This window comes from Dermacentor andersoni, chromosome 4 (assembly GCF_023375885.2).
Source record: "Dermacentor andersoni chromosome 4, qqDerAnde1_hic_scaffold, whole genome shotgun sequence".
Taxonomy (NCBI): Eukaryota; Metazoa; Arthropoda; class Arachnida; order Ixodida; family Ixodidae; genus Dermacentor; species Dermacentor andersoni.
This window is the reverse complement of record NC_092817.1, coordinates 77,221,127-77,272,153: the sequence shown is the minus strand read 5'-3', so window position 1 is coordinate 77,272,153 and position 51,027 is coordinate 77,221,127. Positions and strand designations below refer to the sequence as shown.

The window sequence follows — 51,027 nt, the reverse complement described above, 5'->3', positions numbered from 1 at the left end:
CACGGCGGCCGCATTTCGATGGGGGCGAAATGCGAAAACACCCGTGTACTTAGATTTAGGTGCACGTTAAAGAACCCCAGGTGGTCTAAATTTCCGGAGCCCTCCACTACGGCGTGCCTCATAATCAGAGAGTGGTTTTGGCACGTAAAACCCCCTAATTTAATTTTAATTTAATTTATTTGGAAAAATTCAGTTAGTTCAATAAGGCAGTTGCGCTTGGCGGAGGATCAAGAAGAATGAGGATTTATGCTGCACTTCCGTACACGTGCGTGCTCGCGTGACGTACTGTCAGCGTCAAATGAAACTTGAACAGCGGAGCGCGTGGCGCAAGCATAAGTGAAGATATAGTGCGCGCCGTCCAGTCATCACCATTGACAGGCGCGCACATCCGGTTTGGCCGCAGTGCGCGATCCCCCTCTAGTGGGATAATTTCGCTTCTGTTCTGGTTGTTACATTTAAAAGGGAGAAAAATAAAAATAAAAATGAAGCTAAAATATTGCAGCTTACGGCGAGTCTTGTCGCACAGATCGCCGAAACCACAAGTGCTGTCGGCGCGAACAGCGGTGCGCGTGGTGCAGTTTGCACCGTCATCGACCACGCGGGCGAATCTATCTTGCCATCGTAGCAGTCACGAAAAGGCAAAGTATCGGAGACGTTAAAGTTAAGTTAATAAGTGAATGAAATTATGAAGCAGTAATGTGGTGCGGAAAGGCTGAATAACTTTGCTGCTCAGCGAGAGGCTGTATCGAAGAATTTTCTGGAATTACACGCATGGAATTCGTAAATATCGAATCGCCGAGAACACGAAAGCAGGAAAATGAAGTGTATGTTTCACATCATATTGTAATGTTTTTTTTTTTTTTTTCGCACAGTATTATTCTTCTTTTTTTTTTTGACAAAAAACATGCATCGAAAAATAACCATCTCTTCATTCTGCTGGGCTTATGTCAAAAGTCAACGACGGTAAAACACGCTTTGCTCGACTGTTGAGATGCAGTTTTCTTAAGAGCGTCTGGCGTACCTTGAAGAAAAACGTGGCATTAAGCGCGCATGGAATTAGGTATCCGGCAGTGCAAAATGACGGTCTGCTATTTTATGTGCTAATGTTACTGAACCAGCGCAATTATTGTTACTTTACCAGCACAGCTAACGTTACTGAACCAGAACAGCGTCAAATGGCTGTTAGCGAGAAAGATTTTGACACAAAACCAGAGTAATACCAACTCACGAAAACCAATGCAACAACCAAACAACTGTGTCCGTCAGTACTCTCGCGAATTTGTAATAATATTTCTAGAAGTGCATAGGTCATAAAGCATAACGTTTTAAGTGTCACTTCAATTAAGTGCCACTTGTAGAAACTACACTACATAGGGAAAAGAAAGGAATCAGCCAGGTAATCCCATGTTGGGCTCGCACTTTAACGTCTTCGTCATTTGAAATAATACTTAAGCCTTTTTTAGGTATTGAAATGCTAACTTGCCGCCAGTAAAGAAAACAAAATGTGCAATAGACCTATCCTGAATGTTTCGATGTACGGTATATAGTTGAGTTCGACATGAGGGAACAGCTTTGAATGAGCAGTGATTAGCACTGATTAGCACGGGGAACATTTTGCCCAGAAACACGAAGCGCTGGTAGCAGTGTCGACGCGCAGCGATGAATGGCTTGGCTGTTGTTGAAATATGTTTACTGGAATGCTTCTCCATTCCTGTCAGATGACATCAATCACTTGGAAAATACACGGGATTGGACACAGAAAAGCAAATCACATTTACATGCATTCCTTCACATGCTCCTTACGGACTAACCAGAGGAGCGAATCCAATATTACACTGCGGCCTCACGCGTGCCCTTCAAGACCTATCTATGCCTCGTAACTGCAGGGCTTGGGAATATCTGATAGTATCCACGAAAAGGCAATGTCTCGATGATATGAATGGGCTGGGCAGTCCAACAAAATAATGCCGAACGGTTCCCAAAGGACCTCACTCCCATCGTATGAAGGTTTCACCTAAAGCGGCTCGGAATCGGCGTTAGTTGAATCTCCGTTGCTTTGTGCGGCTGCAGCTGCAATCTTTGTAAAGCCGGTGAATACCGAAAACGTATCTACCATTCCGGTTCGAAAGCGGCGTAGAATCACGCTATCAGTTCTACCATAGCCTTGCGGGATGGGGTTATCGTTATCTCGAAGTATGTCGGCCAAAACGGCTTGTCTGTGCAACATCGCTTGTTGGGCCATCTCGCAGTAGCCCAACCAGGACTCTTCGTCATCTTCGGAAGTAGTGGAAAGAGAGCCCTCGTTGAGGCAGCTGTGCTGGGGAAAATCCTAAACCTCTCCCGTGGCCCTCTCGGGGGATTCTGTTCGTTGGCAGCTATCCCTTCACGTTAAGGGATCCAACTTCACTTCCACGATGGCGCAGTTCAAAGAATATTCTCTTGACTTGCCAAGGGAATCGCATGCTTGTGACAATCTGGCCGCAGGAGTGACATGGAAAGTGAACGCACACTTGCTCGTAGACGCGAGACCGGGCGGCGTCGATGCGCGGTGACGAGACAGCATGCAGTAGAACGGGTCCGTGTCGTTGAAGGGTGCGAAAAATAGTGACAAACACTTCCTCCAGGATGAGTTTGGTTCGGCGCGAAGTGCGCGTGATAGACTAGTTTCTATCAAACGTGCTTGCGGTGCTGCATTCCCACAAGATTATTTAATTATGGGGTTTTAACGTGCCGAAACCACTTTCTGATTATGAGGGACGCCGTAGTGGAGGACTCCGGAAATTTCGACCACCTGGGGTTCTTTAACGTGCACCTAAATCTAAGTACACGGGTGTTTTCGCATTTCGCCTCCAACGAAATGTGGCTGCCGTGGCCGGGATTCGATCCCGCGACCTCGTACTCAGCAGCCCAACACCATAGCCACTGAACAACCACGGCGGGTAACCCACAAGATTACGTTGAACAAAAAGTTCCCTGGTGAATATGGGTTCAACTTCGTCATGTAGGTTATATGATGCAAATGGTTGATGCAAATAGAAAAACTTCATTGTGGCCCATTAGGTCGCGCTAGTTTCCTAGCAAGAAGCGGGCCGCTCTCACGTTGGGGCCAAAATCCACAATTTTTTTAGCTTTGCGCATGTGCACTGTGCAGCTGCACTGAATTCTTTCGCGGAGAACGCTGCCCACGCTTCACGTGTGCGCACGCTTATAGCTTCAGAAGAAGAAGAACAGGCCGAAAATGGGTTATTTTCGTGATATCGCATCTTCGTCAAAATTGGCATGACCAGTATTCAAGAAAGGGAAACAGAAAAATAATTTATGCTCATTATTAATTAAATATGGATAGCACAGATCAATAAGTTAACAAAAAACATAAAGTTCATATTAGATTTCCACTGAGAACCATGGCCAATCCCCCTCCTCGCGGGCACGTGCGAGAATTTCGAAGGAATAAGAAGAAGAACAATGGGCGACACAGAGGAGGCTCAAGACGGATACCTCGTTCGCCTTCCCCGCAGACTCATCGTGCGGGCCTTGATGGTGACAACGGCAAGCGTCTTCCTCTTGGTTGTTCTACTACTGGTCTTTGCGATAGGACCTCGAATGGCACGGAACGAGATTCCGGAACCCGAGCCCTTCTGTTGCCCCAGTGATGGGCGCCATATCGTCGCCGTCGTTAACGACTCGGTCGACCCTTGCGAGGATTTTTACTCTTACATCTGCACCTCTACCGTGACCAACGAGGTCGAGAAGCCTGCGTCGCTGCTCAAAATGCTTGAGGCGATGATCACCGCTGCAGCAGCGAATAGCTCCTCCTCCTCCGCCTCCTTACTGTCCAAAAGTAGGGCGGGAATGTTCCTCCAGAAGCTGTACGCAACCTGTGTGGTCGCCGCGAGAGGAGAGACGCAACGCGACGAGCACGGCCGGAACATTTCTGTCCTCTCTGCGCAGATGGCATCAGCTCTTTGGGACAGTGGAAAAGAGCTGCTAACCTGGATGAACAGCACTAATCTACTGACGTACCTGTTTATTACGAACTTGAGGTACCGTATCCGGTCAGTAGTGGAAATCGTCTACACCAGCTGGGACACGACGCTCCTCTTCAGCCACGACGCCTTGGACTGGGGCTCCGAGATGCACCTACTATGCGAAGAATGCGTTGCGGCTGCTTTGTTAGTCTACCATCAGCACGTGAACAGTAGCCTTGTTGGCAACGGTGACTTCCAGGAGGCAGCCAATGGCACGCTCGTCACGTTTGACGATGTTAGCGTCTTTGCCACGCGCCTTCACAGGCTATATTCGAAGAAGAAGAAAGTCGTGGGACACTTTGTGATGGACAATGTATCACAGCTTTGGCCTGCCGAAGACATCCTAAATTCCTTACAAGTACTACCTTGGCTGGACTCAAGCGCAAACGTGAACATTGAGTGTTTTGCACTCAATCAGATTGTCGTTCTTCGAGGCGAAATCACGAAAAGGGAAAACTGGGCTGTCGGGGCTGTCTATCTCATTGCACACACGGTCGCTCGAGCCTTTATGAGTATTCCTCCAGAAGCAGTGAAAGAAGTCCACTGCGTGATGTTAACCACTAAACTGAAACAGCTCGTGAGCGCCACGTTCTGGGAGTTGTACGGCACGCCGGAGAAGGAAACTGTGATTGCGGACATTTACAAGAGCGTTCTTGATGCAGTGGCCCTTGACGTGTCTAGGCATATTGTCTCCAGCAGAGATCAAAACGCGCGCCTGAGGCTAAGTAACGTAATGGGCAATGTTACCCTCGTCACTGCTGCCGTCACAAACGCCAAAGTAGGCCAGATACCGCAAGAAACAGATGAAAACTACGCACGAAGCCTCTTGGTCGCCCGATCGTTTGAGTTCGAGGCGTGGAAGAACCGTATGGCTCTTGGCCTGCCTACATGGTTCACCGAGAAGAAGCCTGTCCTTCATACGAGGCAACGACTGTACCTAGAGGTGCCAGCGTCCTTTTATAGGTGAGAACTTGGGAGGAAAACAGCCTTTCGACAGCATGGCCTCCCAACACCAATATGGCAATCTTTCGCTTGGGGAATTCACGAAGCTTTTCGTTAGTAAGTGCTGTTTGCTTATTCGTCGACCGCATTCGCTGATATGTCCAGTATCATGATTGGCTAGCATCTTCTCTTACGAGCAAACTGTAGTTACTTATAGAGCGCAGTTCTCTGGCGCCCATTCCCGCGTTTCGCGTCGCCGTCGGCCTCGCCGTCATGACTTGTCGTAAACAAGGTCATCATCCGCGCGCTGCTCTAGCTGCGCGCGCTCCTGCTGCCATCGCTCGCGCGCGGTGCAGAGTCTTGCTCTCCTCTTGTCCTCCGAAGCCGGATCACGTGTTATCGCCTATCCTCTCGCCCCGTTCCTCCGTGCAGCGCCGTTGCGGCGACTCTCACCGCTACCATCCACTCCGCCTTCGTCGTCGCTTGTCCCGCTGTCGCGACACTGCCGCGGTGCCGGCGGCGGTCACTTCTTGCCGCCTCGCTCGTGATCCACGGCTCTCCGCTCCTCCGTCTCCGCGTCACGTGGCTGTGCGGCTCTCAGTCGTGTGTCTCGCTTCCCCATTTGCTGGGCGCGTTCCTCAGTGGCATTTGTCGCCTCTATGTGCTTGCGCCTGGCTGTCCTTCTCCTGCCTCCAATCTTGCCCTATACCTCCCCTTACCTGGAGCAGTGCCGTTGCGGTGACTCGAAAGGCAGTTATAGCGCTTCGCCTTACTCCTACTTCCCACCCCGACCTTGTGCGGCCACATTGAGGCCTGTGTGTGAGTGAATGAGTGTGTGACCTCTACTCAATACCCCTGTTCTCCATCAGTTTCCTCATACCACCTCAGAAGAAACAATAAATAATAATTGCTAATCTCGCCCCCCCCCCCCCCCCCCCCCCCCGGCACGATCCGCCTGCTCGATAACGGTTGCTCGCGGTGTGTGCTGCCCAATCTGAAACGCAGAACCACCTCCGTTCGGAACTGCGTGTTTTGTATGCGGTTGCCTGTTGTTGAAATAAGGCAGCAGCTGCGTTCAAAGATCGCATTCCCAAGAAGCGCAATCGCCGGCCAATTTTTTTTTTATTGAGTATTTTCCTCGAACATTGCCACACTGTGGCTCACAGTGATTCCGCAGACTGGCTAATGCGAGTCACCTCCGTTGGCATCATAAATGTGAATGTCCGAGTGATCTCTCTGTCTATCTCTCGCAGCTTCGTACACGTCACCAAGGGTCCCAGCCCGCTCAACATGGCCGTGCTAGGCGTACGCGTGGCCGAGATTCTGTGGCGCGTCGTGCTCCTCGAAGAGTGGGATGGTGAAGCGCAGGCCAAGGTGGACGCGCTGCTACGCTGCTTCGGTGACGCCTTCACTGCGACCCACGTCCACGACCATCTTGTAAGCGGGGGGGAGCACGCGATCGCCGTCTCCCTGGCGGCCACCTCGTTGGCCCTGCGGAGCGTGATGAGGGCGGCGCTAGTCCAGGACTGGTACACAACGCGCGATGTGGGAGGAGGCGGCGGTGCTGCAGAGGCTTCGCCGTCACGACTGTCGCATGCGCAGTTCTTCTTCCTGGAGGAGGCGTACGCCCGCTGCCCGCGCGGGGAAGCCAAGTGGCCCGATGCGAGATGCTTCAACGTGCCTGCGGCATACGTGCCCGAGTTTGAGCGTGCCTTCGAGTGTCCGCACAAGGAGAGCGCAGACACGCTTAGGACATGCGCCACGGTGTGAAACCTGCCAGCTCGCTCGACGACTTGAAAATTCGAGCGAGATTGTGGCACCCACCAGACTTTGGTGCCTTTGTGTGCCCGTTACTTGATGACTTAATTATATACTTGACTGTTCTTTTTAATGCGAATCATACTTTACCTCTTTAATAGCACTTTGGATTAGGTGGGTAGGTAGGTAGCTTCCTGTCAAGACTAGTATGTAGCGAATGTAATTAATGCCGTTTTTTGTGTAATATTGTAATTTAACGATTACTTTGTTTACTGGGAAACGCACACTGTAATTCACGCACACTTTTTTTCCGGAATCAGTTACACGTAACCAGCTATAGTTTCTGCTCTGAGCGCCTAGATTTGGCGGGATCTATACAGTGTTGAGAGAGAGAGGAAAACATGCACACAGCGTACCTCCTTCTCACATCAGCGTCCTGAAGCAACGTGGCAGCAACGTGAACATGGCAGGCTTTCAGATTTGCAACCCTCTTGTGGATATCCTATCTCTGATATTTTCTCCTATAGTAAATTTCTCTCTCCCTCTCTAGTTCTCCTTGAAGCGCTTTTAAGCGACCCTCATAGTCGCTAAAAGCTGCTGCTCAAATCTTCTTCGCTTATATAAAAAGATTTTGGTCGTTAAACGCTTATATTCGCATCTGTTCGATATATGCATATTTGACTCATATACGCCTACTTTTGCAATTCTAACACAGGAAACGTATTTCTAGGCGGAATGACCTGCAGCGTTACATTGAGTTACCTTACAGATCTGGACACTTTTTCAAGGAACTTGAATGTTTGCTGGCGTCCGTTACTATTAGTCGTTTAAGTTCATAATTGCTTACGACCGACGAGTGGCGGAAGAAGACCCACCAGATGCTAACCGACAAATTGACACGTTGCTTCTATGGCTCGATAGCGACGGCCTCTTCCGACGTTAATGCCAGGGAATGACCTATGGGAGCGCCTTGCCCTATTCCTTAAACAATGAAGCGCTGCGCTTGAACGTGGCATTGAGTAACCACAATCTTGTGGTGGTATTACGGTTTGTAGTAATGGTAATGGTGGGCTGTAGCAAATGGCTGGTTTAGTCTTGCGATCGAAGCCGGCAGTTGCTCCGCCTGAGCGTCTCTTACAACTTTACTGCGGTATGTCACCACATGTCCATCAGACCAGTCTTTCTTAGGAAGGCAAGAAGAATATGGGAAGTTCTTTTTGGGCTATAACTGACCCTTCTGGGAAGAAAGCGTGTGGCAGGCACGCATGGCGGAAGGTTGTTCTTCTGCAGGTTGCCAAGCAGAGCATCCTTCTCCCCTCAGTATTTTCCTTCTATGCCTCCTGCCCCTTGCAGTACAGTTAAAAGAGTCGAAATCATCATCATCATCATCATCATCATCATCATCATCATCATCATCATCACCACCACCACCACCACCACCACCACCACCACCACCACCACCACCCCCACCGCCGCCACCACCGCCGCCACCACCACCACCACCACCACCACCACCACCACCACCACCACCACCACCACCACCACCACATTTCTCTATCACCTCATTGATAGTGTGAATATGGCCTATTGTTGAGTAGCCTTTACGGAATCCTGCCTGGTCCTTTTGTTGACAGAAGTCTAAGGCGTTCCTGATTCTATTTACGATTACCTAAGTAAATACTTTGTAGGTAACGGACAGTAAGCTGATCGGTCTATAATTTTTGAAGTCTTTGGCGTCCCCTTTCTTATGGATTAATAATATGTTGGTGTTCTTCCAAGATTCCAGTACACTCGAGGTCATGAGGCATTGCATATACAGGGTGGCCAGTTTTTCTAGAACAATCTGCCCACCATCCTTCAACAAATCTACTGTAACCTGATTCTCCCCAGCTGCCTTCCCCCTTTGCATAGCTCCCAAGGCTTTCTTTACTTCTTCCGGTGTTACTTGTGGGATTTCAAATTCCTCTAGACTATTCTCTCTTCCATTATCGTAGTGGGTGCCACTGGTACTGTATAAATCTCTATATAGGACTCCTCAGCCACTTGAACTATCTCATCCATATAAGTAATGATATTGCCGGCTTTGTCTCTAAACCCATACATCTGATTCTTGCCTATTCCTAGTTTCTTCTTCGCTGCTTTTAGGCTTCCTCCGTTCATGAGAGCATGTTCAATTCTATCCATATTATACTTCCTTATGTCAGCTGTCTTAGGCTTGTTGATTAACTTGGAAAGTTCTGCCAGTTCTATTCTAGCAGCAGGGTTAGAGGCTTTCATACATTGGCGTTTCTTGATCAGATCTTTCGTCTCCTGCGTTAGCTTACTGGCATCCTGTCTAACGGAGTTACCACCGACTTCTATTGCACACTCCTTAATGATGTCCATAAGATTGTCGTTCATATCTCCAACACTAAGGTCCACTTCCTGAGTTAAAGCCGAATACCTGTTCTGTAGCTTGATCCAGAATTCAGAGTGCCCCGTCCTAAATTCAGAAATGCCCCGTCCTAAATAACCATGCCGGTGTACTAGTAGATTCTATCTTGTGAGCAAGGTGTTTATACTTACAACACAACCCTTTCTTCCAGCGCGCACATCGAGCGAGTTTTCGGTGTTGCTGCAGACGTTGTCACAAGAAAATAAGGAAAGATTAAAAAAGAAAATTTTGAAAGGCGATTCTTAGTGAAAATAAACAAAATCCGCCGTGGTTGCTTAGTGGTTGGGATACTAAGAGCGAGTTCGCGGGATCAAATTCCGGCCACGGCGGCCGCATGTCGATGGGGGATAAATGTCGAAAAACGCCCGCGTACTTAGATTTAGGTGCACGTTAAAGGACCCCAGATGGTCCAAGTTAATCCGGCCCACTATGGCATACCTCATAATCAGAAGGTTGTTTTGACACGCAAAACCTCATAATTCATTTTCAAATGAACAACGTGTGAAGGGCTGCAGAGGACGCACTGAGAAAGCCATTACAACTCGCTCTGTTTACTGTATTTATGGAATGTTCATAAAGGTAGGGCGAAAAGTAACGCTTAATTTTTATTAATTGCTCAAGTACTTTCGTGGGGCTGCAACTGGCAATCGTAATCAAATACACATTTGAAAGAAGTGATTGTAATTAGTTACTTCTTTATCTGTAAACGCTACAAGCCAGTTCCTGCCTCGCCTCACTTTAATAAAAGGAAAATAATGTGGGACCGGTATAGAGAATCGAACCTCTGCCGTCGAGTATCTGTCAGATGTTCTGACCATTAGGCAACGATCGCCTTTTTTCTTTTATTCACGGTTCCGATATGTCTGCCTACCGTTTATTTGGACACTGACTGCTCGGAAGTACCGGGAGCATGAATTTATTTGCGTATAATAAACGTTCTTGCATGGCAGTATAACGTTGTCGAGCCCTTTCGGCACGGTAACGACATCGCTCTGCCAACATTTCTTGGCTGAGGATCAGTTTTAGTGGCATTTTTCACCTTCCGTTGCATGCCACCGCGAGTTTCTACAAGCCACCTGGAGCTAAAGAAGGGGAAGCGGGCCAATCAGGAGAATAAGGAGCCCGCTTGAGCTCCTTATTCGATTATCTACTTCTACTGCAGCGTGCCCCTCGCGTCTTGTCAGCCTATTCGACAACAAAAACCTGCAAAGACAGGCAATGCTATTCGTTCTGAAAGCAAACAAAAGTGACCTCTCATAAAAGAGGAGAGCTTTTAATTGGCCGGTTGAAACAATGCAGTGGTTCACCGACTGATGCTCGTGTCGGGGGTTAAGTAAATTTGACGTCAGGAGATTGGAATAACAGATTGGAATAGTATTACGTTAGAGGGACCATGAACGCACGATCTACCTGTCGTCATCGTTCTACCGTCCTCACTATCTCATCGTCACTGCGTTTTCATGTCCTCGTCAGCACGCCACCGACGTTACGCCAACGTTTCATCGCCATTTGGCAGCCATCGATTTTTCACCGTCACGACATGGCGGTCACGCACTCGTAGCTATTCAACAGTCGTCGTACCTTCGTTGTCGTGTTATCGCTATTCTAGTATTGTCGTCGTGCCGTCGCCGTAATTACTCGTCATTCAATCATCGTCATGCGTGGGATCCACCTGTTCGAGCGCCACAAGTTCAGGTTGAGCGAAGCGCTTCCCAATAAATGTGTGTACAACTTGGTAGTCTTCTCAATACTGGCGAATTGTCGCTAGACAAAACAGCGTTCTTCGCAATCAGCAATGAAAGCTTCGCTAAACCGATTGACAGAGCTAGTGGGTCTACTTATATTTTATTATTTCTGTGTAACTCATTTGGAAACGCAATGTACATTCCACAAGTTCCTAGGCTCATGGCTGAGGCATCTCTTGTTTCACTACTTTTGAGTACTTCGAGTCCCACTCTTTTTGTTACCCGGTTGCCTTTTCTTTCTTGGATCCGGACCATATAGAGTTTCAGTAAGGTGTAGCCTTAGAAGAGTTGGGAGATTTGGGCATCATATAGAGTTTCATAGTAAAGGCTCAAGCCAAGAGAGAGAAAGAAAGAGAAGATTGCTCTGACACAACGGACAAAAACACGGAAACGCATTCGAAGCCATGTTTAAGTAAACAACGGAGCTTCACACCTTCTTCGAAGCCGAAGCTGCGAGGGCAACCACGAACAAAGCTGACTAACTCTTGTCGGTGCCACGCGAAGCCAAGCACGACGTAGTTAAGCGTCGCTCAGCGGAACTCGTTTACCCAGAAACTGCCTAGATATGTTGTTAGTGTAAGCACTTGTGCACGTACGCCGTTTCATTAAATCGCTGCAGCGCTGTAGAAGCCACAACACGAAACAGAGGGTTAGTCTAGTGCTATGCATTAGAGAACTGCGCAAAGTAATTGCGAAAAACAACGGATAAGTATAACAAATAACTCAGTTCGCGTGATCCTTTTCTTTCGTTATCAAGTAGCTTCTCTTGACGACTGGTTCTTGGCCTTTCCTAACAACATTTTCGGTTTCAAGATAAATGGCATACATACCTTTGCATTCCTTACAATGTCGATACAAGGGTCGGCATTGCGAATCATAAAGTAATGATGCTATTACATTGTTTTTTTTCTCTCTCTGCACTTCGTCAGTGGTCCGAGTGACGCTTTGCTTACGTTATCAGGATCGGCCGGTCACGATGATAAGAAACGGAATCGATCGAAAGGATTCATTACATTTGATAAGGCCAAGCTTCCGAAACTGTGAATTTGTTGGCAGGGTGCTTGTGAAGCCGCCCGCTTGAGCTCCGTTCTGTCACACACACACGAGCACTTATACATGTTAAGAGGATTCTGTGAAACGAATTCCACTTTAACCGAGTTTTACATGCTTTAGAGCTCTACGATGTTTATACTTCGCGGGACACTTCATCGCGTCAGTCGCTTCCTGTTACCACTTGGCGCAGTTCGCCTATAGGGTGTCGAAGCTGCACCTGGCATGGGCCTATCAGGGTCGGAATTCCCAATGTCATCCACACACGAAGTTCGCGGTTGATCAGTGCGTAATTGCTTACCGATACCAACAACCCGATATACGACTGAAAAGGCATCGGCCATCCACGAGGTATTGTCACGAGCCAACAGCCTCGCGAACTCCAACGCTGATCGACCCATCCCAGCGGCGTAGCATTCACGGCGCTGCGCACTTTTAAGGACACAAACTGTACGCGCTGTTGCAAGTGTTGTATGCTGGAGTCACGCCCAAGGTGTCGCCCCTTATTCTCAGCCGGGGTGCATGCGCATTTTAGTCTGGCTTTGTTCGGCGTTGTTACTTCTTCATTTCTTGCTCGGAGTCAGGTTCTGACAACAAAGGCGACGCCGAGGCTGCACCATGTGCTGGTACCGCGAGTAATTAGAGCCCGTTTGGACGAAACGAGTTTCAAGAGTGTGCAGAGAGACACGGGCAGTACAGTGGTGGAGAAGCCGCCAGCTGTCCTTGAGCTCCCTCGAAGAGAAAGTATCCTTTCTGCGCTTCTAACATGCTCACACGTGTTGCCTCAGGTCGTCGTCAACGCTTTAGGAAAAAGCTTCACGAGAAGCAGCCGCCGGTGCGACGGTAAATAATTCTTACCATGGTTCAAGCAGTTTCGTTAGGTTAGAGGCACTGGTAGTAGTTACAGGCATTGTGGTAGTGAGCGTGCTGTTCACGATGGCTGCCAGCCAAGCACGAACAACTGCCATGAACTAAAAATTTCGGAACTCAGCTCCAGGACCCAAATTCACAAAGCAGGTTTTATGCTATGAGCCTAGAACACCGCGACAAAAACCGGCGCAGGTGAATCGGTATAATGAACGCAAGATTACCTGATGGTAAGGGAACGTCAGCTCTTACGAACAAATAGTTTTGTAAATGTTGTCCTAGATAACAAAATTATATTTTCGTATAGTAACAATAAAGCTTGTAGGACTGACTTCTAACATCTTAGCCAGAATAGGGATCATAGCCTCTACTATAGCCGGTTGTCATGATTTCATGTCGTGTTGAGTGTCAGATATTAAATAAAGATGGTGAGCCGAACTTGGAGGAGGAGGAATGAACGTTTATTGTGAGAAACAGCGAGAAAGTGTTCTTTCCTCGCCCTAGGTGGGCGGCTCTCTTAGCCCAGAAAGCCGTTGGCTAATGCCGCAACCCGGGCCCGGTCCACCAGACTTCGCTGATCTTCCAGGCTCTGTGCCTTTAGCATTGCCGCCCTCATTTCTTCGATCGCTTGTAGCGGTTCTGAGGCATCATCTTAACTGTTTTTCTCGCGGTGTGGGCACACCAACACCATGTGTTGGAGGATGTCTGGTAGATCACAATATCGGCATAGGTATGACAATTTAATGGGGTTGGAAACTTTTTTTTTTCGTTTGTAAAAAAAAAAAAAAAAAACAGAAAAAGAACTGTTCGCCTTTGACCGGACGTCTTCGCTAAAAATCTATGGGCACTTTGCTCAGCTAAACTGCGATAGGCGAAAGCCTATCTATGACTGCCTCTGTCGCTGTTGTCTGAACCGTTCTGCGAACGGACGCCGCCTTGGCCGCGAACATGGGATGCAGTCACAGCCATATGGCGGCAAGCTTTGTCGCCGATGTGCGGGCGCCCCCACGCGCATGTCCGCGCTCTCCCATGCGCCCACTCGCACAGCGCTACTGGCATGGCGCCTCCTCTCTTTGCTCCCCTCGCCGGTGATCACCGCTTTCCTGCGTCCACCACGGACAGCGCCCGGACACTCATGAGCCACTAAAGTCTTGCGCCTTAATAGTATCACAACATCACGATTGGTTGACATTTGCTCTTACGAAAAGCTCTTTCACAATGCACTCCGTATACACAAAAGAAATTCTTAAGAACAAGCGCCAGCAAAATGTGAGTGCGAGCATAGCGTTACTGGAGACTGCCGGCCAGTGGTAAACACTTCTCTATGTCCCTCTCTCTTTCTTTTTTCTATACCTTTCCTCCTGTTTAGGGTAGCCAACTACCCACCTGCGTAACCTCGCTGCATTTCTATTTCTCCCTCCCTCTACACAAAGCAAAGATAAGAAGAGGTACCAGGTCCCAGCTGTCACAACAAGTGGAAAGTTACAATATAAACAGAAGCTTTAATTATATAAAGAAATAAGCAGGGAAAAGTGGAGGTGGCACTGAGATTGACGGGAAAGACTAAGACGTATGGAAGGAACAAAATAAATATGGGCATAAAACAGAGAAACGGGGGCATGGCGGAAAATTGGATTCAAATTGGAAGTGTAAATTTCGGGAACAACGGAGCCTTCCTTGTTTGTATCGAGGCATTGCGAGTTCTGGCGCCGTAAATATTTATGGGACGGCGTCCCCAGTTTGTCCGCGCTGCAGCACTTGTCAAGCCAGCGTTCGACTGTGAGCGCGCCCTGACGCAAGCACATACGCTTGCGCGACAGGGAACGAATGCCCATAGCGTCGCTCCCCCGCTATCGGGCACGGAAGCGCGTTCCAGTGAGACAAGTGCCTGCATTGCGATAAGGTGAAGACGCGTTTTCAAAGACGAACGCTTGTAAGCAGCGAACGAGTGTAACAAATACAATCGGAATTCTGAGTTTGAGAAATGCACCCTATAAATACAGAAATGAGGAAGCATCTAAGTGAGCGGTTCATTGACACAAGTATAATATGGATGAAATAAAGCTCGTTCGCCAATCTCACGTGTAGAGAATACGTCCTTCGCCACGCTCGTGTATTACTTTTTACTTGAATTAAAAAAAAGCGAGCTCGAGTGACATTCTATTCCGTTCCTGCCAGAAACACGCGGGAACTCGACGCTGAAAAAAAAGAAGAAAAACCGGAAACAGCGTCGCGAATTTTGTGAGTGGAATTCGGTGGGACAAGAAACTTGATGCGTCATGAAATGCACGACGAGACGAGGACAATCCTGCGTGTATTAGTCGGAGGCGCGCCAGAGAGAAAGAGAAAAAAGTAAAAGAATAACTTTGTTGTAAATGCCTCTATAAGAACGTTGAGAAGGTGCACATGCTTCACAGTCCTCACATTTCGCGGTCCGGCGACCCACGCGCATGCCGTAAGGGAAGAACGCAACGCCTGCAAATGGCTAGATGTAGCAAAGTTGGCTGAATACAAGACAGCAAGTTGAATAAAAGGCCGCCAGCGTGAACGACATAGTTGAAGTACGGGGTCGCTCTCAATGCAGCGAGAGACATCACGAAAACGAATTGTACGTTTGGCGGGAAATGTTCCTCCTATAAATGTAGAAAGAGATTCTATATTTTTTTGCACAAGCGAAATGGTCCATATCCATCGCGTGTAGCTTTTATTTCTGTGGAATTTCGCGAATGTCCTTTTTTTAGGCACCGTCTAACTTCATTTGGCGCCGTTTCCTCTTTCGCGTTCTCTCATGTCCTTGCGGCCAGCAGGTAACCTCAGTAAATGCTCTTCAAGGCAGTGTGCATAATTACATTCGGCCTCCTTTTCCTGCAGCTTTTAAAAGCGATACGTTTCTCTGCGAACCTCGCCGGATTTCGTGACCGTCGGTGCTGCGGCCTAGCTGTTCTCTTGCCGACTTGCCGAATAGACCAACCAATCACGGCGGACCACGCACGCCGCGCGCGCGGCTGGGTTTCTTGCATCACAACCATGGGCGCTCTCCTCCGCGGCAGCGGCGGCGCCAGCCGAGTGGGGGAAAGACAAAAAAACCAAAAAGCACACGTGCGCGCATCGGTAGCGACTCTCGGTAAACGCTTCTTGCGGATAGAATGGATTCGCACTGCGTATGCGCTGCTGCCTCTGGAACCATGACGCGTTCAAGGCGTCCATCGTACTTGCTGATAGTCAGCAACTACGCTCTACAAAAGACTCGATATGATTTGTGTGTGCCCATGTGCTTGTGTGTGTGTGATTCCAACTCGTTGGATATGCTGCATTGCTATAACTCTTACAGGATCGCCGACTCTCGGTAGCGATAAATCACGCGAAAGCGTGAAAAAGGACTGGGACATCACAAAAAAGAAAATATACTAATCAACAAACGACAAGAATTCGGCGTCCTCAGAATTATGCACAGCCATCGCATACGGGGTAAGGGGGTGGCTAAGGGACGATGGCGTTCCGCTGCTGAAGGACAAACTCGCCGGCTAGATTCCAAGCCGCAATCAATCAATCAATCAATCAATCAATCAATCAATCAATCAATCAATCAATCAATCAATCAATCAATCAATCAATCAATCAATCAATCAATCAATCAATCAATCAATCAATCAATCAATCAATCAATCAATCAATCAATCGCATTAATAATTAAATAATTCATTGATTTATTGATTGACCACCAGTTATTTAATCAGTCAGCTTGTCCGTTAGTTGGTCGGTCAGTCAGTTTAGTTGAGGAGCATTTATGGTCACACTGCGCATGGTATCAAGTCAGGCATGCAATGTGGGAAAGTGAGGTTTTCAGTGTTCTGTGCAGTCTGAATCCTGCAGTTGAAATTCAGCACAAGCGATTAGACCAGCATACAGATCCAGTTGAATTTACCACCGCGGTCCCACTCTCGAACCAATTTATTTTCCTTTCTGCTGAACGAATTAGTGGGGCACTAACATTTTCGAGTCCAGTGTGGTCACGGCAACAATCGATTCAGCAACTCTTAGACAGAAACGAGGAAAGAATGTCGCTAGTTGATAGGAAACTATAAAAAAATAAAGGCAAAAAACATGAGAGCCGCGCCGTTAATTTGTAAGCTGAACATGGTATATATTGAGTGCAACGTGCTTATATATGTACAAAGAAACGCGGAATAGGGTAAGGATCTCGGCAAATTAGTGGCCCGACATGCGGAAAGGAAATGAGCTCGGTGTGCAAGAGAAGAACTCTAGATTTGTTGGGCGCAGGTGTGCCAGTTCCGGCGGCAGACTGGATCTCGGCAGAAAGGGGCGAGGACCGTTTGGGTCGATAGGTCTCAATTACACGTAATTACCAGATCAATAGCGATTGAATTTCGGGGCTCTTGCTTTGTTGGAAATTGTTTCGTGATGTGCTTCTTCCTTTCGCTTCAGGGTTTGCGTGGCGGAAGCGTGCATTCAAATGTGCCCTAGCACTCTGTGCTAACGTTTACCGGGTACTCTGATGATAATGAAATCGCAAGTGTGTAGTTCTTCCTAGAGGTAGAATAAAAAAGAAAGAAACGTGGAGAACAATTATTGAAAGGAGGGTGGCACTCACTTGACCAGGGACAAAAAGGGGGAGGGAGAGAGGAGGGGTCTGGGCAGTTCGCATACATACAGAAATGTTGAGTGGGAGGGGGGGGGGGGGGGCGGCGAGCACGTGCAAGATGGGGCACCTCCTGGCTACGCCATTGGAGCTATATATACATGAAAGTCTGCCCGCTTAGTGACGCTATTGTTATATTAGCTTATTGGTTACCGAGTTAGATACTTGGTTAAAGTAAGAACAGAAGCAATTAAAATTTTGGGCTCTGTAGTAGCGTCAAAGAAGCACGCCGGTCCATAACCAAAAGCATTTTTTGCCCGTTGTGCGTCAGCACTGCCTTATAACCGCCAACAACAGTGACGTCAAGGAGTGCGGTGTGCAGTTGGTTGGGCCACCCCGGGTTCTGCTCTACATGCTTACGCTGCAACAATGCTCCCCACTTTGCCCCCAAAATAACGAGGCAATATACATGCCTTAGTATAGTCAGAGTGCTTAAATTAGTTCGGCTGACGACGTTCGCGGGAACTTAGCCTCAGTGGCACGGTAGATGAATACGCAGCCTTTGCGTCTACTCGAGGGCCTCTTAGATAGCTTTAGCATGTCGGGTATTCCGGTAAACACAAGCGAACGGGGCGCTTTAACGGATCAGCGGAGGCGCAAACGGGAACGGCCTGCATGGTGCAGCCACCTGGTGGCGCAGAGCCCAACCAGGCAAATACAGCTAATACTGCAGTAACTAAGTGTATTTCACTTTGCTGCTATTATTCTACCGTTTCAGCTTGAGCAAGCACAGCTTCTAAAATAACACTTATTTAGCGGTTTGAATTAGACGCTCGGCAGCCTCGTTAGAATCTTTGTATGCCTCATGTTGTTCTCTTCCATAAGGTCAACAAATTCTTGAGATGGACTTTAAATACGGGAGTTTTACGTGGCAAAACCACGGTACGATTAGGAGGCACGCCGTAGAGGGGGATTGCGGATTAGTTTTGACTAGCTGAAGTTCCTTAATGTGCACACAATTGACGGTACGCGGGCGTTCTGGCATTTTGGCATTTCGGCCCCATCGAAATGCGGCTGCCGTGGCTAGGATTAGATCCCGCGGCTTCGAGCTTAGCAGGGCAACGCCAAAGCCACCACGGCGGGTTCAAAATAAACTAGCAGCCCATTTAGAAATCGGAGGCCGGAAAAACGCCGCGAATCTTGCGTATTGCTTGCGATCCAGTAGTTTAAGGCATTATACCAACTTCTAACCATTTAGAATACGCGTCAACCAACACAAGAAACCTGTGTTGGGCTTTCATCGCGAAGTCAACGTGAAGTGTATGCCAGCACTTGGCAGGAAACGGCCAGGACCGTGAGGGCACCTGTTGAACTGTCGTGTGTGCGAGCTGGCCCTTTACGTACTCTTCATTACCTCTGTCCATCCCAGGCCACCGGACGAAACTGCGTGCCACCATTTTAATTATGCTGGTGCCGGGGGGATTTTAGGGGGCGCGACATCGCTGTTAGCATGTACTCACGCGTACTCTTTACTCAGGTATTGACATACCTTGCGTCAACGGTATCACCTGCAGGCGACGTACAGTGCCGACGTGAACTGCCTGCTGCCTCGGACATTGGAGCGATGGTTACCTGCGCGCCGGCACCAACCTTGCTCATGTTCCCGGTCTTGACGTGCGCCTACCCGTATCTGGCAGTGACACAACTTCGCATATGGGAACACGGGACGGACTTTGACTGGGATTCCATATACGCAGTACGCCTATTTAAAGCCCGCTTCACCAACGAACATCGCGGGCGCGACATCGCTGTCAGGATGTACTCAAGCATACTCCTTACTCAGGTTAGTTACTTGCAGCATGCCAAGTGCTATCGCTGCTCAGAACTGTGATTTCGGTGTTGTGCCCCACTATTGCATATGATAGTGCCGTGTTTCTTAAAAAGCGATGACACATCAGTTATGCTCCGCAAACTTACTACTATAAACGACCTATATGCGCCATACAATGTATCTGGGGTCGACACAATTTGCTATGGTACTCGCTTGCAAGGGTCGGCCATGACCGTAACGGCACGATGATGACTGCATCACAACGGCGTAGTGGCGACCATGGAATGGAAGAAGGAATGATGGAAGAATGGAATGACGTCGATGGAACGACGAACGCAGTATGAAGACGACGGCATAACGACAATGGGATGCCAATTCTGACGATAGTGTAAGACGACAGCTTGATGATGGCATGAAGCTAATGGAATGACGACAACTGCGTGACGATGGCATTACGACGACGGTGTGACGACGACGGTGTGGCGAGAACCGGATGACTAAGCTGTAATGATGAAGATTCAGTGAACACGATGGCATCATCACGACGGTATGACAACGAATGCATTACGAGGACTGTATGACAACGACGCAATGACGAAGAAGGTATGACAATAGTGGCATAATCACGATTGAATGACGACAGCATGAATACAATAGAATGACGAAGAAGCAATGACGAAGACAGCATGACCAAAATGAGACGACGTTTCTAATGATGACGACGCTGATGACGATGTTGGTAAGACGATAGCATGACGGCGATGATTGCAGGATTATTTATGTATTCATTTATTATTATTTATTCAGAATACCCCTAAAGGCTCTCTCGCAGGAGGGCCTTTACATAGGGGGGGGGGGGGCAGTAACGCATACAGATGTAACAAACGAGTAACAAGTCGAAACAAAAACGGGAACCGGTAAACTATAATCACAAAAAAATATAATTATTTGTTATGACAATGGCGTTACGACGACGGCACGACGACAGTCGGATAAAGACGCTGAATTGGCGATGATAGAACAACCACCACGGCACCATGCCCACGAGCATATACGTAGTGGTCTAAGCTAGTAGACAACTTGGATCATTGAGTGGGAAAACGGTTAGATTCTAAGAATGCTAACCGCATTGATATTGTTTATTCGGCTGTTCGGTGCTGTGGTTTTTTATGATGTTATGTAGGAAACTACTATGAAGCATGGCATTACAAACTGCTGACAATTTGCTTGCTTTATTCAGAGCAACGATTTCTCGTGACGCAAGTTGAAGTCCGCCCATCACTGTGCCAAGAGGGCAATGATATCCCACTGTGTCATCATGCGTATTCAAACAAGGAGAGTATTTTAAGAAACGACAGGACAAACAACATGAGTGATTTTTTTAGACCGATATTGGGCATTTCCAGGTTTCTGCAAATTTGTAAAATTATCTCCAGGTGTTAAAGACAGCATGATTTTGCGTCTACTATATCACTTCATTCTAGATGTGTCGCACATCTCATTCAAGAGCGTGAACATGTGCTTTGCTTACTTCATGTAGCTGAATTCTTTTTTAGCTCACATTCTGCAGCGGCGTAGAATGTGCAAAGCAATAACAAAAGCGTGTCACTTTTTGTGGTAAACGTATTCACACAAGAATTACCGACACCACAACATCTTCCATTTACCCGATCCGTCAAAACCTAGCGCTGCTTTGTGTCGCATTTGCCAATTTTTTGTATGACTACAACCAGGACATCACAGCGTGCTATGTGCCCAAAAATAATGTCGGTCTTGCCGACTACGTACTTGGAATCACCTTAGGAACTTGACAACGGGTCACTGACCGACACTGCTCGTCCCTCTGCGCATCACCGAGGGCCCTAAAGGAAGAGGTGGACAAATAGCTATTCGGACACGTAATATTACGTGGAAAGTTTACAATGTCGTCGAATACGTATTTCCTATGGGAGGGGAGAACTCCAGGAAACCAGGGCGTCGCTGGCCTCCGCACTTCCAGGTAGGGGAGCCGGCGGCAATAGATGCGGCATGGGGCCTGGAGAGAGCGGCAGGGGGCCTGGAGGGGGCGGCACGGGGCCTGGAGGGGGCGCCAGGGGTTCCGGTGGCACGGGCGCGAGCTCGGCAGGCGGCATCATCACTGGCAAGGGCACCGAGAAGCCGCGCATCGAGTCCTGCGTCTGAACCCCGCTGGAGTCCTTAATGCTCGTCTCCTGGGCCTCGTAGTCTAGTCGCTTCACCAGCTGCCGCCTCTGGCGCTGAGCCATCACGTAGCTCGAGTAGTCCTTGATGCCCGCCAGCGCAACGAGCTGCGGGACGTGCATTGCTTTTGAATATACAATTTACTGACTGCGTGATTTGAGTTTTGTGTTGCTATTTCACAGTAGACTGCGAGAAGACTGACACGTAGGAAAAAGGCGAGCAAGTACAGTCTGAAAAATCTCAACCTTTTCCCGCTTTCCCTCTTTTATGAGCATACGTAGTGTCTGTAGGGTAAAGTAAACCACGGACATTCGAAGAGTACACTTAGATGTAGACGCCTTCTTGCAGTAAGCAGCTTACAGAAATTAAGTCGCGTTGACCGTAATCATGGAAAGTTTTTAGGATCGACAACTTGAAATAACCGCAATGATGCTATAAATCCATACTCTCATAAAACTCTCAAATCCATACTCTCATAAAAATTATGCCTATAGGCATTTTAATGCCAAATGCTTAATTGCATTTTTCGTGCTCTCTTGCTTCCACAGATCTTCATAGATTTAAAATATTTAAAGCTGAGCGATCTGTTTTATAGCCTTCGTTGCTTAGTAATGGTATTACTGCTGCCGATTGCATAATTGCTTAGTTGCCACTAATTTGTATCCATATGAATATTGTTGGTTCCCACAATAAAACCATCATGCGTTTTGAGCTGTGACTGGTAGCAATAAATCTGTTTTCCTAAATTAAGAATATTGGAATTACCATTGCTACGTCTGCTTTTAAAACGAAAGCCGCCCTACAGGAAATGAATATAGAAGAGAGAGAAATCTGCTTGCTTACGAACCTTGAATGCCAGGCGCAATATGACGTAGACGACGAGCACGGCAGTTTGCTCCTCCTGGCGAAGGCACAAAAAAGGAGCATGCTTCGAAACGTAGGCCCAGACCTGAAGCGAAACAAAACTATAGGCCAGAACTTAGCACCGCCAGCTCTCCAAGTATGCGACAGCACACTTAGAGCTAGCGGTGCTACATTCACATTCTAAGACTACGATGTCATACTTGGAATGTAATTGTGACATCTCGACAGCTGTGCCCGCGTGTGTCGCGGGTGACCTTGCACAGTCTCATTTATCACAGTGACGTTTCTATACCTCGAATCTCTTACAAGCTTGCGATTTCGTCTGTGACGCGTTCGCTCGTGCTCACGACACACCACGACTTTTCTGTTAGATACCTCCAAATGGGTAGACGTCCGCCTATAATACTATAAAGAAATGTATGACCGATCGTGGTATTGAACCTTTGTCTTCCAGCATAGCATCCCGATACTGTAATCATGAAGCCACGATCTCAATTTTTTTCTTTTTCATTACAATATGTGACAAAAACCTACAATTAAAAACATAACACGTACACATCACCCACCAGCCTGTGCAGGCATGCTTATTTCTTGCCAAAGATAAAAAAAAAATGTCTTACGTTAGCGTCTGGTGCCGGCTTTTCGCCTTATTCCCTCGTGACAGCTAGCGCTTTGAGAGGCACTGTGTTAGACTGCACTGCCTTTAGGGTCGGCCCACATTTTTTCGTCAGAAAGACGCGATAAACCTAGAGTGGGTGAACTCCGCCCTCAGTGCTTTCGCATTAAAACTTAGCTTAACGAAATTGTCACCGGCGCATTTAGCGCTGGCATCAGGAGAGAGACATGCAGCGATTCGTCGCGGTAGCGCACTGGCTATGGCCAATGCTTGGCAGTGGTCGAGGTCGCCGGTTCGAGCCCGGCTGCGGCAGCCGCGTTCTAATGGCGTGGAGTGCAGAAAACGCTCGTGCGCTTAGATTTAGGCGTACGTTAAAGAACCCCCCCCCGGGGGGGGGGGTCATAGTACTCCTGAGTGAGTCCCCCACCGGCGTGTTTCATAATCAGATCGCGGTTATCGCACGTAAAACTTCAGGATTATCTTTCTTTTTTTAACAGGCAGCATTCTCTGGAAGTCTTATGCTTACATGCAGCCTCCCTAGATGGACATTTTTCGTTACTTCGGAATTCATCTCGCACATGTAAAAAAGAAAAAGAAAGAGAGAGAGCTCTACTGCGGCAGACAAGTCCAGAAGGCACTTCAAGCATGTTATTGTATTGCCGTTGTGCCTTCTAAAGGACGAAGCACGAGCAACAGGTGCAATTGCATGCAAGAATGAGGTAGAAACTTAGCTAAAGAGGACACCTCAAACACGCCTCGAAAGCGTGTAACAAAAAAGGCGGTGAAAAGAATTATGCTTATACGGGCCTACAATTTTTAGAATTGATGAATGCACAGCGAAACGACATCAAAAAGAGAAACATCGCACGCAATGACACGTTGCTTTTATATGACGCACTGGGATAGTTGATCTGCACGAATTCTTCTTTTTTTAATTTAGATTCAAAGCCTACATTTTCATTGCATTTGAGGTCCTAGAGGGAACGTATTCGTGTAATATCCCCCCTCCCCTTGCTCTTCCCAGAAAAAAAAAAGTCAAGAACAAAAGCAAAAACAAGAACCATTGATCACGAACATCAAATGCAATGGTGGTTACTAGCCTGCGTCGTATATCGACGTGGTTGTTATAAGCGGGTAGAAAGAAAACAAACGTCATTTGGCGCTTCTTGTTAATTCTACGAAACACAAGAAGAAGCTGCACAAGAGTACAGTGAAAGAATGCGTCCGTCTGAGCGATGGAAGCACAAGTTATGGTTTGTATAAAAGCACTGTCAACTAGTATACTCACTGTAAGTCGGTAGGCCGTAGAATTGGCCGCGCTTGACTCGTAGCCGCTTACCTGCGGTATCAACTAGAGAAAAAAAATAACTGAGTGGTGATTAGCCACCTTGATTTACATTCAAATTGCACCTACTACAGTAACCGATACTAAGAGCAAACTGTCGTCAATTCTAAAATTAAAGCTCACGGCCGATACTGAGACTCAACAAGGTATTCAACGTGCGGAGGGCGCAATAGCATTCCCACGCTATGCAACAGCTGAACTTAAATGATGACGCACAGGCTGAATTTCAGCGCTAGGACCAAGCCAAAACACACACACACACACACACACACACACACACACACACACACACACACACACACACACACGCACACGCACACGCACACACACACACACACACACACACACACACACACACACACACACACACACACACACACACACACGCACACACACACACACACAGAGGCCATGCCGGCAGAGGATTAGGCGGTGATAAGGATATTGCAGCGTGATATAAGGCGTGATACACGGTAATAAAATTTGTAGGCAAAGGATAGCGTTGGATGACGCAAGACGAGGGCCTTCGGAGATCTCCAGGAGAGGCCTTTGTCTTTCAGTGGGAATAAAATACTGATTTTAAGGATAACGTATGTTGGCCGAGACTATGATGTTTTCTTGTCTTTTTAGCCCCAAGAAATTTGACCCAGCATGCCGACCAAACAAACTTAGCAGGTCTTAATGCTAGTCTTGAGACCGCGAAGCCCTCAGTTTCATAGACTGTATACGGTCGGCCAACTTGCACATCTTATGGAATTAATGTTCATTACAGCCTAGTATTCCATTCGGCAAAACCTTTGTGGAGCAGTACTACTACTATTGGAAGTCTTCTCTTTCTCTATTATACGAACATACCATACGAAGTATCTACTACATATACGAACGAAGGGGTTTCCTGTATACCGTTCGTATGTGCCCTAATCTGCGTAATATGACCAGCATTTTCTCAAAATTATCCTCATGCAACTTCATGAAACTGCAGCTTGGAAGAAAAATGATTTTCAATACAAAATTATTTCTTGGCCAAGAAACAAAAACGAAGGAGGTGATTGTAATTAGATATACTACAACTCACCAATACTTTTTGAGATGGAGCGTGCACGGTACGACGATCACCTCCGGTGGCATTGATTTTTGGCATCTTATGTGACACGGTAGCACTGCCGTGTACCTTCCTGTATAACTGATGACGAGCGAATAAAAGAGAGAGGGAGAAAAAGAAATTGGGTTTGTTAACGACGCACACAATACTAGTGGTCAAAATTTGGCTTTACTAGGAAGCGACTCTCAAGGAGAAAACGCGTGCCGTTTTCTGTCTCATTTTGTGCAGGCTATCACTTCTGTCTCAAGTGCGATGCGTGGGAGCGATAACGTTCACCTAATGTAAACGATTCACCGGGATGCACTGACAAACATCTAAGGCGCAGTGGAAGGAGCCCTTGACGCTACAGACAAGGAAGGTATAGGCTTGTCTTGCCTTCGCGAACTGCGTGGTCTTGAGGGTCGGTGCCGCCGTATGCTGGTGTGCCGCGAAGACACCGATCTAACACGGCGCCCAGGGCTACGTTGACAAATATATCTTTGTGACGGCCAGGGATAATTATCAGTGATCGATCCTCGCGAAAGCTCGCAATGGTCGGATGAATCAAACTAGCTAGCGCCAAAAACGCTTTGATCTATTCCCACTCCCGCATATTTAAGGCCCGACGTCTCAGCGTGTGTCACCATGCCACTTAAATTGACAAATTCACTTGGGCATCTTGCGGGCATTGTCATCTTTCTCTGGCAAAAGGAACCTAAATGAGAGCAACTTCGCATCCGGTGTTCCCCAAATCTGGGAAAACATTTAGCAAATCGTACAACTTCGGGGTTCAGAAGCGTCGCATTTATTCTTTCATGACGTTGCTTGCTCGATATTCCTTAAATTATAAAAGTCATCGTTAAAATTGCGGCATTCACGGTGAGTTGCGACTAAAGCACCCTTTCTACCGGCCGTCTTACGAGTGACGTCTCTGTGACATTCAGCTTGAGCGGCGTGATTCACGCTCACGCAGGCATAAAATACCTTTAAGCGTTGCTGAGACATGTTAGAAACACGTTGTGGCTCACACCCAAGCACGCATGCAACGCGCCAACTCAGATCGATTAAGAAGGCGAGCGAGCCAACGTCCACCTGCTTTGTCTCTGGCACTTTATAGAGCGAGGCTTCCTTCCGAACTAACCCAGACTTTGCTGATCATGGCTACTGCTGTTGTATTGCTGCTTATATCTCACACAGTATGGTACTCGCTTAACGAATAGGCTTATATAGCCATAATTGTACTACCTCTACGTGCTCCTGTGGACGGCTCAGTTCTCTACAAAATTGCGTAATGAAACAACAAACGGCACCTAAACTTTAGCACTGTAACAAAAATAAGCCTCCCAGCGCATAAACAACTTTATTAACGCGAAGGTTTCTGTGCCTTCTTTTCTTGGATATGGTGCGTCTGCTCGACCGGCTTCCTGTCGATTAAGGTGGGCTGATCTTGGAAACAGTGCAGTAGCAAAGTTGGCTTATCCTCGAGATGGTGCAATCCGCGGCCGCGTGAATCACGTGAGTCACGTGGTGGATCTCCATCGGTTGTGAATTCGCAATCGCTAAGCTGCGAACCACGTTGCAGACGATGAACAGTTTTATACTACTTTACTGCCCTTTACAAAAGCTTCGTTTCACATAGACAGATTCCAGCATGTGAACCGGATATGCCTGATTTATTTTTTCTAACCCCTTTTTGTCCCCACCGCCCTCCCAGTCTTCATTCGCGCGAGAAAAGGCAGAGGGTCGGTGCTTCCCTGCCATGAGTGCTACGTGCTGTCTTCCGGATACCTCTCGACCCCTCGGGTGAACTGAGATGTCACACAACGCTTGAGTGGAATGGGTGTCCCACGTCTAAATATATTGACACGTGCACTTGTTTAACTTTCTCGGGTGACCGCTTTTAACCGATTAACAAATGTTATCGCTCAGCGAAGGACGCCACGGCATGCATCGGAAGTTTCTCGAACGTTATCGATGGTTCTATCCGCTGTCCGTTGCCACCGAACCTTGTGTAATCTGACTGTACGCGCGACGCGAATTGTGCAGTACTTTCTTGAGGACACGCGGACACTAGCGATTAATCTGGAACGTTCGATGACTCATGCAGTAAAGCCGACGCGCTTGACCCGCTGATCATATTTTCGACGATCGCCGACTTGTGTTCGCCGCTATCGCTGTGCTTTGAGTGTAGCCTGTTTTTCTAGGCACAGGTGCGAAATATAAGGAGTTAGTTTCGCCATTCACCGTATTGCTGCTGTGTTCTCGACCCTCACTACCACGTGACAATATGATGTGTTGATATTAGAGTAATATGCGAACCAGCAATACCATTTGTATAACTTGATGTCCGTCTTGCATAATCACTACTTCACGCCGTTGCTAGCCCACAATTAAAATCATGTTTCGGTAACTGTAGGTCCATAGGGGTAAGCATAATTAAATAGAAAAAAAAGAAAAATAAACCTATGCAAACGCGAGAAGAAAGAAAAATAATTCGTTGCTATGGAGCTCACGGGCTTTTTCCGCCCTCGGGCGTACTCGGTGTCGTTGCTACGAGGCCCTTCATCGTTGGCAATGGTCGTAGACGTAGACGTCGTCTGCTGCGTGGTAGTGTTGCCGTACCTCTTTCTGTATAACTGACGCAGTAGGAACCAAGGAAAGGGAGAGATAAATATATGCGCGCTATAGACATATGCAATAGTGCTGATTAGGTTATTAGCAATTTAACTCACTACTAGACCCCTAGTGTTCGAACGAGGAGAACATGGTGGCAAACATAATCTCCAGGGGTGTTTAATTATTAGCGCTATAATTTAATTTGGGTTACTAACGCAATGTTTCAGGAAGGAAGCGACGAAGTAAAATGAACTAAGAAAAAGAAAAGAATGGCGACTAAATAGCATTTGCTTAAGCAATAATGAATGCCCCAAGAGTTAAAGCTTAGTTCTAGGTTCACTTTAGGTATTGTTTGTTCAACACAGCGACACGTTTGAATTAATGCACCTAATTCATCGCAGTCTTGTTAATGCAGTTAGCTTTATATAGTTTGAAAACATGCAAGCCTGTCCGTTATACTTACGTATAGAGACTTTTCTACGGGCTCAGTCGTGTAGTTTTCTGGCTCTACTGCAAGCCACTGAAATGTGTTATATAAGGATGGTCATTAGTATCCGAATTGCGAGATACTAAGCCTCGGGAAAAACGAGCTACATTAAGTGCTGGGAGATAAGTATTCCTCGGGGCTCAAGTCGCGAGGCGAGGGCGTTGCTGCAGCCAAGACCAGAAAAGACTATTGCAGTAGCCAAAGCCAAGAGATCAATGTGAGCCTTCCACATAGGGGGGACAGGCTACAATTGTGTGTTGAGTTCAATTTTTTTTTGTCGCAAGTAAGATCACCGGTCGCACAGCTGTCTTTTTTTCAGTAATACGAGTTAGCGCTGACCTCCCGTGAAACCGCTATGATAACTGCAGAACCGATAAGTTGTGACAAAATTAGAGCGTTGATGCGAATTGCGGCTGCCGAAGGCACAATTTGGCGATCGTCTTGGAGCGTTGAAAAAAAATAAAAATAAACATTAAGTCAGCAGTTGCTGTCTGCAAACTCTGCACAATTCGTCTGAACTGCACCTCGACCATGTCGTGATTAAATGCTCTTTCTTTTTTTCAGAGTATTGTGACAGTATAGCGAAAGCTACAGGGCATGCCGGTTTTGATGCAAAGCAACTTCAACGCCTGGAACAATGTCATTTTCAGTTTTGCTGTTCCTGATTGGCCGATGCCATCTCTACGTGGTTTCTGTGGTTTACCGCCCAGCACAATGTTACAGTGAAACAAAACACAGTATAGGCGGCAATGGCGGAAGTGCATTTGACTAATTTTTCTGGTCTGGCATTAGTTTTGTTGCGCTTATTCTTAGCATAAACAAAGCTCGAGAGTCAAAAAGAACGAAAACCGCGCCTCCACCGCTCTTACGTCCATGAAGGTCAAATTTCCCGACGCGATCCCAACGGCGGCGTCGACGGAACAGTCAACGATGCCCCAAAGCCACGCACTCAGGATCAGGCTGGGCTGTTGCTGCAGGAGTGACGTCGCATTTTAGCAATAGGGAGGCCACCCATGTGGGCAGACGTTGGATGTCTGTGGTGTTCGTAATATGGTTTTCTCATCGTGGGGCGTGAACGAAAATTAGGCGCTACTGCTGTTATGTGTTTAAGGTGACAATGAGGCGAAAATAAAATCACTCACAAGCCTCCAAGAAATGCCTTATAAGTAGCCCACAGTAAAGAACGCTCTGCTGACGGTAAATGACTGACAATGTATTCTTCACTCACGTTCCTCGTCCAATGAAGAATGAAAGTGAACTCACGTGTTCTACTCCCACGTAAAGGATGAAATCGAACACAACGCTGATTCCCGCGAGGCTGCTCAGGAAGACAGCCCCGTGTCTCCGAGTCACTGCGAAATGAAAAAAAAAATGAAGCAAGGCCTAATTAATTACATAAAAATTAACTAAGCAACTCGTCACTAGAAACGACAATGTGCGAGCGTACTGTTTCCCATGCGCTATACGTGTGCGTCAAGTGCTGCCTTTAACAATAACCGCTGCAACGTCTACGAGGCCGCAAAAGCTGCGTGGCTCGGATTCCGCCGCTGGACACCCACCGGCTCGTAACAAGGGGGCAAAGCAAAGGTCGCAGCGGCCGCAATTTTCGGGATTTCAGAAATGCACCCCACTTGGGAAATCATTTTGCCCCGACTGTTATGCTCGCTTTGAGATAAGCAAAACGAGCAACAGATCGTGACTCTGCACAGATACTGCACCACTCCTTAACCATGCGCTCTCGCACGCAAGGACTACCAAGGGCGGGATGCTGAGCAGAGTGACTAAGAGTAGCAGGACCAGCGGGCTAAGAGATTTGATTCATGTCGTGAGCAACGAACCTGCAAATTTCGTGTTTTGAGCCATTAAGAGCCAAAGCCGACATAATTCTCTTCCGCAGCTATGCGTCACTGCGTATTATTGCGTTTAGATTTTGTAGGAGCCGAATGGGCACTAAGGGAAATAAAAAAATCCGCCTTAATATAGAAGCCAAAAGTGAGCTATTCTTGTTGTGTGCTATTCGAATAATTTTCACAAGTTGAAATTAATTTTTTTTCGCCATTCCAGCATTCCTCAGGTCAATCTTGATGGTTTCCGAGTTGTGTAGGCATTGAAAATTTGTTGACATTCCAAACCGAATCATTCTTGCCTACCACGATCGCGAAGCACGCGTACTCGCCTGCATGCACGGGCCGTGAGCTACAGGTATGAAGGCAAATATTTATTATATAAGACCAGTGGCCCGTGCCTTCCTTTTGTGTTTAGAAACCTCTACCATTTCACAGCTTCCGCCTTCTAGAAAATAGCAGAAGTTTGTGACGTTTCCCAAAAAACAGAATTCGTTCGAGTAGTTGCGACAGTGTGACGTGGGTAATCAAGCAATTAAGATACGAACCACTTAGACTCGCACAATTCAAAGTTTTCGACACCTCTCATGCCTACGTCAGCTTTGAAGCTGCTCGCTGTAGTGGTGCAATTATACGCACCTAGTGCGCCTCGGCTCTTTCCAACCTAACAAGTGTCGCGCGATACTTGCAAAATTTTCACATTCCAAAACACAGGAGAAAGTGTTCGGGATGGGCAGTCAATTCAAACAAAATAACCTTTCAATTAGTGAAGAATTCTCGGTGCCCAGCCGCAATGCTCGCAAAAAGCTAATCGAGTTCGGTACCAGTCACCCCGGTTCCTCCAGCTTTAAATTCTACTACAATAAATTGTTTATGAACGATAAATAATATATTTATGACACGTGTACCAATAGCATCCGGTAAAGAGCGTAGAATGCATCTGGTCCGCTACAGAATCATGTGGTTCCATTACGTGCGTCCCAATAGGGACACGCTGAACATCACAAACAGCTTTACCTTACTTTTCTTTTACAAATATCAGGAGCCTTGCGAATAAATTTTATTCTTTATCTTCGGCAAACGACAAGTGTGATACAAAAATTATTGCCTTGACAGAAACTTGGCTTCCTGCACATGTGTGCGATTATGATAACACACACACACACACACACACACACACACGCACACGCACACGCACACGCACACGCACGCACGCACGCACGCACGCACGCACGCACGCACACCGTCTACTGGGATCTGGTAGTTGAACAGGCACTTGTAGGTTGAGGACGCACGTAGTAAAACACCATCCTTCATTTCCTACGTTGTGCCGGGGTCCGGCCTCTGGCAGGGCAGTGTGTATATATATATATATATATATATATATATATATATATATATATATATATATATATATATATATATATATATATATATATATATATATATATATATATATATATATATATATAGAGAGAGAGAGAGAGAGAGAGAGAGAGAGAGAGATAGACATTTCGTCCTTCGAAGACGCAGGATGTGTGTCGAATGAGCGTCTGAACAACACTTTGCCATGTGGTAAACATGGTTTGAATCGTGGATCCGAGACCTTAAAGAAGTGCAGCAAAATGCTAACGCATTTCTCTGGCAGTTACCGCTAAATAGCCGCTGAATTTTTTTCTTAGGGAGTGCTCTTAGCGGCTGGAAAGAGTTTGATCACGTAGTAAATTATATTAAGTAAAGGAATGAGAAGCTCGATCAAGTGCACTCACAGTACTTGTCGAGGTTCTTGACGTCGGGCATGACTTTCTCGATTTCGTGCTTTACATACAGCGCGTCTGGAGGCAGCAGGTCTTGGTAGCGCATGAACAGATATATCAGGTTGAACATGTTCACGCACTACGCAAAGAAACAAAATTACGGTGGCGTTCAGCGAACATTAGCAGACCGAAGCTTTGCAACGATGTCTTTAATTCTCATAAGCAGCGAATTAAGCAATGTGTGGTTGTTATTTTTCCTCCATCACTTTAATATAGTTGATTGGCGTATAGGACTGCGCGATAATAGTCAAGAAACTGTTCAATGAACAAGAAATAATTGACGTTTCGAAGAAAACTTCGTGCACATACTGTATTTACGTGATTTCAGCCGGCGAATACGCAAGGTGCGTCTATTTGTTATGAATTCTGAGACTATAGCACTAGGGCGCTTGATTAGCAATGAAACCTTAACGAAATGCACTGCTGCTTTACGTAGTTTTGTTCTAGAGTACACAATGAAGGCTTGAACTATGCGCATTTACGTCCCCATTCGGAGACTCGTATCTAGAAACTGGTGCGAATCTCGGGGATACTAAAAAGCGGGCATGCCTTTAGCACTCAATGGCTTCCATTCTGCGCTTATCACAAATGCGCAATGAATGATTACCATTAAAAATTAAATGAACCAATAAGCTCTTTGCCGATTACCGCAAAACCTTGATGCCCGTTCCAGCAAATGGTACGTTACGGGAAATGTTACTGTTTTGTTGGCAATGCACTGTTTCTTTATGTATGGTTTCGAGGTTTTCGCTGAAACGTAGGTAATGATGCCGCACTTAAACAGAACACAATATCTCGTTAATTTCCCTCTATCGTGCCTTATCCATAGCAGGACAGTTAGCCAACCAACTTGTTCTTTTGAACTTAGTTTACTTACGAAACAGAATGCCGCTAAAACCTTGATTGCGGCAGGCGTGTTCGGAAAACACATATTGCGTTCTGAAATGAAAGTATAATGAGCAAGATTCAATCTATGTAGCATAAACCGTGTTCGCGGAAAAATTCAATAGAGGTACCCTGTTTTGGTAGTTTGCGCGCTTTTGTGCATCGAGATTTGCCAGAAAATTCGAATTATCCCTACAATCAGCGAACTATGACATGCGAAGGGGTATTTTTCCGCAGCGTAGCAAGAGCTCTCACCTCTGGATCATCAGTCAATCTTCTTCTTCATCAATTTCTTGACCACGCGAGCGCACGAGCATATTTTAGTGATGATGATGATGACGACGACGACGACGACGATGATGATGATGATGATGATACGTTATATAATGGCACAAACCCACTCTGGGAAAGAGGTAACAGAGCGGGTGGTAAGATGTTAAACGAACAAAAAAGTGGAATCGAAGAAGTGAAAGAAACGAATAATAAATAAAATAAAAAAGTGTGCAAGTCAGTCTTCTATAAACATGTGGAAGCAAAAAGAACTTGAAAATAATTATAATAACATCTAAAGCAAAGTACGCGTAAGTGGTCGTCGAGGTTAAGAATAAGTTATATTTTGAATAATAATATTATTTATATTAATATTGTAACTTTGCCTTCTTGCTATTTCATTTTTATAATTTATTGAAGGAGAAATAAGTTATTCGTGAAAAGAAAAAGATAATTGTGTGGTAATCGTTTTCTGTCGCAGAGGAAAACTATAAATGGTTCGACAAACGTACCTTTGGCTGTCTCGTAATACCGATGCCCCAATACCAATGGTCGATGGAAAAAGGTGGTAGATTGAATTTGGCTCAATGAAGAAGTAGCATAAAGGGGTCTTTCTTTTCTTTTACGTTTTAGGTACGGCTTTTACGGACGCCTTCGTTTTATTCCAATTTCTCGACACTCATTGAGCAAATGCTAATCCAATGCAGTTTTTGCTACCGGCCAAAGTCGCTGAAGATATTTATAGAGTAAGTTAACAGAAGGATATATTTTCGGTAGCCTTGATAGGTACAAGAGAAAGGACACAAAATGGAGCAGTAATACAACATTAGGAAAACCAATATTGCCGACCTGCAAGCTGGTGATACAGCCAGGATGTGGCTTGCATCGTGTTGTGAGAAGGCGAGAAGGTATTATGAGGCGAGAAGGCATTAAATGCAAGTATGAGTAATCGGTAAACGTCAGAGCACATTGAAACTATTTTTCGTCTATAAGCGACCCTATATGGCCCTATATTGTAGCGGCTACTAACCGCTGTCGCGTCTCACGTAAAGCAAAGCCTTGAGATGTTCTGAAACACTTCAAACCTCTCAGAGACTTAGCGACTCTCTCCCCGATGTCCTCTATGCAAAATATCACCACATACACACACACACACACGCACACGCACACGCACACGCACACGCACACACACACACACACACACACACAAAAAAAGGTCATTAGTGCATCTACGATGCTATTAACAGCGTCAGCGTTTAAAAAGCAAAAAAAAAAAGAAGGTTCACCGAAGGAGCGAGCACGCATCAAGCGCTCGCGAAACCGGCGCGAATGCCTCATTTGCATAATTCATTATGCGCGCATCGCTGTCTTAATGTGTCACTCATGACTGGCATCTTTTACTTTGCCCTTTTTCATGCAGTTTGATTTTCTGCCTAAACGATGGTCGCATACAAAGGCGTCTTTCCGCCCTGATGCAGGAGACACAAGAGAGGGTAGACGGTCTCCAACGGCAAGAGTGAAAGATAGGAAGCAACCATTGGGGCAACTGCACTGGAAGGAAAAAGAAACGAATAAAAGAACGCACCAAGTTGCACGCAAAACATTAGGGGTGTGGTGATTACCGAGCAATGGGTGGAGCGACCAGGCCTAAGGCGATATACCACAGAAGGAAACGTAATTATACTCGGTGCACAGAACTCATGACAGCCTGCTGAAGTAACCGCAACTGGAGTTACAGAAATGAAATGCGGAAGCGTGAAACGCTTGGATTATTGGTCCCTCGTGGATTACATCGGGTCCTGTCTCCAAGGCTTCATGGTGTGGGTGTTCTTCTCTTCTGTCGTAGTCGTTTTATCCGCCATTTTTTTAAAAGTCACGGAGTCGATGGATAGACTGACCTCACCTGAGTGCATGGGCGCGTCAGCACGCCTTGAATTTTCTTGCCGGATGAAAATAGAAAAGGTACAGTGACACTTATTTTTTTTATTTCTCACTACTGTTCTAATCGTGCGAAAAAGAAGCAAAACGCAAAAAAAAAAAACCCTATGTAGTAAAGGACATGCGGCTGCGCGAGGACGCGGTAACAAAAACAGACATAAGCAAATGGACAGGAATGCAGCCGGGGCCCAAGCATTATTTCTCAAACTAAGCAACAACCTCTCAAAATTTTGTAATATTGTTCGCTTAAGTACAGTATCTAAGCACTTTGTCGATGCTGGATTCACTGCCCTATGGATAATGAGGCGGTGTAGCTTCCGCCAGCACTTAGCTATGACATAGCAAAACAATTTAGAGAACAAAGAGAGCGACGACTTGTAGCAAATTTGGGTGAGATGATGTGACTAGTTACGGTAATAACGTAAATGTTGGGAACTTGGGAACTTGGGGCTTGGGCAGCTTTTGTCAGAAGATGCAAGTAAAAAAAAAAAGGAGGTGTGAACGGCTAGAGCATTCAAGGGCAGTAAACGAGTACACACTTCAGCTATCTATGTAAACCTATCATTTGGCACTAATTAGCGTGTACAAGTTAGCACACATAGGCGTAACCTAAGTGAGCCGGGTATATAGAAGGTAAGCTAGGTTACCAGATACACCTAGGTAAGCTCATTTTTATTACCGCGAACAAAACTTATAAAAAGGCAGCGATCATAAACGCTAGTTCAATGGGTTTTTGGTGTAAAAAAAAAGGAAAAAAAAAAGAAAGACAGCACTTTAGCTGTGATTCACTGGACGGTTTTGCCAGGTCTCGAAAGGTAGGGATTGGCTCAATTAAACGGACACGTTTTGGAAGTGACATTGCTTACTTTTTTCTTCCACTGTGGTGCATACATAGTTCATAACTGCGTATATTGATTCAGTTAGAGAGAACAGGTATGGAACTACATTCCCGCCCCACAGTTGCCAACTGGCTTTAGATACTTGGCTAGATATACTGAATAGGAACACTACAGTTTTTGACTAGCTCACCTACGTTGGAAGCATCTATACGTATGCTATCAGCATTCATAGATTTGTAATCTCTTAAAACGCAACCAACTAGCATATCACCACGAGGAAATTGGCACACGTAGCCATGACATGAACCTGCCCAATACTCAGTCAGAAGCTGTTTAACCCGAGTCAGGAAAGAACAAGGCACTGTCCGTGGCAAGCTGCAGTATCGTGGTATTTTAATCTTGTCCTCTCAATACTTACCTTACTTTCAGTCAGACCAAGAACCCAAGAGCCAATTGATATGTCGTTTGCTGGAACAGGATGACATTCACTACCTGTTGCTCTCGTGTTTTTGTTTTTTTCTTTGTATTTCTCGAAAAGGTTATTCCTCGAAAAGATTAACGTTGTTTTACAAGGCCGCACATTTACTCGCTGCCCTACAGGGCATCAATACAAGATACATGACAAAGAACACATACAAGTCTTTCAGATCCCGTGTTCCGCATTTTTCCTTTAAATACGCGTTATGCTGCCAAGCGCAAGAAAAACGCGCATAAAAGCAGAAACCAGGAGGGCGAAATGAGCTACAGCTGGTGAACAAAGCTGCAACCAATAGAGCACGTATGCAAGCGAAACCGCAAGCTAGATTTAAAAAGTGGTAACATAGCAAGGACTCGGCGGCGAACAAGAAGAATCAGTTTACTCATTTGCCGCGCAATTTGGGAATGTATAGACGCCATAGGCGTTGCAGAAACAAAGCAAGATAACGACAGCGTACACTATAGGCACTTGATACGCACGATAAAGCGCTATGCGTGATGCATTGCCCCAAGGAAAGCGTCCTTTATTGACAGCGCATGCCACCAGAGCAGGCGAAAAGTGCACAACACGGTGCTAGAGGTAGACACTATTACGCTAAGAACATTCTCAGAGAGGCACACTGGTTTTATCGAAGCCACGAAGCCGCGGAAGATGCAATACGCTGTTGTATGCATGCATGATATAGTTAAACGTGTTTTAAGATGACGAAGGCCTTTATTCCTGCCACACCTATCTGTCTTCTTTCAGTAAAAGTGTGTTGTTCTGAACAAAACTAATTATTATTAATAAATTGTGCGTTTTCACCTGCCAAACCGCGATCTCCTTAAGCGTTACGCCGTAGTGGGGAAGCGATAGAGAGAGAAACACACACACACACACACACACACACACACACACACACACACACACACACACACACACACACACACACACACACACACACACACACACACACACACACACACACACACACACACACACACACACACACACACACACACACACACACACACACACACACACACACACACACACACACACACACACACACACACACACACACACACACACACACACACACACACACACACACACACACACACACACACACACACACACACACACACACACACACACACACACACACACACACACACACACACACACACACACACACACACACACACACACACACACACACACACACACACACACACACACACACACACACACACACACACACACACACACACACACACACACACACACACACACACACACACACACACACACACACACACACACACACACACACACACACACACACACACACACACACACACACACACACACACACACACACACACACACACACACACACACACACACACACACACACACACACACACACACACACACACACACACACACACACACACACACACACACACACACACACACACACACACACACACACACACACACACACACACACACACACACACACACACACACACACACACACACACACACACACACACACACACACACACACACACACACACACACACACCTAATTAATTAATCAACTTCTCAAATATTATAATTAGATGAAAAGTGTCAATGAGAAAATTGCAGAGCGACATGAAAAGCTCCCGATACAGCTCTCTGTTGCTCAATACATGCTACATAAAAGTGTTTTTCAGAGCGTGAAAGAAGCTCGCAAATGCACCCAAAATCGCCGCGCGACTGGCCGCTCGAGGCACGTTGCGTGTATTCGCAGGCTTCTTTCACGCTCTGAAAAACACTTTTATGTAGCACGTATTGAGCAACAGCGAGCTGTACCGAGAGTTTTTCATGTCGCTCTACAATTTTCTCATTGACACTTTTTATCTAACTATAGTAAATGAAAAGTTGATGAATTAATTAAAACTAATTATCTAATTAGGCGAAACGATAAAAAAATTGCTTGAGTATCCCCAAGCGACAACAAACAACATTACCTTTGTTCTGTCCAGCAGAACAAAGGTAAGCAAACATTGGCAGTTTCTTCAGGTGGTGAAGCAGTGAAGGTGATAGCAAGGTTTAGCACTCTAGCTACTACTCGCAGGGCGTTCTAATAATACGCGGAGGAGACATGGTGCCGAGCAGCGCACAAGAAAACTGGCACCGCACATTGGAGACAGTCCCCTGGTCGAAATCCCAGCTTGTCACAACGCTGGTGCAATGACGAACGCCGGCAGCGACGTTACAGTTGCCGCACTGCAGGTGTTGTGCGAGATGGGACCAACTGAATACCCTCGGCGGCGTTAGACAGTGCCGAATGAAATGTCGATAGATATTTAGCGTGAAGTCATTTACTGCCCGTTCCGGTTATAGGCTTGAGTACGCACCACGGTGTGTGGCATGCACACAGCTGTCCAGGAATGGTAATGTGTGGGTGCACAACGCTCATGCTAGGAAGCCTATACACTGGCCTGGCACCGGTAGAGCGGGCAAAGTGGAGCGCGACCGGAGCGGGATGGCTTCGTTTTTTAAAGCAAAGCTTTTCTTCCCGAGTTCCAGTCACTTTTAGTACGTACCTGACCTCTAACGCCACACGAGTTTAACGTCACCTAGGAATGGTGCAGCGAAGAATTAGCTCACGAGTTTGCCGCTTCAAATGTAAAGTTTCATGCAATACTTACTAGAGGGAAGAAATGTGGCGTTTGTGTCCATGGAAGCTGCAAGCAGGGCGATTGAGCCAGCATGGCAATGCTAGACTTCGTCCTTTTTGGCTACAGATGGCTTTGCGAACTCGTGATTTTCAACGAAGTATGGCGTTACAAAAAAGTCGCAGTTTCGCCCGAAAGGCGAAGCATTGACTGCGATAGCAAATTATAGTGCACAGCTATACGAAAAACAATGGTTTTATCGACCATATAAGCTTGTAAACATATGTGTACTAACTAAATTAGGAAGCATGCTGTCACGCGAGCACAAGAAAACATGAACACGTCACTCTATGACCGCGGAAACTCGTTGTCGAAACGCTGGAGTGAAGAAGAGCGGCAGCAGCAGCGAGCGAATTGGCCTTGGTGCTGAGTCTCGCATCAACATAAACTACGCCGTGAAAACGCAGCGCGTGGCGCACTCCGTCCCCGTTGCAGATGGCTTTCAGTGGCCAGCGACCGCCCACTGGCTATAGCAGTAACGCACCACGTTGGATCCTCGTGCCCGTTTCGTGCCATCTCTATTAATGCAGCGAACGTGACACACCTGCTGCGGTGTGCGTGCATGCGACACCTCAGAACAACCGGTCATCGTCCGGGCCGCCCGTCTTACTAACGACGTTGGATTCAAGGGCCATCCTACCGGTCCTTGTTTGACTTGATGCACGAATAAAACTTTTCCGCATACGTGTGACGCCATTTCGTATTTTTTTTATGAATTGTGTTATTCCTAAGGGCAACCTTTCGAATAAAACAATGACTGCCGATTATTGTTTCTACTGAGTAAGCTTCTAAATGCTGATTTTAATAGTGACGCATTTTGTAAGCCACACAGAATGCATTTGCTGCATATTTTTGGCATTGCGACAACTATTTCTCTCCTTTCCCAATTACCTTACTGTAGATAGTATAGACACGTTTTCCGTATATTTAGGTGCATTCCGCAATCACATGCAAACATATCAGGGCTGCGACTGCAGCGCAATAATTGTGAAGCATAAAGGGGTCTCACCAATGCTTGCTACGGAAATTCTAAAATACGTAGGAAATAGGTTGCCATCTAGTTGGCTGTTAGAAATTCGGGCACAATTTTTAAAAAAAAGTGAACGACTTTCTTTTGCTCCTTCGCCCGTTTTTGAGGTTGTTCGTTGGTGGTCGGTCTTTCACTGGTGATACAAAGACGCCAATGCAAACGGCGGCGCTGTCACGCAACCGAATGGCGGGTCATATATCAGATTAAGAAACCTTCGATGCGAACGTATCTTCTCAGAAATTTATGAGTTCTAGATACGGCATTTGTGAAAGCGAAATTAATAAGTCGTCAGATTTCATCTGACACCAAGGGATCTTCTAGAGGTTGCGAAAATAGGCAGTGGGCGACTATGCGAAGGTAGAACTCGACTACGTTGAAGACGTGCTTTTGTAAAATCGTCTTCGTCACAGAGTTGTGTTTGCGCAAGCGAAGGCCGGGTCAGCATGTCCTGTGCTGTCGAGCGAGAGCTTTGGAGCATATGAAGGTTCGTTTATTTATTTAATCAATATTACGAACTTCGAGATCTAAACTGGAGAGGAATACAAAGAATTGCAAGAACGCACATACAAGCACGATAACACGTAAACGTAGTACATTAAGGCGATACACCAAAACTAGGAGAGCTTCACACTAAAGATTCACTTAGGTTCAAATTTTAGGGTATGATTTAAGAACAAACGGAAATATGTCACGAGGACAGACACATAACGTGAACTACAGAATCGAGTAAGTGTGGCTAGGAATTTCAATCGATGGCTTTTAGTAGGAAAAGTGACGTATGTGCGCGTTAATACAGGCTTAACGACCAGACTGTACTTTCGACAGGAATAGCTAGTTGTGTCTCTAGCTATAAAGTATTGCAGGTAAATACCTAATTTTGAGAAATATAAATTGAGCAAAAGATATTTAGCCCTGCAGCATTTTAACTCTGACAACAAGAACTCGTGTTTGACTAATGCCAGCCTACAGGAAAGAGAATGTAGACGTTTAAAATGATTGAACATTTAGCGAGCGGCTGACGTTGTACCTTTCTAGCTTCATTTACATCGGCTGCTTTGTGCGGGTCCCATACGGATCTGGCATATTCAAGTGAGGGTCTAACTATAGATTGGTATGTCTCTAGACGTAATGAGCTGGACGAACTCCCTAATTTGTGTTTCAGGAACTCCAGCTTCTTTCTGGCATTTGAATAGGCATTACTTATATACTTTGACAATTTTAATTATGAAGTGCTTGCGATGCCTAAATACTTATGTTCATCTACTTGTTTAAGATCTGTTCCTTTAATGCCGTAAAGTTTTCCATTAAAGTCCGTTTGTTAATTTTATTAGTGATGCACAAATAAACAGTTTCCTCATAGTTTATTACCATGTCCAATGTCTCACACAAACTGCCAAAAGCTGAAAGTTTCTGTTTAATGTAACCTCATGTAACCTCAAATCATTTTAAAATAAATTACAGAGTAATCGGCAAGTAACATAACAAATATACATAAATATAGAGATACATCGAGGTTATTGATATAAATGATAAACAAAAACGGGTTCTCAGGATGTATCCCTGTGGTATGTATATCCGAGTATTCATCTACGAACCGAGAACTGCAGCCGTCCATGTCAACGTATTGTTTGCAATTACGGAGGTATAATGCCGCCCGGTTAATAATGTACACTCGGCAGCAAAATTTTGCGGAACACGAAATCTGAGAAAGAAAGCTCAATATCTGCGCAGCCTCACAAGGAAGCCGAGTATTCGCATTTCCAGCCTCTAGCAGTATATGTGAACTGCCTTGTGATGTTCGGTTTTGCTGACTACGCTTACAGGCTGCTTGGAAATTGAACGTTTTTTGAGATCCCGTGGTCCGTAAACTTTTGTGGTTGACTCTACGTAGAAACTCGTAATATTTACAGTCTTTGATAATACTTTGCTGTCTGTGGCCTGGTAGAACGCCCTGGGATAATACAAAAGGCTGGTGCCCACCTATCCACCGGTGTCAAGCACCTTGAAAAACTCGTCGGTGGTGGCAATCGGTTCATTGGTAGTATATAGTTCAAAAAATCGCGTCTGAACCCACGCTGTGCTGAAGCGCTCGGAAAGAACAGCCCTCCTATTCTTTCACCCCCGTCTCCACGTGTGGCGGCTGTAGGAGAGGGCTCCGGCACCGCTACAGATGTCCTGGTTGAAGGGCTCTGGTTTCTACGGTTTTAAGCAATCAAACAACAAACGCAACCTAGATGCCCTATCAGCTATAAATACATGCCTTCAAGTGCGTCATTCATTTAATAATGCAAATAGCTTTCTAGAAGCGTTCGGCAATTCGTTTAACATTGACGACCATCGTCGAAGGTTTCGGTAATTTTTTTTTACTCTTTATAGCTTAATGAAAGTACGTCATTTTTTGCATAAGACGGCTTCACGTCGGACTTTCTACAAGGTTAAAGGTTACTGAGCTTCATATAGTGAGAAAAAAAAGGAAGAAGAAAATGACAACGTAGAATCTTGAGGAAAAGGGTTACAATTAATCACCCGCATTGGGAGCGCTGTTCTTCGCGGCTCGCCATAAATTTAGTCCCCCGCTTTGTCACGAAGCCTGACACCGAATATTTACCGAAAATTTCCTGAATCTTTCTACATTCCACGCCCGCATGCCTTGCTCGCTGGGTGGCATAATTAATTTTTGCCCGCGATTAATGACTTTTCGTTTGTCATTACAGGCGGATTCGGGAATGCTCAGCCTAGGATGCATTATTACCCTTGGCTTTGGAAATTGATGTCACTGTGGGGGTGCCCTGCCGGCAGTTCTTAGCTTTCGCAACGAAAGTACTTCGCTGGAGGAACAAAACAAAGAAAATGACAAGCACTCGTGTGGGAGAATAAGTTCGCTTTGACGTGCTTCGTATCTGCTTTGAATAAGCGCGAGGAGATTCAGAGGAAGGTGAGAGGACGCGTTGCCCAGAGACAGAAATGCCGAAGGGCTTAGTTGTAGATGAGAAGTTTTGTGTTACCATGATGGGTCTGGATAACGCAGCCATGTGCTTTCAAACAGTGTACCTTTCAATACGCAGAAGAGAAGAAGCAAAAAAAAGAATACCACTTGGAAGGCCAGAGTGGTGGCGCTCCTACGCCGCGCAACAGAACTCCCTGGCGGCAGCTGCTTCGTTGACGCGGCCCAGTATGGCAACAGCAACAATTTCGCGGTAGTGTCAATCAACCACAGGGGTTCGACCGTTAACGCCGCTTCGGTACGAAGCACGTCGTCGCATGTGGCCGAGCAAGCGGCCATAGCCTTGGCCCTCCTGGACGACGGACATGCCAATATCTTTAGCGACTCCAGGGCAGCCATCTGCGCCTTCAGCGTTGGCGCCGCGTGTAAGGAAGCCTGTCGCATCCTCGACGGTCCTCGACGGCAAAAGCATCGCCACCCACACTCTCACGTGGTTCCCCGCTCCCATGGGATCCATCATGGGAGGCCCCAGAAACCTCAACGAGCTGGCCCACTCCAAGGCGCGAGGTCTCGCTTTCCACGACCATGGAGAACTCCAACGCCGGCCCGCAGTGGTGGAGAACAGAGATCAACCGACCACATACAACGAAATTGCGCAGCACTTGTATCTCGGCAGGAGAGACTTTACCCTTCCACACAAGAAGTCTTCTTGTGTGGAAGGCATTGACCCTCAGATTATTGCAAACAGGCTCATATCCCAACCCGGCTTTATTCCACAAAATTTATCCCGACACCTGTGCCACTAGTTCTTGCAGGTACTGCAATGACATCGCTAGCCTAGACCATATGCTCGGGCGTTGCCCCTCGTTAACGAGGCACAGAACAAATCAATGAAGACAAGTGGCTCTCCGCTATCAAGAACCCCGATGCCGGGGCGCAACTATGGGCTGTCCAGAGGGCCCACGATGCGGCGGTCGGGCAAGGCCTGACTGTCCCAACGTGGGAGCGGCCCGCAGCGCGCTGAGTCGCGTACCTCAGGACCTTATTAAAGTTTTGCATCCATCCATCCACTTGCAGTTTAGCACGGAGAAGAAATACTCTCCTTGACGGCAGAAACAGCAAAAGCCGTCCAATCAGCCGCACTCAAAACCCAGATTTTTTATTCTTAATTTGGTGTATCCTTCTCGTGGAACGTCACAAAAGCTCTTCAATAATAGACATACTAGAAGTGTTAATCGATCTCTTTGAAGGAAGAAGGGAAAGCTTGTAATTTTTCAAAACCCCCATGCTCTTACTCTTTTGTAGACTCATCACTATGGGAAAGCGGAAAGCTATGGCCACTTTGAAATTTGTAGAATATCCTGTCATGTCCAGTTTCATTGACGTGACTCCCCATCATTTCGGCCGTTGCGTGATTAACGTCGCCTTGAAAGTTCTCTCTGCCCCACACAACCTAATCTCGGGGAGAAGCGCGCTTGCGAGATATGGGAGTACTGTTCGTGAAGCGGAATGACCACTTATGTTTATAACGAAGGTTGGGGGTGGGGATGGAGTGGGGCGGGAGGGGGCGCTGTAAAGCTATCACCATTACTCTTTAGCCCAGATGATTATTGTAATCGAATCTGGTTATCAGTTTCTGATAATATTTACTCTATATTTAGTGCATATTTTGTCATAATCAGAAACACGTGATAAAATATAAGGCGCTAGGCATAATCTTGACTTTAGACCAGGGAAGAAGTCAACGCTATATACGTACTTCAAAGATGAAATACAAATGTTCCAAGTTCTAATAATCGAATACGTACTGTAAAGGTTGGCGCATTTTATATCGGGCATGCTTTATGTTATACTACAGATAAAGGTAATCACGCCGAGGCACCCTCATGTATAACCAGTCGAAAGTTCGGCATCGCAATCAAACTTGGTAGATTAGGAACGTCCTGGCGTTTGCGTAGGGGCCCATGAAACACTACGCAGACACACAAAAAGCTCTTAGCAGCCTTCCCGATACTTTCGATTCGGGCTCAAAAGAGCACGCGCGGCCAAGTACAAGCGCAAATTCCACTCGCAGATATGTATTACAAACGCCTGCGCGGCAGCTCACATACAGCGGGACATTGAGAGAAGCTCGTCTTGTAACGATGCTTATTGCAGGGGGAGGCAGGGAAGGTGGGTGGGTGGGGGTAGGGATGGGGTGGAACTGTAGCAGCGCCGATAACGCGGGGTGCACGGGAAGCCCGGGCACCTGCGACCATCCAATCACACTCTACCTTACATCATTCACGGAACATCGGTGCGTCGGATGCAGGATGAAGCCGCGTACACCTAGGATATATATAACCATCAAAATGCGCGCATTCTGTGAGAGTGAGCGAGGAAAGAGAGCGGGATGGGACAAGGGGGCCAGCATCGGCGCTGCTCCACCGCTCCGCAAAGGATGGCCGGAAGTAACTAGCGTATGACGAACAGATCGAAGCCGGAACAGCGGCGGGAGAGGGCCGCGATAACAGGTGCGCCCAAAGATTCGAGGAGGACGGAGGCGGAGGGGAGGCGCACGGGCGCAGCAGCAGCCGAGCTGGGAAGCTGCACGCAAAGGCACCGCACGGTCCCTTACCTTGCGAGCGATGCACGCGAAGCAACGGATTCGGGGCGTCGATGCCCGGGCGCGAGTGATAGGATGTCCGGCACGGAGCCGCGTTATTACCGCCATACCGGGCGAAGGCGCTGTGCGGCTCGTTCGTTCCGGAAAAGAGCTGCTTCGTAGTGGGCACTCTGCACGCAGAGCTCATCTTTCGTGCCCGCCTCGATGTATTGCCGCTTTTAAGGCTCTTCGTTCCTTTATGCCACGGCACCAGAAGATGTTTCCCATTTGTATTCATGAAAAAAAAAAAGAAGTGTGTGAGAGAGAAAAGAAAGAGATCGATGTACGCACCGAAGCCATCTACAAAAAATGGACAATTTTGCACTGACTGGTTTAGAAAAACCAAAAGTTCTCTCGGTATTTATAGTGTTGTGGCAGCAAGTATGAAAACAGACTACCAGCCGTGGTGGCGTAGTGGCTTTGGCGTTGCACTGCTAAGCCCGAGGGCGCGGGATCGACTCCCAGCCACGGCGGCTGCATTTCGTTGGAGGTGAAATGCAAAAACCCTCAAGTGCCATGCATTGATTGCACGTTAAAGAACCACAGCTGGTCAAAATAATCTGGAGTACCCCACTACAGTTTACCTCGTGATCATATTGTTGTTTTGGCACGTACAATGTCAGAATTAATTAAAATATGTATTAGACTAACTTAAAATGGTTCCAAAGCCAATGTTTCGCAAATAAATTTTTTAGTTTTGACTTTATTTATAGATCTAAAAAGAAAAGAAGTTGAAAATTATTGCCTAAAGACTGAACCGCGACATTTGACTGTTTCATTCAATCTGGTGGTCTTTACACATACGTCTACAGCAGGAGGCAAACATAGGGAGGCTTAAAAAATGCACATTCAATAATTATATATATATATATATATATATATATATATATATATATATATATATATATATATATATATATTCAACCTGGACGGGGTATGTCGTTGCACGGAAGGTATAGACATGCTTCACGTTTCTAAACTTGAAACCTATGACGTTCGCTTGCGCGCAGGCGCATGGGCTTAATGTATGTGAAATATATGCGCTGTATTTTTGTTAGATTCTCTACCCAACAGGTTATGTGTACCTTGCCTAGAGACACTTTTTGTGTTTTCTTATCGACCAAATTCAATTCATGGGCATAGTATTCTGCGGCTTATCTCTCTTTTCCGCACGATGATAAAAAGCTGTGGACCAATAGATTCATGCGTACCTGCCAGAACCAGCAGACTCAAGGTAGGCAACGGTAGGCAGCTACCTGTATGATTTCATTGCCTGGAGCCAGTCTATATTGAAGTATAAACGCACGCGGTGAAGCTAATCAAGAGCTTTGAAGCTGCCTTTCCATTCTGAGACGGTTCTTTTAGTGCATGTAGTTTAGGTGTGCGTAACGTAACAGTACAACGTTGAGACTTCGCTCTTGCTCTGGGTGCTTTTTCGAATTTTTTGTGGTGACACATCTTATAATGAAATCCTATAGAATTTACTCCGTTCGGATTGCTTCTACGTAGGGACGTCTTACGAATGAGTGTTCCGGCACTTCTGTTTTGGTAATTTCGGTGACTGCTTCTGTTTAATTTTTTTTTATTTCTTGGAATATTTAAATTAATTTTTAACGTTGCACGGCAGTCACCCGGAAAATGGCTTGGATAACATGCCTAACTCTCATGAAATACCTCTTTCTCTCTCTTCGACGTGTGTGGCACTTACTTTACTTCCTCAAGCTCTCTGTAATATGTGAAATTGGGCACGTGCGCAACAGCACCACTTACAAGTTCTGATCTTTTTTTTACTGTTTGATGATTGTGTCGAGTGCTCGTCGCTTCTCTGAACGAGACCGAGATGTCGAGCCCTCAGCTTTTGCAACTGCGCACGTTGCGAAGAGCCGCAGTTAAAACACCATGAGTCGTGAAGAAATTCTTGTTACCACACGTATCCTTACCATGTATCACCCGTCACCTCATGGTCGCCACTACTGATTGCATGTCTCCAAAACAACCGTCCTTTAATTTCAAAACAGATATATTTATATAGTACTTAAAGTATTCGTAGAAACATCTTGTATAATACATAATAAATGCCTTAAGAAAAGTCTTCTTCGCTAACAAGAAGAAAGAAATGAATATCTGTTGTCCTCAAGTATTGTAACAACATCGACGCTAACGCGCCAGTGTGCTGAAGTACTTGCGTGAAGACGCCCAAATCAAGGTGAAAAGAGGAGGAAACCTTGTTTTCAATGCTTTTGGCCCCGTTATTCCGGTACACGTCTCCTGAAATGAAGCTCGGGTCAGTGTTGACGCGTGTAAAAGCGGTAACGCCTTTGTTCTCAATGATAAGGTGGAAACCCAGCCATTTCGCAAACCTGCCTCCATTCTAAAGTTACGCTATCTTGCCCCTCGCTTTGTTCTGTAGCTCGCACTTGAAGCGTATCTCTACTCTTGCAAACGTGAGCGGTCGTTTCATGAACAGCTTTTTCTGCGCCACCCCGTCTACACTTCGACCGCTTGGCGTCTATCGCTTTCTCGCGCACGTGGGAAGGGAGAACTGCCGCACTCAACTGCGGCTGTCCGCAGGTGAAGTCAGTCGTGTGAAAAAGAAATAAAGAAAGGAAATATCAGAACTAGACAAAATAGAGATTGGTGGAAAACTGTCGCGGAACTTTTGCAGGTAGTGGCGTTTGTACCTGCAGAGCCTTCCACTTTTTAAGGTACATTTTACTCGCTGCGAATTCATTTATTTTCTGCGCCCATCTGGTGTGGGTAGTCATAGGACTCTGAAAGAACCACAAAGCAGAAGGCCAAAAAGAAATGAGGTTTCGGTGAGCCAATATGCAGCTTGTCTATTTATGGTCCATGTGCATTTATTGCGGTTTGTTCCATCGCGGCGCCTGAGTAGTATAGACAAGACGAGCAAGCAAGATATAAAACAAGCAAGTAAGCAAGGAAGCAAGCAAGCAAGCAAACTCACAGGGCGGTTATGATCTAGTAACGTGGATGTTAAGCGTTAGGTACGGTGCGGGCGAAGTGTGTTCACTCCCGATTTAAAGCTCGCTCACTCACCTGCTTGGTGTTCTGAAAGTCTTGCTTCTTCCATACATTTCAGCGTAAAGGATGTTTTAAAGCGTTCTAGTTTAAACTGCTACGCTCTCATCCGATGTTCGAGCGCTCGCCGGATTTCTAAGTACACACTGGCGCAGCCATGCAGACGTGCTGAGCGAGGCACCGCCGCCGGCGCTCCCGATAAAGTGACGTTGGACGCCATATAGTTACCGCCATGCGGTGGCAAACAGCCGCACCACCACCGATTCACGAATGGGAAGGCGAGGAACGACCGCGACATACCGGAATTTCCACGATACTGAGGGCGCAATAGGTGTTCGTCTCAGATACGACGACTATACAAGCAGACGAGCAGCCGAAACGCGCCATGTATAAGGCGTGGACCGCAGCTGGGCTTCCATACCTACGATACAATAGTGGTAACAATCGAGGCATCTATACATTAATACCTCACTCACTTGAAGCCTGGCTCCTCTCTCACGCTTTATGTGAACGCGCTGCGTCATCTAGCGGCGCCGCTACGAAGTCCGCACGTACCCAGTGGCAATATTCAGTGACTCAAGTATATAGGTGGCGAAAAGGTTCGTTAAAGAGTGGCACATACCCCGCGGCTAATGCCCATCGGCACATAACCACGAGAATTGTAGACCGCACTATCTCAGGGATCCGCCCACCATTTCGGATGGCGCCAAAAGGGGGCCAGCCAAACTGAGCAACGACTTGAGAAAAGCGAACGCTTTAAAAAATAATAAAGATCAACACTCCGGCGACTGAGTTTCTATAGTAAGTTTCATGCAACGGGTACTATTAGCGGTAGTTGAATACCACGACTGTCTTAATATAAAGTTCCGATATTGAGGTTTTTAACCTCGCCAGAATTCACTAGAAAGGTATGTTGTCTGACGCCTTGGCTCTGTCTTGACTATTCAGCCTATCTGCAGTTTGAGTTCAAAATATAGAAGCGCTAAAGAGAAGATGGGGAGGTTAACCAAGCTTATACCGGTTGGCTACCCTGCAAAGTAAGGGGGCTAGGAGACTACTAAGAAATGGATAGAATAAGATAGATCGAGTTGAAATTGCAATATGCGCACGGTGATGTGGCATACAGTGTCGATACCATAAGAGAGCTGAGTGAGGTTTCACTTCCGCTGTTCTTTATCAGGCGTGTGTTCGTGGCGCGCTTGTCTCTTCACCTACTGTCGAGTAGACCTGTTTATGCACAGTACCCCGTTTAAGATAAAGCTGAGTGCAGCAGGCGCAAGCAGGAAAATGTGTCAAGCGTTTTGAAAGGTGCAGCTGGCGCCGCATCATCGAGGCGACTAGTCCACGACGTTGTGCGCGAAGAGCTGCTTTTTCCTTAGCATGAACCGCTTTGCAGAAAAAAAATCAGTATTAGATTTCGGGTGAAGCGGGCACTGTTCTGCATTTTACCCTACGCATCAACTTCCTGTTGAAATGCTTAACCACATGATTCAAGATATCAGGAGTGCTAATAATAGGTACCAGGCTGTCGAAACAAATCAACGCAACATGCAAATAAAAGAAATGTAACCCAAGGTCTTCAATTAAATTACGCTTCCTGCAACGTATATTACACGTACAATTCTCAAGTAGTGTTTTATAAATAACATTCGAGCATTTCATAGGTTGGGTTGGGTTTTGCTTGCACCAACAAGGTAAAACTAGAACCATAGAAAGTGGAATATCTTCTTAGTTTATGTTTGAAAAATTACAGACGCAGAAACGCTCACTTTTTGAGCATGGCAACAAAGGACAAGACCCAATAAGCGATTATTAGCTGTTTATTTTAACATTATTACTGCACTGCATGACCATAACGAACATACTACGAGAACAGAATGACGTGCTAACTAATTCGTTAAACTCAAGCAAAAGTATTTATTTAGTAGGCTATATTTCCTTTCGAGAGAGTATAATTCATTCTTCTTTCTCATTCGATTAACGCTCACATTGGCAGTTCCAGCCGGTCGCAACGAAAACTGATTTAAAAGGACAGTGTCCTATCCGCTTTATTTGTTTTGGCATCACTAATACTGGAGAGGATTCTTTCAGTTGGTCCGTTAAAGGTGCGGTAAGTGTAGGG

General features: G+C 46.3%; 1 protein-coding gene and 1 long non-coding RNA gene across 2 annotated transcripts; both read right to left on the bottom strand.

Moving 5' to 3' along the window:
• Positions 1–20,471: 20,471 nt before the first annotated feature.
• Positions 20,472–28,448, bottom strand: LOC129386356 (uncharacterized). Its single transcript, XM_055074215.1, has 5 exons — positions 27,874–28,448; positions 25,355–25,462; positions 24,223–24,285; positions 22,302–22,355; positions 20,472–21,561 (listed from the first exon to the last, which is right to left on the bottom strand). The coding sequence occupies exons 2-5, from the start codon at positions 25,418–25,420 to the stop codon at positions 21,199–21,201; spliced, it is 546 nt and encodes a 181-aa protein (XP_054930190.1). The 5' UTR covers positions 25,421–25,462; positions 27,874–28,448; the 3' UTR covers positions 20,472–21,198.
• A 935-nt stretch (positions 28,449–29,383) lies between these two features.
• Positions 29,384–29,929, bottom strand: LOC140217107 (uncharacterized). Its single transcript, XR_011893610.1, has 2 exons — positions 29,727–29,929; positions 29,384–29,434 (listed from the first exon to the last, which is right to left on the bottom strand). It is a non-coding gene; the product is annotated as an uncharacterized lncRNA (long non-coding RNA).
• Positions 29,930–51,027: the final 21,098 nt, after the last annotated feature.

What these genes read in the sequence shown, in the direction of transcription:
- LOC129386356 (XM_055074215.1), bottom strand. Translation starts at nt 25,420, where the DNA reads ATGCCAAAAATCAATGCCACCGGAGGTGATCGTCGTACCGTGCACGCT. An exon ending in CTACGGCCTACCGACTTACA is followed by an intron (nt 22,356 to 24,222) that starts GTGAGTATACTA and finishes TGCCTTCGCCAG; the next exon opens with GAGGAGCAAACTGCCGTGCT. An exon ending in TATTGCGCCTGGCATTCAAG is followed by an intron (nt 21,562 to 22,301) that starts GTTCGTAAGCAA and finishes CACGTCCCGCAG; the next exon opens with CTCGTTGCGCTGGCGGGCAT.